Below are 72,089 nucleotides of genomic sequence, written 5' to 3'. Positions count from 1 at the left end.
TCTTTTACTACGTGGACCTGAAACATGACACCCACAGGAAAGCTCAAATGCCACCAACAGTCTGTTTCTTTTTCCGAGCCCAGTAAGCCAAGTTCAGCGAAATGGTGGAACGAGCTAGTTCAATGACCTGATCATAAGTGCACTAACAGCGCAACGAAACACGGAGCCGCCAGAAGGACAAGGCAAAGGGCTTACTTTCATGTGAAGAATATTTTAAGAAACATTCACTTATATAAACATAAAAGTATTCCTACATGCACAGCGAAGCGAGGGAAAGTATACCAAACGAAACAACAGTTAAGCGTAAAGAAACCTAAAAACTTCAGGCTAAATCCATGTGCATGTCTTTAAATATGGGAGTGATATATGGGAGTGATACAGAAGTAAAATCCTCCTCATTTATTCAGGCGCAGGAAATAAAGTGCATCTGGTACAAATGGTACAAATGTGTCCAGCGAGCTTTGCAGTGCGGTTCGCATCGACGTAATGCAGTGCTAGGAAAGCTTGAATCCTGTTTGATTAGGAGCTCGGAGCTGCATCACCGGCCGTTCGCCTAACCATAATCGCCTAAACTCAATCACCTAACATTAATGATAAGAGCACGGGAGAGGTGCAACAAAGTTACGGTCGCATTGCCGCTGCAAGCTTTTTGTTTTATGTTGGCGCTGCGTATGCTGGAGGAAGCTTTGGCAAAATGTTTGAGGGTGTTCCCCTCGAGAATACACCCTACTTGTCTAGAAGCGAGCAGCCGTTACTTGTTTCATTACCGCCTTCAAACTGTTCTGAGATGCACCAAAAATAACTGAGACAGGTTTCTTTTATCTCCCGGGTAAATTATTCTGTGCACCTTTTCCATACGACATGTTAGCAACAGCAATAATTTAAAAGCACCGTTAGTGGCGTTGCCTCGCACACCATCACGCATAAGACCAAATTTCTGCACTGCAGTGTTCCACTGTTTGCATCCTCTTTAGATATTGAGCCTAGCTTCATTACCGCTTCTCGTGCTCAGTAATTAAGATCATTTACGTGCAGCAGCACGTAAAAATGTAGCTTACACACACTGCTTCGTACCTACACAAGCGCTGGTTTGAGCTAATTCACCTAATTGTATGCTACGTCTTCCCTGAGTTTATCAGCTTCACCGCTCCGTACAGGCTCTGCAATAAGAAAAGCAAGACCAGATTTATCGCCATGTGCCTATTGCCACCTTCTACAAGCCCCCCCTACATTTTCGGAAGTACTTACGAGACCCCTGTGGTTTGCTCCCCCAGCCTCTTCTGGTTTCAATGAGAACCACACAAAAGATTGCGCCATTCGTCCTATAGCGGCACTGTGCTCAAACTACACTAGCTTTCAGGACGGCACCCGAGGGGCCGTCTCGCCGCCGGTGACATTGTTGTGAGACTGTAACCAGGCACGTAGATGGCACGAGACGTGACTTCACGATTCCTCTGGATGGTCTGGGCGTACAATGCGCGCTGTCCGCTTCCTACTCAAGGCGGGAACGCCGAGTGCGCAGTGTAACAAGCTTTATTTACGTTTATTTTCATTAATTTTTACCTAAGAATACATTGGTGCCAATAGGTGGCTGCGGCTACTGCTGCTCTTTCAGGTAATAATTTTGCTCAAACTGATGGCCATAACAGAAACAACGATCGGAGAAAAGAGCACAGGGACATCAGTTCTGGAGTTTGCGTGCACAAAGCAACAATCTTCACCGAATACACGTGACCTTGTGCAGTTGTCAGTGAGGAGCCTTTTGAACAGTACAGTGAAAGCACTGCGCTCGCGAACCTGCACCTAATTCCCGCCGAAACACGTGAAAACACATAAACAAGTGCCTTTTCTATTCCAGAAGAACAAGGAGAACAATGAGGTCGAGAATACCCTGAATAAATGAATTACAGTTCCCGCAATTTTATTTGGCAACGACTTTGACATTCCTGAATCGGTTGCTGTGTTTACGCAATCCCCCACGAGCGAACCTGATTTGCTTTCTGCACTGGTTAAGAACCAAACGGTTAACCTGTATATCGAGATGCAAGCCTAAAAATCTAAGTGTCAAATTCACGCACACAGTAAGGTAAACACAATAACGTAGGCGCAGCCGCAATTCTTGCGCAAACAGAATAAAAGAACTTGCTGCAGACTTCGAGAGCCAAAATAATGCGCGTTATTTTCATTACACGGTGTAGACAACGATATGAAGAAACACTAAATCAGAACAAAACAAATCCAAGGCAGAATAAAATATACGAATGCCAGAAAAGATATCGCCGGGTAACTTGGCGTATATCTATAGTTCCCAGAACTGCTACACTTCGACTCCATGTTCTCTATGCGACACGCGTGCTGGAAATCAGGCCCCCTGGGAAAAAAACTACAGGAAATAAGCTTATGTGAGCTTGCGAGCACGGCCAGAGTAAATGATATACGTTAAGGGATGTATTGCAAATGGTGCAATAAGATTTGTCGCCGAGCTCAGGCATGTAATGGTGTATTCTGTTTTGCGTGGGGTATGTGTCTGTTTGTAGCATTCTGAGTGTAACCGATTGAGCTCGAGTGAGCATGCGGTGTGGCGTGCTATACTGTCTGCGTTGTAGGTAGTAGTGTTTAGTGATTTCATTGTATGTAGTGGGCGCGTCCTTGTTCTCCAAGTGGTCGGGTGAAGCCGCGCGGTCTGTAAGCGCGCGCGCAGCCTCGTGTGGCGCCTCGTTAAGGTTGGTGACGTCGCCATCTTTGGTCCTAAGTGTACCGGGAAGCAGTATACGACGTGGTTCCTAATCTCTTTCTTTATGACAATTCTGAGAGCCTTTGCGCAGACCGTGTCCTTTTGGAAAGCTCTGATAGAGGCTATGGAGTCGCTGTAGATATGGGAAAGATTGTCGTTGATGAGAACAACAGCGATCGCAACCTGTTCGGCCTTTTCAGGCTTCTTTACAATTACCGTGGCTGCATGTCTTGTGGATCCGCGGCCGTCCACAACTACCACTGCGAAAGCTTTGTTTCCCGCGTATGCCGCCGCGTCCACAAAAGCTGAGCGTTCGCGGTTCGCCAAGGCTTGTTTAAGGGGGAATTGTCCTCTCGCTTGAGGTCTGCCCCTGTTGTTTTCGGGATGCACATTTCTGGGTATAGGTCGGACCGTGATGTTGGCGCGGATGTCCCGTGGGAGGTCCGCAAAGTTATTTTCTATGTTTCCTTGAGAAAAGCCTACCTTTCCTAGGATCATGCGCCCCGGAGGCATCGTCGAAAGCCTAGCAAGCTGGGTGCGCTGCTGGGCTTCGGCAATTTCTTCCAGGGTGTTGTGCATGCCCAGGTGCAGCAGCTTCTCGTTGCTGGTGCTGGTCGGAATGCCGAGGGCTTGCTTGGTGACCTTTCTGATTTGGGCATTAAGTCTGTCTCTTTTGGATCGTGACCAAATGAGCATTGCCGCAACGTGTGCAAAGTGACAGGTGACGAACGCGTGCATGTGTTTGATGAGATTATGTTCCTTGAGGCCCCCGTGTATATTGGCATTTCTTCTGATGAGCCCGATAGCGTTGTTGGTCTTGGTGATGAGCTTGTGAACTGTAGAGGCATTGACGTCTTCAGTCTCTACGATCGTACCCAGGACTCTGATTTTGTCGACGCACGGTATGGCGTGTCCCGAATTGGTTCGTGCGGTAACTTCCAAAAAAGTAGTTAGAAGTCGAAAGTAAAAAGACTCACTTGGAGAAAGATGTTACCCAGTGACAAGCATATAACCTTGCTGATTAAGGAAGTTGAGGAAAGCGCAACTTTCCCCCTCCGCCCCCGTCAACAAGCACACAATGCCTCTCTCTCTCCGCGATACCGTATCAGTATCAGCGGAAAGCAAATGCTGAGAAGAATGGCAAAATTAAGCCGAAAGGTGCTTCAAAATATTTACTTCCGCTTCTACCGGAAGTTTGAAGAACGCACTTCTCAAGCCACTACACTTTTTGACGGTGCCACCGGAAGAGCTAGACGCGGTGTGGCTGGCAACAAACGAAGAGTAAAAAGTCGCTTGGGGAAAAGTTTCGTCGTTTGACCGCCGGCAGGAAGTGTGCTGCTGTGCTACAAGATCTTTTCAGGCACAGGACGGAGTAGGTAAGCTAAAAGGTAAAGAGCACACATCTATGACTTACAACTACGTGGACACATCGAATCTGCACTTTTGTTTTTTCCTCATATCTTGCACTATGAAGGCACTCATTAGATGTACGCGTGGTCCATAATGTAACGTTAGAGAGCACATGATATATATCACCATTACGAACATTTCTCTCTAGCTGCGCGGGTGCTAAATTTTACTGAACAGCTTTATACGTTTCAAGTTTTCTTTCAGAATGAAGGTGTGTGGAATTCGGTCAGCTGATCACTGAGCAAATATTGATAACCGCGTATTATAAGGCATTCGTGCCTTTAGGTGCAAATATGCTCCGCTCCTCAAGAGAGTTAAGGTAGTGTCTAGTCTTATCTCTGGCGAACTGTTTTCTTCCTAGCTAGGAAAGTAGGACTGAGCAGTATTCTCTGCCCGCAGATGACCTAACGCAGACGATTAAATAGTTGGTCGCACTTAATGTTCCCGTTGGTTTCGTTCATAGCAGGTGTTTGCACTCTATACTCAACTGCACGCAGTTCGTCCTTAGTGGCCGAACTGCTTATTTGGTGGTCTAACAGCTGAATTTAGTGCGGCTTTCATTAACTTGGTCTTAGAGCAAATGTTGTACGGTTTAACCGAGAAAATAATGCACGTAAATGATCGCTAGCAGTAAAAAAATATCACCTTAGTATTTTGTGTAAAAATGTAGTTCATTGCACTAATTCAAAATTTTTCATTACAAGCTTTTTCTTACAATAGTTTCGCGACAATGGAGGACCTATAGTTATAGCTGAACGAGCCTTCCGTCCCTCTTCCACAGATGCGCATCTCTTTGTCGTGGAGTGCTTAATGAATCCTGCCTTGGTACGAATACGTTCCAGTTTCTTCTAACGTGAAACGTCTTTCAGTTAGGTAGCATAGGGGGCGGCTTGCTTAAACGGCATGCAACGACTGTATACTACAACATAACCTCTTACTTCTTTGCAAACGTACTACCCACGGGCCTGACTTTTGGGTCGTTGTCTAGAGGAATAAAGCAATTCCTCGACAATGCTTGAGTCACGTCACGCATGACGCAATGGCAAATAATTTTTTTTCTTCCATGGCGTAGGGGTAGCTCGGCAGTACGTTTCTCGATCCGAGCGAGAGTAGTCGCATGTGAGAGAGCTCACTTAGTTATTGTAGGTATCTGTCAAACTCGAACTTGTGCTTACCAGGAGTCATAATGCGTACAAGCGTGCAATTTTTAGAGCGCCCACAAGTTCCATCATAGGTTAGGGGTGTGAGCTTTCTAGTGCACGAATAAACGTCATGCGCTTTTCTTTAGTATCCTTGTGTAGTGCGAAGGAGCCATTACTTTTTCCTGCATGTGTCGTGTGCGCAGATGCCACTGTATTCGTTCAGCGCATAACGCACTCAGAGCGGAATTGCGTCTTGCGCGTGGCGTTCCGAGAGGCGTAGCTCTGCAGTGTATACCACTGCCAAACTCTGAAACCAGTTTTCGCCTATAACTCGGATATAGGATCTTTTTTTAGGTTGCCCTGGATATGTTCAAGATACAGTTGTGCATGTTGTCAATCTGGTTTTCTTTACGATAGATATGCTTCCTATCCAAGCAACTGCAAATTTATAGTAAAAATTCTTATATAAGCTCTTTCGAAAACATGTATATAATAAAGTTGCTGCACTCAATCTGAAATTATGTCGCACTACACGTTGTGCTGAAAACACGATAATTAACGTGACCATTGGGACTCTACAATGGGACCCTTTCCAAGGTTACTCTGCCACTACACTGTCCCGGCCTATTTTTGTGTATAGTTAGCTGTTAGGCGCTAGGCATACGTGTCCGCTCATGCCGAGATCTGCCTGTGCTGCTTTGTTTGGGGTTGCAGCATATGATCCTAATGCTGATTGCACAAGCTTTTTATGCAGAGGACGCATAAGTTGACAGTAGCACAGTCTTCCAATTACGAGCCTCCAGGACATCCACGCGTTGACGTGTACTTGGCGAGATGCATTCACTTCGCTTAAGTACGATCACCGTTCGTACTTCCCATTTTATTGCGATGATATTCTGCGTTAGCTGAAATTAAAACACGTCGCCACTTCGGCTGTTACATGCATGGGTCATCGCGGCTTCGCAGAAGTGGTTCCTCACGTGCCTGAGATTTTCTGTCCTTGACGTCATAGCGCAAATTTTTTCTACATTGCAACACATTTCCTTTTCCCCTAAACGAGACCTAAACAACAAGGCTTAGGGAATTTTTATTAGGATTCAAGGCATTGCTCGAGAGTACGTTTCTCAATCCGAGCAGGAGCGGTCGCGCTTAAGGGAGCTCACTATGCCATGTCAGGTTAATCCTTAAATACCAAATTTCTGCTCATAAGGAAGTCAAACAAGTCTGCAGCATGCTTTTTTTTAATTTGGCGCATGTTTGGCTATGGGGCCCCTGATTTTGACACGTAGGCTTCCGAAATGGCATGGAGAGATCGGACCGCATTGTAGATGGGTACCTAACCCGTTTGATTACGGCGGAATGCCTGCGACTCCTTCGCAAGAACTAGCGCAAGACATTGAGGCAAACGCAGGAGCCCCAGCCATCTGCGAGGGCGGCTGGCTCGATCTGCGCAGGGAAGTCTCGGGCGCCACTAATAAGGCGACCCTGTTTTGTACACTAGCGCCGAAGCACTATCTGCAGACCAAGTGGGCCCACTACGAATAGGGACAGAGCCCGATTGATAAGCTAGAATGTGTGACTGCGCATACCTGTACCATAAGTTAAGCGTGTAAATTTCAATTGCGTCAATAAATGTAACTTATGTATTTTGTTAGATCAATTGTGCACCTACGTCCCTGACACAAGTTGTCCAATTTTGGTCGCTGTGTTTTATATATATATATATATATATATATATATATATATATATATATATAACAGAACAATATATAACATATATACAATATACAATCCATACCAATATATATTGTTGCCGAAGGCGAAGAGTAGCATTCCAAAATCGCGAAATCGGCTTTCGTATATCTGTTATCGCCCCCAGGTTCAGGACAGCATATTATCTTCAGGCTTATATTGTTTTACTTTTCGCAGGTGAACATTAGAGATTGCTATTCTTTCGGAACTTAACCCAGTCTACAGTATATATCTGACCTCTTTCACACGTTTAGCACATGTTTTCTTCTTGCTTAAGCCACAGATATGCGCCGGCTGCTGCTTTACCGAGCCGACAACATGGGCCACAAAGTATGTGCCCAAGAGGCTACTTTGGCACTAAGTAAATTACATTGGTATGTGTCCATTCTTGGCCAATCTCCCAGAATTGTTTTGCGATGCTTACACAAGGAGTATGTAGCGTTCAATATATCTGAAAGCAGTAGCATCTCGTTAGCAACAGACACATCCTCGTCGAGGGCGGCTGCTTTATGGAGAGCCATTGCAAAGAAGTTGCAGTCAGCAAAGTAGAAACGGGGGTGGGGGGAGGGAGGGCGGAAGGCGTTTAGGTGATAGATAATTTCATCTAGGTGCAGTAGTTATAACATACGCCGTGCTGCAGCGTCATTGGACATCGCGATTGGCAGCGAGTTTGCCATTCCTGATCTGTGCTGTGATTCATGGACAGTACGGATATGTAATAGGCAAGCCATCACATTAGGTATCAGACCATATAAAACAAACATATCATCCGCCGTTGCTGACCCTTCACACATATACACACAAAAATTCCTATTTGCATTAACCTCGGCAATTGTCGCCAAAGAAAGCAGATGCGCCTCCAGTTGTTTTTTACCCAAATATGACGGTTACAAAGTTATCAACCGGTGCAACACGCGCCTAGTGTGTCCTAATTTTTTTTTATTTCACCGATTCTATAACAACGAGTCTTGTTTAATAAGATTGCAGGTGTCACGGCAATTGGGCTATACGTTCTTGAACTGACACAGACGAGCAACAGCCATCACTGTGGAATGCATGGTAGTTAGAGAATTAACCGCAGAGTACTTCACCTGTCAGTTCATATTCGATGTCCAACGAATTATCGCGCTCCTATTGTGAATTCCGTTTTCGTTGCTTTCGATAACACAAACTCACTCAATAAAAGTACGATTTTTCAGGTCCACACTCTTGGAAACAACTGTCGCATCACCAGAACATGACAACGTCATTGACTAACACATTCTTCCGAGTGCAGTTTGTCTCTGCTATATTTAATGAGTTCATCGCTGAAATGGAAGGATTGATAGTTATGGAGTTGTTCTTTCACCACTTGATTAGAATTGGTTGAGCTTGTCGAACACGATCGCTTCCTGTTCTCTTAAAACTTTCTGTGTACGAGCACAGGGTGATACTTCTTAATTATTATAGTCTCGCGAAATACAAAGACGTAACCAAAACGCCAAGCTGAAAGTGTTACGTCTGTGTTTTGACGCTACTAAGAATACTGCGAACTTGGCAAACTAAGGTTGCCCCCAGAGCGGAAATTTCTCGTTGTGCCAGCTCCCCCCCCCCCCCCCCCCCCCCGTTGCATGAAGCGAACATGTCCCAGAAGTTTCATGCAGCTGGGCAAATTTTGCGAGAGACGCGTTCAGATACGTAAGCGCCTGCGCCGAGGCACGCTCCCATGTGCGCCGTTTGGAACGAGCTGTCTTTCAGGAAGGAAATTAATCTTTCCGGATCTGGAACCTTGCTTCATAAACGCCGACGCACTTAGGAAGAGCACCGTTTCCCGTTGCGCCTTCTAAGACAAAGGTAAGTTTACTCCGTTCACGGAATTTGTTTCTTTTTCATGTCGGAGTCAGCGCCGAGATGCGCCGGTTTACCCCACTCGCCCTCCCCACATCTCCCTTATAACGCCTCGCCGAGTTGGAGCCGCCGAGTAGATCCACTAAACTTTTTTTTTTTTCAGGCAGCCGAAACTCTCGCAAGTAATCCTTTAAAACGGCTATATATTTCGAGAACCGTAGGCGCCTTGCTAAGGTACTAGCATAGGAACATGCAAGTAGTGTCGTAATCCCGAACATAACTTTCAGTAAAATGAAGAGCGCAGTTGTATGGTGCAGTGGAATGATATTGTTCGGCGCTAAAATGCTGCAGTGTTTTGGGTGTATGGGTGGAAGCGTAGACGTACGCATACATGCGTTCGTTCAAGGTATAGTGCTAGAAGCTTAGCTGCGCCGTATGAATACAGGCCACATTTTCCAACTCAAGATATTTTACTTGTTAGTTATGCGAAAGCATTATATGTCCCATGAGGCAGAAAAGTCAGCGTTGTCCGCAACCAGTGTTAACAAAGATTATCATCATCGACGTTATCAGAGTCATATATGACGTCAGTTGTAATAGAAAAATTTAGAACAAGTTAGATTAAGGTGACTTACCGTGGACTTTGGTAATGTGAAGTAAGGTGATGTAACATAAATGAAGGCGGATTAAGGAGGATTAAAGGTATTGCGGTTGTTACGAATTAGAGCAAGGTGGATTAAGGTGGATTAACGCAGGTAAAATATTAGAGAGAGGTGGATTAAAGTGGATTAAGGGAGATGAAGTTTGGGACAAATTAGAGCAAAATGGATGAAAGCGGATTAACGTGGGTGCAAATTAGAGCAAGTTGGATTCAACTAGAGTTGTTGGGGACACATGACACTGCATGACGACACGTGTCATGAACGTAAACAATTAACAACAGAAGTCCCAATGCTTTCGCATGCAAATCACTAAGGATACGTGAGTGACTGTCAGTTTTTTTCCGTACATTCTAATGAAAAGGCATAATGACTGACGTGTTACATACGACTGTATGGCCTGCGTTGTGACGTCTTCAGGACTGTATTTGCTGCATCTGTTGTCGTGAAGCCGGCCATCTTAACTTGATATAGCCCTGTAGCTGAGGTCGTTATGCAGGTGGATACAAGAGGGTTCTAACTGCAAGGCTTGATAATTAGGTCTATATTACTTGGTGGCCATATGCTACCGTCACTAGAAGGCAACGGTGTGCACATTTTGAATCTATAGGAAAGTGTTGCCTGTTGACAGGTGGCTGTCAGTGTAAGCCCCCTGCCTGTTAAGGATAACTTGATCCAGTCTAATATTATGATTGGCAATTGGGCAGAAACAGGGTGGGATAAAAGCGTGTTGGTGTGTCGTGTCGGAAGGAATTTAGCGGTTGCCGAGCAGACAAAGATTCAAGCGAGATCATCTAAATTGGGTGAATTGTGTGCCATCTCGTTAGCAACAATGCTACAGGGATGAGTTGCTCTAAGCGTCACCTACAATCTAATATACATTGATGCCACTACGTGTATTCGATTAAGGATGTGTTTCGCAGACTTCAATGCCTTGAAAACATTTTAGAGCTCTGAAATTACCCCTGTGGAATACGTGATGACAAAGATATCTCAGCAGGAAATGGAAGCGTGCATGATGTCTTGGACAGCTTTTGTTGATTACTAGATTGGCAGTCTACCAGCAAGTTTGCTAGATTGTAGGCAGAAATCGTGTTTGCACATGGCACATGTTCTATACGCAATGCATTTGAATGAAAGAAGCTGTGAAAATGCAACTTTTGTAGCTTCGAGCCATATTGGTCCGGCTCCGGATCATCATGACTCTTGCTTAAATTTCATCTCCTGTACAGTTCAGTATGCTGAAGTGCTAATGGTTAGACAATTTCGTTTTTGTATGAGGATTCCGTTCAGAAATTGCAACTCGTCCGAAAGCGCATACAATATACACATCTACACACAAAAGAAACTCCCCTGGAGCTGTCCAATTATGCGGAAGCGTACGTCCAAATTTCAATTGGCAAACCCGGAAGTATAACTTCGCCCATGCCAAAATTCAAGTTGGACCAAGTGTAAATATAAAGTTGGACAACCTCCGAATTTCAAGTCCGCCCACTCCCAATTTCAGTTGGACCACTACCAAATTTAATTTGGCCCACCACCATATTTATGTTGCTCATGTCCAGATTTTAAATTGGCCCACCCCCAAGTTTAAGTTGGCCCACGAAAAATTTATTTTCGCCCTCCCCGAATTTAAATGGGCCCACCCCGAATATAGGTTGGCCCATTCCAAATGTAAGTTCGCCCACCCGGAATTTATGTTGGCCCACCCCGGATTTAAGTTGGCCCGCCCCAAAGTTCATTTGGCTCATCTTCAACTTTCATGTTGACGTAACCCCAAATTTAAAGTTCACCCACCCCAAATTTTATTTGACCCACCCCTACTATAAGCTTCACCATGCATTTTCCAAGGAGCTCTACGTATCTCCAAGAGCATTCTTTTATTTTTTGGTTTAGATTGTTCCTTATTGCTTGTAAATGACCAATCATCGACATTTATACTACTATAACGATTAAGTATGTTCACTTTGCAAATTACGCATTTTTCTGCATATGCAAGGCATTACACATTTTTCGTTAGCAGGCTGGTGTACTCGCCAAAAAAGCTTAGGCATTTATAAAAAAACTTTTGTGGAACGTAGCCGTGGGCTCGTTTCACATGCACATTGTGGAAGAGGATAGGAAAACAATTTGTGCCTATAATGCAATACAACGGACACGGCGATGCCCGAAGACAACTGAAAACGAGCGAAAAGTCACAGCAGAGATAATTAACCGTTTAATGCCTGCATTAAATGCACGGCAGAATAAAATACTGCACAAGATGTAGTTTCCTTAAGCCCTCGTAATCGTATACAAAAAAAATTGTCTGTGAATACTGTACTTTCTATAAATTTTTGGGTGCGTCACGAAGTCACGATATCTTGCACGAAATGTTCCAAGCATATCGCAAGAAAAAGAAATGAGTCTGAGGCAAATATTGGCTTGCGCAAAACTGATTATTTCGCACTAAAGATGACAACCTATTTAGCTAATGGGTGACACGACTTTTTCTGGAGGCCTTTAGCTGGTGAAGATACTGAAAGCTGTTTACACTTTTGTTGCGCCAAACGTGCACATTGCACTTTGCGCACAATAATACCACTGCCTGTCCTTGCACCCTGGTCACTTGCCTTGATGACATGTGCCATTCACGACTGGCTGGTGTCCTGTACTGTCAATGCTGAAACAGGCTACAGGCAAGAGATGCAGGCGGTGGGGGGCGAGGTAGTGCATACAAGGCAAATGCACCCCCCCCCCCCTCCAAAACAAATTCCACGTGCCATGGAGTAAGAGGCATAAAATGAAGGTACGTGAAAACATGCGTCTGCTCTGCACTCCTATTCGGGCCAAAGGCGAGCACTTCAACCCCCCCCCCCCTCCCTCAAAAAAATATATATATATTCTGGCTAAGCCATAAGCTAGAGACACGGACTTCGCGCGACTTCTCTTCCTCTTAGGCAGCTCTCGTCGCCTACATCGTCTTGCGGAAGGTGTGCGCGAAGCAGCTTCCAACCGTAAAACGATCTAACGCTAATTTCTTGCCGAAAAACAAGGCCTTTTTCAGGTCTTTGGACAACATGTTTGTAGATCCATTGAGTGCCTAAAAATTCCGAAGGTCTCGCATACGCGACACACCGTAGCCAAAGCAGTAATGCAAAACTTAGCTGCATTATCAAGCTCACTACATAGCCGTGGCAATAGCTAGAATGTAAACAATACAAGTAAAATGGTGGAAGCATGAACTATTTATGTGCACAATACCTTTAGACAGCAGTTCACCTCGCACATGCGTGCGCCTAACCGATTGCGACATTAAACAATGGCCGCCAGCGTCCGGCTACTGCTCCTCGATGGCACCGCATGTCAGAGCTGAGAAACAGTTTGTCGCGAACGCGTGAAAACCAGCACTTGAGCCAGGAAACGTATTTCCAAGGCATAGGCTGCAATTACTCGGTGTGTCATGAATTCGGGACAACCGAGGTCAAAGGGATAACTGCCGCATTGCTGTCAGTTGATCTTTTTTTTTTTGTTAGATGTCTGGAAACCAAGATGTCTTAAGAAACAGTAAACAGTAGAGCAAATAACATGTATTGCAAGAATCTTGCGAGGTTCTGTCATGTTAACTGCACAGCGATTTTAATCAGCCCGTTACTCCAAAAGCAAAAATAAAGCATAATCTCGTCGTGTCGGGCCAAGAAAAGTTCCACAGCAGCGAGAACGGGCGGTGACCTGCTGCTCGTATTGTCTTTTGCCCAACCAGAAGCAGGGTGCTTCCTAACTACTACTCCAAATTGGCAAGTCTGGTTGTTGCCCCTATAATTAGGCATCCCTAAGTAAGCCTTAGTATTTGTCATATTGCCTTTTTTTTCTTCCCAGGAAAATACTGATGGCCCGGGTGTTTACCCAACTGTGGAACCTTTATTAGGCCCCGAGGGCAGAAAGGTCGGGGGGGGAGGGATTTATGCAGCTGGTCTTTCGTTCTTTATTCTGTTCCAGCCAGAATACCTTATTTTTATGCTTTTATTTTCTAACGCTTTAATTAATGCTACCTCAAGCGTGGCAGCGCTAATTTAACATTTGACACATTCTTTTTTCGGGTGGCTGCAAAGCAGATGCGCTTAGGGTATCTTGCGAAAACAGCCTTATTTGGGCGCACCTTAACGCGAAACTAATTCAGCGAATTTCCAATCAGAATGGTTTATGACTAACGTTACTAAGAGAGCACTAGGTACTTTTATAATTACACATATTTTGGCTCACCGAGGTAATGCAAATGCTCTGGCATTCACGCTCTGAGGATGGATCTGGCGCTGTCAATTCACGGGTGCAGCAGGCAAATTCCAATCGGAGCAAAATGCAAAACACTCACGCATATAAAAAAATCTCGAGGGGTCCTAATAAATGGAGTGGTTAATAGATGCTATTGCAAATAATAAAACAAGAACGAACCTTCGAATGCACTATTATTTTCAATCTAAGCGGTTTCTAACCAATAATTTCATTACTGGAAAGATTACTGCGGTTGATTATTCCGTAGGATTCCTCAGAAATACTTTCTTTTCCTTATGAAACCCTTGAAGCTGTATAAATGCTAAAATCTGTGCAATTTATGGCGGAAAACCGGAGGAACATAGCAGTTATACCGAGGGCATTTCGAGCAGGCCGCTGTTTTCTTTAACCAGCGCTGGGCTGGCGTTAACGGTTCCATCACGTAGTCATCACCGAGTGTTAGGGATAGCTCTTTCGGAGCAGTTCTACTTGATTGCTTCATGGTTCACCTTCTCGAGTTTCACGTGATGATGGTTTCCTTTTACTGAGAACAGTTAGCGACTGAATGGCTAGGCATGTGAGCTCAGCTGGTTAAAACGCAACAAAGCAAACGGCGATTGTTTGTGCTCCTGGTTATTCGTCCTTTCTCGATGCTGTAGTTGCTAGCACAAAGAACGAAATGTGTGGATTCAATTTCCGCAAACACTCCATACCACTATGAAGAAACAAACATGTTGTATCTGCTAAGTCAGGTCTAAAATACAGTCGTCTATAGGCTTACTACTAAAGAAAATTTATGTCTAATGGCTACATGCAATGAAACCAATTGCGCTATTCTAGGAGCTATTTGACCGTCAAAATGTTTTCAACAGGACTCTTCAACGCATCGCGAAGACTGGATGGTAGACCGCTGTTCATCCAGGAATTACTCGAACACAGCTGCCATCGCTTGTCGGTCCAAATGGCATTAAGAGGCATTAATGGCATTATGCTTCTGGAGGGTGACTGGCTTGTGCCTACGCCTTGCACTGCGTGACTGAATTCACCGCTTATTTTTTTCCTTTATCTTCTTTGTATTCCACGTTACCCTTTTTTGGCGCACGGAAGCCAACCAAACATTTCTGTGGTTTTATACCTACCATAATCTTTCCTTTTCTCTCTTTCTCTCTATCCTGTTTACGATTACATTTCAAGAGTAGTATGCCGTACACCGTCGACCTTAAAGGGCGAGGGATCTCCTTCAAGTTGTGATTTTCTCCTATGAAAGCAAAAAAAAAAAATGCATCACTGTGTTTTCATGTACATTATGCGCAAAGGTAGAGTGCCTTATTCAAACAGTTGGGAATTGACAATTATCATACATATTTCTGCTTTTCCTAAAGGTGCTATACTTTGCCAGCACTAAAACTGAAATGTATCGCGCGCTATCATTCACGTTGTACAATTCCGGAAGCTCGAGCACTATCTCTGAACGAGTATCGGGCTGATGTCGACTCGTAAATGCAGCCGGCATTATCTAAACACAGGGGCTTTGGTCCCGGTCTAATCCAACCTAATGGCTTATTGCTGGTACACGTAAAAAATCCTGGGCTGCATATCTTGTGCTGGTGGAAAATTGCGGACTGCGTCGCTTGCGGGAACTGCGTCAGTTGTGGCCCATTTATTTATCACAGGTGGTATTGCAGTATTTAACACACTTACGAACTGCAACCCCCCTTTGAGAACGTTGAAATTGGAACGCCTACTGTCTGCGCTTACGTGAAGCAAGGGAGTTCAAGTAATCACTCGGTGAGACCCTTGCTACGCAATATTAATGAAGTTCATGCTAAGGATGAATGTAGCGACCACAAGCGACAAGCCCACGTCCCGGACAGCTCCCATTAATTATAACCCGAATTAGATTAGGCCACTTAGGCACGCCGGTCAAACTGCTTATGCGTAGTTAGGTTCCTCGCCTTCTTTTTTTCTTGTGTGTTTGTATATTTTCTTTAGGGTGAACCGCTAGCAAAGCCTTCTTTTGTTTCCGTTTTGATAGCTTCATGCGCGTAAACCTCGGGGCACTCGAACAAAGCTTACCTGTTCGCATGTGCTTGGTAATTTCCAGCATAAACGCAGCATTTCCTTCATGGTGGAAAATGAAAACTACCGCCCTTTTGATGTGACGTCGTTGAATGGAGGTCCGTTCAGTCTTATTAAACTTAAGGTGTTGTTCGTACATTGGGCATTAGAGAAGCCTCTTTTATCTTGACCAATGGTAATTATTATGCCAAATTCCTTGGCGCTGTATGAGCGAACGACAATAACTGCATGTACATTATATATATATATATATAGATATATATATATATATATATATATATTTACCATAACATCTCATAGTACAATAAATGCAGGGAGAAAGAGCGAATAATGCGTGCAATTATAAGGCAATTATGTTTAGTTGCACAGAAATAAAGTATTCAGAAAAAAAAAAGATATTCGAGAGAAGCTATTATACGAAAAAAATAATGGTAGAAGTGACTTCCTAACATATTGGCTGTAAAATCTATCCTCTAACGACAAAAATCAAGTCATCGTCATGGCTGCTCAAGCGCGAATAAAACGAAGGCTGTACTTTCACCTAAAGTTCCGTCAATAATTGCGAAAAGCTTGCGCAAATATGGAGACCTGTCGCTTGCAAATTCAGTCATTTTTACTCTTGTCTTCATGACTCCTTCAGGTGCCGTGCGCGTACAATGCGTTGGCTGTCACCGTCTTGAAGGATTCGTTAGGATCGTTGGTCGCGTATTGAGCGTGATTGGGCACTGTGCTTTGAACGGAGTAGGAAAGGCAAGAAAAACTCAACGCCCTCCACTGTTTCATTCGATAGGATTTACGTAGCGGCTGCGCTCTACCAAATCGAATTCACTGCTTAGTTTGAACTATAGGCGTGTGCGAATACGCGAATATCACCGAATCAATAAAATAGCGACCGTTCCTAATAATTCGATTCGCGATTCGAATGTCTACTAAACGTTTTTTTTAATATTTGATACATTCGGTGTAGAGACCCCTCGCCCTGTTGCGTGCGCCGCAGAATTCTTCATGCTCGATGCCAACCTAGCGAGCGTTCGATGCACCTAGTTTTCGGCACAAAAGGTGAGCCGAGCGCGCGGCGGACGGCCGCCCAGGCTGACCAGTCTTTTTCACTGCGAGCACTGCACCCCCCCCCCCCCCCACAAACACACACACAACACGGTGTTGCGTCGGTCGGGCCGGCCTCTGTGGGTGCAAAGTTCAGCCGGGTAGACAGGGCCGATCGCAATGTTAACGAGACGTGGACAGACGGGGGGCAAAAGTAACAAACGTAGAGCGTAATTTGGGAAGCGAAAGCATGAGCGCAGAAAGGGGTCGATTAGCCGCCGGGAGGCAAACAGATGGCGTTGGATACTCGCGGCGGCGAATTTTCCGTCGCTTCAACTGCCGTCGATCCAACCCGCAATCGTTATCTCTGGAACGATCACTGATGAATCGCCCGTGCCAACGTGTTAGCACAAAGCATTCCGCAACGGCTTGCTGCCTGTCACCACATCTGCAAAGGGCGAATCTTCGCAACGGTCGCACTGCCTAAACCGTGAGGCCTAGCTGGGGCTGCTTTTACGGTTACGGTTTGGAGCCGAAACAACGCACTTGTATTCCCAGCAGCAGCGCTACTCTCGCGTAGCCAAGAAACGCGCATCGTAAACGATAGCGAGAGTTTGCGGATTAACGAGGAGGGAGGAAGAATGAACTCGGGTTGCAAGCGACCGTCGCGCGGACTTTGCATGACTACCGATCTCGGATTCCTTAACAGGCGGCAAATCAAGCCGAACCTGACAATGAAATGGCGTGGACGATGCCTGTTCGTCATCGTCGGCACTGGCTGCGCGGGGAGTGGTGACTAAGTCACGCGATGGACGGTGCCTTCGTCCGTCGTGCAGATTGGCCTTACGATAACTGAACAACTGTGAAGTTGGTTTCGTCAATCAGTATTCTGGAGAAAAACTGCAGATAAAAAAGTGCATGACGATTACGATACTCCCTCGCAGCTGTTTAGGTGTTTTTAATTCGGGAAATATTGTGACAATGAATTTGATTCTGAACGACGGGGTCCTCTCGGCGGCGGCGCTCAGCCTCTGCTCGGGCAGCTCGTTTAGCAGCAGCGGCAGCAGCAGCAGCAGCAGCAGCAGCAGCAGCAGACGAAGCGTTTACACCGGTTGCGTTGCTCACGGTTGAGAAAGCAAGCGTAAACATGGAAACGCGGGGATCGCGCGCAGTGTGTTCTCTAGCGGCGGCGCAGGCGACGTAGCGCATGCGCAGTGGGTGCGAAGTCCACGCCAGTGCTTTGTTTCCATATATGGTATCTGTGGACGCTCTCGGCGCATGCCTGGTCGCCTCTGCGAAGCACCTCTGGAGTGGCACTCCACTTTCCTCCTCACCCTCTCGCGATAACGCCCTCCTCAACTTTCCTCCTCATGCTTCCGCTGCACCCTCCTATTCCGCTTTCGTTGTCGAGCTCTCTTCGTTCTCGTCTTGTTTCACCCTCTCCCACGCTACGCGTTCCCTCTTTCATCTTTGGTTCTGCTCGTTCACTCGGTTACACCGAGGGACGCCGACGACGCCGAAGCTCAACGGAGGAACGGGCGCATTCTATCCAATAAATAAAAGATTATGGCCAACCAGAGGTCTACTGCTACACTGATAAATTCGAAGGTTTCCACTACAACAGAACCTCAGTAATTCATTTCTTTAAGAGGATAAAAAGGCACTTCAGTCTATTCAACAAAAATTATATATGTAATAGTTCTGCGGAAACCCGTAAGGTTGAGAGAAGTAATAAAGGAAAATGAGACATCCACCTAATCGTAGCAACTGCTACAAAGGAAACCCATACGGATTCCTCGAAAGAAAAACCTCGCAGTTCAAGAAAAATTCAACCGGGTCTGGCACTCGAACTCGGGACCACTGGCTTTTTGGGGCAGCCGTATTTTCCGATCTGAGTTAACCAGGCGGCTAGCAGATAGCAGGGCGAAGTCGAATTTATCAACTCGAAGCAACGACAAGGTTCTGACGTAATAGTTCTGCGGAAACCCGCAAGGGGGAGAGCAGTACTTGATGAAGGAAAAATGAGACATCCACCTAATCATAGCAATTGCTACAAAGAGAACGCATACGGGTGCCATACGGAAAGGCGGTGGTCCCGTCTTCGAGTGCCAGACCCGGATGAATTTTTCTTGAACTGCGAGGTTTTTCTTTCGAGGAACCAGTATGGGTTTCGTCTATAGCAATTGCCACGATTCGGTGGTTGTCTCATTTTTTCCTTAATCAAGAATTTTCTCTCTCCCGATATATATATATATATATATATATACTATTTCCAGGCCTTCAGTTATTAGAACTTAGACGTAATCAGTACGTGCTGGCATACGAATTTCGTGTTTCCTTTAATGAGACCAGACCGTACTGTATACCCTGATTTCTACCTACGGCCGTCAGCAGCTGTCAGCACGCTTAAGACGAACGCTCCGCAGCGTTGCCTGGACCGGCTCGGACTGACGCCAGTGCCGGGAAGTGTTAGGCGTTGTTGCCGAGATAACATCTCCGTATGTTTGCGGCGGCTCACGAAAGCTGGAGCGCAGCACGATTTGGCTGGTCGACTTGTCTTTCACTCGCGCCTGACCTGCGGGGAGACTACACTCACTTGAAAGTCCATTTCGTCACGTTTCGCTTGTGGCTGTGGCCTCGCACTGGCACAACAAGCACAACTGCGAGTCGGCCTAGTTCGAACAGGTTCATTTTCAAATAACTTGTTGTGCGCAAACAAACAAGAACGAAGAAAAGGATCAACATGAGGGCGAGCGCTTCGTCCCTGTTTGTCTGCGCACAAAATGTTTTCCAAAAAGCACGTGACAATTTGCTTATCTCGGCAAGACGAAATGGCGTGAGACAGCTGGCACGCCATCTCGAGTTTGACCACAAAGCTGGCGCTTGAAGGAAATTATAAATAGGAGAAGCAGAGCAAATGCAGGTTTGTGGTGTTTCTAAATGTTAAATAAATAAATATGCAAATCCAGCGCCTTTGTTAAGCTTCTTCATATATTCTCTGACAGCACGCATCGGAGTGCTCTCGCAGGTTTGTGGCTGGTTTGCTGTTTAGCCCACGCTACATTGGATATCCAAAGTCGGGGTGTAAGAGCTGCGCGTGTCCTGAGCAAGAAAGACGCATGTATGCGAGTCTAACTTTTTATTATCTAGTTATTGGCAAAAGTGCTAAGTAACACCTTGTCAAACAAGAAACTGTCTTTTATGGTTACTATACTCGCGGACAACAATCTGTGGCTACGAAGGGAAAGCTACGGAGGTAAAGCGCGCACAAGTGAGAGCGCTCCTGAAAAGAGTTCAACGTTTTCATCCACGTTAGTTTAAGCGGCGGAAGAGAAAACATAAACACCTCATTAGCAAGAGTTGAATCAGACAAAGCATACCATAGAACGTAAAAGTTAATTATCTTGTGGCTTTTCCCTTCCACGTCTGGGCAAACGTGGCAGAGTCGCACGTGGAACCTGCCTCGATTCACCGCCTGTTTCGAGCAACCAAACCCACTGTCGAACGCTGGCGGACTACTTGGCGGGGTAACAAATTTGCCGAAACTTTGCCCCCATAGCTTTCCCGTCATAGCCACAGAAAGTTCTCCGGAAATATAGCAAGACTCCGGCCATAGATGCAATATATAAAATGTAGCAGCTCGTAAGTGCACATAAGATAACTCGACGCCTCCGTCGCATCTTGGCGACTTAAACATCCGGCTCTCGATCTTTTACAAAGCGGCAATATTGAGATTTGAACATAAGCTTACAGCCAACAACACGGAAATTTTGCAATGCTAGTTTCCTATGAGTTTCTTTTTCGCCAGTATTCCGAAAAGCAACCTGAAAATAATACTTTAAATAGACGTATTTTCCGATGGAAAAAGATTCGGTAGAGACACTCGAGACTGCTTAGACGTGGGAATGCGAAAACACCTCATGTAGAGAAGACAAAGTTGTTTGGTTGCGGTTTGCTAATTGAGTTTATTTCAGTTAGTGAGTCTCTTGTTTTTTGCTCTTAGTTTAAGTGCGGACCGCGCGTCCACAAACGAGCGTCCGTATGACATCATAGCCTGAGTCGGCATCCATAGCCTGAGTCGCTTTGGGGCATTAAATCCCGTAAAAGTAAAACCCAGTTTGTCTACAGAGTCAGTTCCTTATCCGACAAGATGTCGTTTAGCACTTTCACTGGTAACTACAGACGTGAAAAGCTTATTTTGAATCCCATCCACGCGTCTCTCTTGCTGAGAAAACACGCAGCTTTTACGCCCCGACACTGGATCTCCACTGCAGCGTGGACTAAGCAGGAAGCCTGACACTAACCTACCAGAACACTTCGATGCACGCTATCAGAGAATATAAGAAATGAAGAAGGTGAACAACTAAGCCACCGGATTTGCACATTTATTTATTGTGCAACCTCTACAAACGCCACAAACCTGTCGTTTGCCATCGTTTATTATTTATCATTTCCTTCAAGCGCCAGCTTTGAAGGGCAGACTCGAAATGGCGTGCGAGCTGACTCCCGCCACGCAACTTGTTTTCTCGGCGCGCGTCAGACCGCAACCGCGAGTGAAGCGTGGCGAAGCGCACCTGTCAAGCGAGCGCACTGTCCCCGCCGGTAAGACACATGCGAACGACAAGTTGACCAGTTAAAGCAGGCCTGCACTCCGGCTATCGTCAGCCGCCTCAAACATACCGAAACATCATCTCAGCAACAGTGCCACACAATTCGCGGCGCTGGCGTGAGTCCAAGCCGGTCGAGGCCACTCTGTGGAACGTTCGTGTCAGGCTGTGCTGACGGAAGTGCCTATGTTATCGATAGCATAATATGTTTTGGTTATGCAATGCTAATAGGTTCCCGAGCATGTGAAGTAGCATATTTCATGCCCGAAATTTGTGGCCAATAAATTCTGTGAAAGATTCTCTGATATTCGATTTTATATACGTTTTGTTTTCTTGATATGATGTGATATTCGATTTGAAATCTAGTATTCTAAATTCGGACGCCCCTCGTTAAAGCTCTTCGTTATACTGAGGTGCTCTGAACACTATATGAATACTGTGATTGCTAGGCTCTGAAGGCGACACTCTGTCCACTACAGTTGCAACATATGCCACCAGTAGCTGCTTTCACATGATACTTCTGTGTATGCAGCATATTCGAGCGTCAACGCTTTTTTTGCCACTTAGAAAGTCACAGATGAGTTATTCTTCCGATCGCAGCTGCGCCCAATTTAGACCTCAAGTGATTTTCAGCACACCGATCATGCGTCACCACATAGCTTTCACAATACAGTATACCTATAATATCTAATACCGTAACATAATAATAATAATACCGTAACAATATCTGCGACATGCCAAAATTGCAAATATAAAGCCCAATTTTTCTAAATGTTATATTACTCAGTGAATTTTAATAGAAATCTATTCTTCTGTGGCCAACACTTAGGTCAGAAAAAGCGAAATGCCCTAGAAAATGGTGCAGGTTAAACCCAAGAGTTTGAGTTCTATACGACATGAGACCAGCTTGTCTCGAAAAAATTACTGCGCAATAAGCATGAACCATCTTCACGTTTTAGCGATAAAAAGAATGCAGAAACTCCTCTGGAGTTGCCTAAGTATGCGTAAGCGTACCCTCAAGTTTCAGTTGGCCCACCCCAATATTTTAATGGACTCCCGTCCAAATTTCAAGTTGGCCCAGCGCCACATTTTAAGTTTGGGCACCCTCATATGTCATGTTGGCCCCCTCAAATTTTAAAGATGGCCCACACCTACATTCAAGTTCCATCACCTCCACATTTCAAGTCGACCCACGTCAAACTTTTAAGTTAACCCCTCCCCTAATTTCAGTGGGCCCACGCCTACTATGAGCTTCCCCACGCATTTTATATAAAGCCCTATGTATCCGTATAGGTATTCTCTTCTTAGCTTTTATTTTTTAAGTTCTTTCTCATCGCTTATAAAGCTACCAATCATGTGCATTTACACTACTATAACCATTACATGTCTTAACTTCAGTAAGTAAGCATTTTTGTGCAGATATAAGGCATTGCACTTTTCGCACGACGCCTCTTGGGTACTCGCCAAAGGCTCCTTCAGCATTAAAATAACCTTCATGCACCAACAAGGCATCAATGAACATAAAGTCGTGCGAAATCATTGTTGGCGTCTTTATAATGCCTCTACAGTCTATACACACCCAATCTAGGTCAAGTATTGTTGCATTCAGATCGAAGGAAGTGGATTAACGAGTGGAGTTTCCTACAACACACTGTAGCTAGCTGGTGGCCGGATGATCGAACGCGAAGATAACGGCTGCAGAAACCCTCTCCTTATGGCTCGTGCTAATAGCTGTGTCCTGATAAATGGTCCCATCTCATTCAGACTGGCACCTAGAAGGGCAGAAGAAAGGGAAAGCGGCAGCAAATGTCCCACAATAAGGTTCCCGGCGCTCTTCCGTGCTCAGTTATTAGCGAGCCGGAGTTCCACAAACCCGCTGCGTAGGCGGTGACTAATGACCGTCGCAGTCAGAAAAGTTGGCGGCTCCCAAGTTCTGTAGCAAGAAAGTTGCTTCTTTGGGAAGCACATGGCACGTTTCCGAAAATAAGCGTGCGCATTATACCCAAGCTATTACGATTATCAGCATTGTCTTGTTTCTGAGATGCAACTTATATTCTCTGTTGCGACCACAAGGCTCGCTTAACCTTAACCGTAGATTGTAATAAATGTTACTGTCACGGCTGCGGCACGCCCAGGTGCACTTATTTGATCACGGGACACTCGGTGCTCTCCCTTTGCTTGTAGTTTGTGCCATTAAGATATCCCAAGAAAATTTAAAGTTTGTAGAGATCGTACACTACTTGTGGAAAGGTATGGTATAATAATAGTACCTTGTTTCCGTCGAAAAGTTTCCAATGAAGGCGAGGAGACTGCCTCTAATTACTTCTCCCGTGTTTTCTTTTCCTCAACAAACGATGCGGAACAAAAAAAGTGTTTTTCCACAGATTTTACCAAACATTCTTCTGGTGACATATGCAATAAAGTTTGCTCATGCTGCTGCAAGCACGCCGTAACACATCAATATTTTCTAGCTCGTTTGGCATTGACTCATGCCCCTATCCTTCTAAGTTTGCGTGACTTGAACAACAAGGAGGCGCTGCTAAAGAACACTTACAAGATGAAAAACTTGGGTTTGAAACTTTCCGAACACTTTTCTTCTAGCGTCCACATAGCCCGCAAAATGTAATGGCACGCTTCCGTTGAGGAACAGAATAATGGTTTGGTTGTTAAGATTGTGTTTGACCATATCTTCTTTGATAACGTTCGTTATAACTAGGACGGTGCCTCAAATAGTCAAGTGATGGCTCCTGATTTCGATTCAAGCGCAAGGCTGCCAAACATAGCTTAATTTTCAGTTTAACAATCACATCAATCTACCACAGATCTTGTTCTGAATGGCTACGCCAGAATCATGGTTAGAAAATTTCCGCATTTATTATTTCACCAGATTTTTCATGTTACCCTCGCGTTATGTACATCACAGAAATATGGCGTCATGAAGTTCACGATTCAGAATTCATGCCTCCTAGTTACATATTGTGGCCATCAGAATAATAAAGGTGGGGTTGTCGCTTTGTTCTTACATGCAAATTTAAACTTTAAGGCTACACCATGTCCTTCTAATGTAGAAACAGTTTGGTGCAAGCTACTAGTGCATAAGCAGACTTTAAAGGGACACTAAAGGTTACTATTAAGTCAACGTGGACTGTTGAAATACCATCCCAGAAACCTTGAAACACTTGTTTCCTGCCAAGGAGAGACTTACTTTAAGAGAAAATGCGTTCTGAAGCATCCGCGTACCTCTAGCGCAGTTCAAATCGCCCGCCCTCCGATCGAGGAGTACTGACATCATGGTCTCATAGTGACGTTGCGCCATCGGTGACTAGAACGGTGTCCGCAGACGGCGCTACGTTTTCTGCGCAAAACGCAAACGCGCGGCCAGAAACAGAGCCAAGACAGAGCCGACAGCAGAGCGAAAGCGGCAGTATGGTGGCTAGCGGAAGGAGAAACGCGCGACCGTAAGCTGGTACTTCATTCTGTGACGCAAACTTCGACGCTCGTCACAATGGACCCTGACAACGACAGATTGGCTCGCGATGGTGGGCTCAACTTCAGCGATTGGAGCACTGACGAGCGCGACCTGCTGCTGAGGGCTCGCGCTGCCGGCGTCGTTGCGTACTACGACGGCGGCCTTGACACCGGCTCTCCTGAGTGGGAAAGCAACGAGGGCTTCCCACGACAACACATGGACGTGGCATTCTCGCTGCTTGTTCCAAATGAAAGTTTCGCGAGCCAGCAGAACCCTCACAGCACGACGCGATAACGAAACTACTGAAACTCCAAAGCGTGCGCGGCGCAGAGTCGAGCGAAAACGAAACCTTTCGACCAACCATATTACTGAAGGGTAACGTCAAAATGTTATTTTTTCTTAGAATCGAATAGACGTAGACAAGCAGCATTTTTTTCCGTCTTGTAATCGAATGAAATGGTATTTTTAATACGAGTAGTTGAGTATTAGTAACACAAATTATGAGGAGTGCTTTCGTCCTCGGCCTAGTACCGGAATGTCGCTGGGGGGGTCTCAAATCGTGTCATGCATTTACCTCAATTTCTCGGTTACTAAAGCTCTGTTCGCGATTATATTGACGCCTTAGACGTTCTAGAACATTGCTCTACCACTTTACCTTGAGTTTCTGGTAACCTTTAGTGTCCCTTTAACGGTTTGGGGGCTTTATCGCCCTCCCCCCCTGATAGTCCTGGTAACTTGTCAGGCAATGTTTGGCAGTTTATACTTGACCCTAGTCTTCACCACTCTAACTTAATTCTTCTTGGCGACTTAATGTTACTGGCATTCACTGGCCTTTCTTTGCGTCTCCCCCCCTAATGCGTCTGGTTGTAGATATTTAGCATTTGTCTCGTCAGATAACCTGACAAAGATACCTCACAACAACACGGGGCAGAACTCCATACTCAACTTAATGTTTATCAGTGACAGTCATGTTGAATCACGTTCCAGAAACACAATAAACGAACATGTGCTCGTCTCGTGAAAAGAGTGGAGGATCCACGCAATGCGAATTCCTCACACCAATGTGGCACGCCACGTTGATCTAGGTACGTCCCGAGCAAACGTATACGTCATCTTCGTGCCATGAACTCGCCGAAAGACGCGAACTTTTTGCTGTTCACACGCATAAACTGAAGTGCCCTGGAAAGTTTGCAAGAAGTTCGCACTGTAATCTTCAATTTCAAGCTAGGTTGAGAGGCGGAGAAGAAAATCAAATATTGATTGGCGCGTTCACTATTGTTTTCTAGCAGCCGAAATTTGCCACTAAACTACGCAGGTACAATACCTTACAGCTTTCGCACCAGTCTGAACTTTTAATTTATGCAAAAACTAAAATTTCAAATTGTTGAGAGCCCTAGAAGTTAAAGGAGGTCGTGTCAACTTAGTTTGTTTGCACTAATTTACTAATCGTACTTAGGGTAGTGTGAAAATTCATGGAAATAATTGTTTTTAGGTATGGTGCCAGCGTTGAATGGAAGAGTGTGCCAGACAAGAAGTTGTTATTGTTTATTGTTCCATGTGCACAATTTATTTACTTGCTGTCGTCGAAATAGTGTTGACGATCTGCTGCTATACTTACCAAAAGACTGGAGCAGAGTAATTTGACATGGAAGTGCTTATAGAGTCAAAAAGCAGGCGAGTCAAATACTTGCAGAGTCTTCGACAGAAATTTGACAAATATACAAACTAGAGCTGGGGATTGAAATGATATACGAAAGGGGAGGTAAGAAAAATATATAACATGTAATGTTGAAAGAGCTAAAATAAACAACACATGGGAAAAAATCAATTTCTTCGCCCCAACGCTGGAGAATTGGCATAAATGAGATGATATCATGCACATACATGACGACAGGTGGGTGGTTTTACTGGCAGTATATATTGCAGTAAACATTCACCTGCTAAATAAACAGACGTGGTGTCAAAAAAAAAAAAATGGAAAGTAGCACGACGTCAAGCAGCCTCTACTCGCGAGCAGACTTTTCATGCTGTCGTTTTATTTATTTTACGTTTCTCTATACACATTAGATGAACCATTTAGATGTCACAGCAGCTTCGAAATTAGGTTAGCCTATTTGAACAGTCATGGTATTTAGAGGCATGTACTGCATTTAGAACCAAGAACTTTCTCAGCAAGTTTAGTTGAATAACGAATACGTTTTTGGTGGTTTGTACATGTCAAACATGCTAGTTCCGATTTCTTAGTTCTTGAATTCCAACGTAACCGCTTTTTCCTTTCTTTCTTTCTTTCTTTTACCTAAAATACACCTGCATAGGGTTATACAAAAGGGGTGGGCTTTAACAAAGAGTGGATGATTTCTTGGATGCATTTCTTGGAAGGGTCAGCACTGCAGTGGTGCGCAGCTGCGGTGGGCAGGCAGTTGCAGTCGACTGTCGTTTTGACAGATGACGACATTGTCGTTCTAAATAGTCTAAATCGAAGATTTTAAATACATGTATAATATACGGCAGGCATTAGGGAAAATAATTACCAGGAGCTTACCGCTTTTGTTGAACAGAAATGGAAAGTAAAGTGTGCACAATCATTGCTATCTACTGGCACTAATATATGCGACAGAAACGCAGAGGTAAACTAACGTTAGAACAAGTTAAAGACCGTGCAACGAGGGATAGAACGAAAAATTTTAGGGGTAACGTTAAAAGATAGAAAACAACCGTGTGGAGCAAGCGGTGGTAGCCGATACTCTAGTTTACTTTAGGAGGAAAAAATAGAGCTCGGCAGGCCATATAATATGCGAAGGGCAGATAAGCGGTGGTCCATTAGAATTACAGAATGGGTACATAGAGAAGGAAATAGCCGTAGAAGACGTTAGAAAATTATATCGCATGATGAATTAGGGAATTTTTCAGACACAACTTGAATATGATTGCCGCATAATTCTACTTTTTTTGCGCACGCGAGTTGTCGTGGCACTTTTTCTAATTTAATGATTACTACGTGATTCCTGGCTTTATGTGAATCCATGATCTGTCTCATACAATCACCACTTGTCTACCTTACTATCTGTATTAGTTTACGTATTGTGTTCCTGCTCTAAAAACTGCTTTTGTAACACCACTTACTCAACGGACCATCGACGGTGCTTGTATTGTACTGTATATATGAATTTAAAAAAAACAGCATGCGTGAGATAGAAGTAGTCATAATCGTTGCCTTCTTCATGCACTGGGGATGAAAACAGCCTGATGATGATTACCATTAAACACCGCGCTGTATATAAACTATTTGTCAAATCCCACGATAGAAAGGCCTCTGTGAGAGTGCGCTCTGCATGACATAAACGAAGCAAATCTGTAGCAAACAGCAGCAGTTATGGCACCGTCAATAATATTGATATTTTTCTTATCTGGTTATCAACATGTATGGAAAAACAAATCAAATCTGCGAAATTAAGGAAAGTAATAACCAGTGAGGTGCAGCAACAAGAACACTGATGGATGCGATCTTCAGGATGAAATATTTGTGGGGTGTCTTGCGAAAGGAAAGGGCTTTCATATTTCAGCCAATGACTGAGTCTCAAAACAAGTAGTTCCAAGGAATGCGTACGCCTCACGACTGTACAGGAAAAGGCCTTTGCACAGTCCTGGCATTCCAAGTAAATATGACATATATGCAATAACGCCTTTGTCATTACGACGTTAAGATTAAAATGTTTCTGAACGATTTATTTTACTCCAGCTGAAGCACTTTACATGAGGGCGCATAATTCAATGTCCTTGCAGAAACATGACATGTACCTATATATAGTGTTAAATAGCAGGAAAAAAGATTTCTCAACTTCTGCTAAAACATATGTGCACTGAATTGGTCTTATTACTTAAGCTTTATTACTTTTTTACATTCGGATTTCTTCAACCTTTATGCACTGCCTTAACCTAAAAGAATACTTACATTGCTAACCTTGTATTTTTTTTTTTTCAAATTTTATGGCAGAGGCGAATTGTGGTGAATGCGTGAACAGCCATTTGGTAGTGCTTAGTGGCCTGATGTAGCTTTAGAGCGTCAGTTATTCAAAGGACCGCCCTAATAACGAGTGCTGGCAAAGAAATGTTGTTTTTTGAAGGCTAGCAGATTGTAAGAGTATGTGTTTATAAATCATGAAAAGTACGCTTCGGAGAAAACATAGCGAGGACAATTCGTACCTTTACCGCTAAACACATTGCTTGATCTGAAGTACTCTCTCATTTGTGTTTCAGTCTTTAACGTAATTCATCAAAGCACATAGCACACTGAGTGTGCGAATCGAAACAAGTAACTATCGTCGTATTGAGCGCGCCCTGCAGAAAACGCATTTCGAATGGTAAATACATTTTTATACTTCTTATTGCCTCAGTGCGGAAGTACACTTCTGCAGACACCTGCAGAAGATAAAGAGAAGCTTACAATTTATTTAATGTAATCAACAACAAATAAGTAAACTAGACAAATTGTTATAGAGGCAGAAGCCAGTAAGCAAAGCGTCTGCTGCAAAAGAAATATATTGTGCATACGGCACGTCGTATTTACGCGTAAACAATCATGCTAAAGAGCAAGGCACGTAGTGGCATTCACGGACGTACCTCGCCACTTTCCCACTCGACATTCGACGCAGTAATTTGTTGGCCCCATATGTGTACGCACGCTAACGTGTTGCTCTGACTGGCTGTGCCTACAGCATACAGTGAGGCAGTCGCAAATTGTTTCGCATGCCAATACCAGCGCTACTAAGCGACGACATCGATCGATGGTATGGCGCAGAGGCTAAGGAATTTCATATTCTGCCGTCGCTCTTTGACAGTCGACGCGGTATGAGGAGGAGGGAGCCTTAAAGCAGCCTGACATAGAATTACAGATATAAAATGAAGCTAAACAGCATTTTCCTAGAGATGCATTGACAAAAAAAAAAGAACACGCTTGCGATGTAAGGCCCAGATTTATTGCAAGTATTGTCGCCGATATAAGGGTTCTTGTTCACAAATTGCCGCTTTAGGTGCAGGTTGGGAAACCTGCCGTAGCAAGGCTCTTGGGAAAGTCTCTATGGCGAGCCTTGTGTTTGGTCGCCATCTTTCGTTCATAAGGAGGATAACGCCTGCTACCACTGCCACCGACAATCTGGTGCGAATTTGTGTGCGTCTTCTTTTTTTTTTCTTCGCGGTTAGGTGTACGACATAAAAAAAAAAAACATCACACTAGGTGTAAGAATAACTTGACATCGGAAGACGAATTTCTCGTGAGTAAACGTCTCGGAGGAACATAAGAGACATAAAACTCTTGGCAGTGAAAACAAGTGGTCTTACGCAAGTAAAGCAAAATTATGTGTAACCTGCTGTCGCAAGTAAAAGCTTTCTTCACAAACAGGATATGGAATGCAGTGAAGCTGCTGTGCATATAAGCTCCACCGTATTCAAACACAGACCACCCAAGCATCGCCAGTAGCCTCGGCTACGCTTCTCTTATTCGTCCCTCTGCTGCCTGGACAAGCGTCTTGTATGCGTTCCACATTGATGGATCTACTTTCTTAAGCTTCGTTGCATTACTGATAAGTATTGAGGTGAGAATATTAAGCATTTCCATTATTATTTGATTTCAAAACATATACAGGCTGCCCCAGTTAACTTCAGCAAGAGTATAAAAATATGCAAATGCCGCGTAGCTTGACAGAACAAAGGTAATGCTGCTTGCCGTCACTTAAGCGATTTTTGTTTTCATGTCGCCTAATTAGATAGTCTTAAATAATTACTCAACTTCTCTAATATGAATAGAAGAAAAGTGTCGATGACAAAATTGTAGAGCGACATGAAAAACTCCCGATATAGCTTTCTGTTCGTCAGTACGTGCTACATAAAAGTGTATTTCCGAGTGTGAAAAGCCCACGAATACACGCACAGTACCTCGAGTGGCCAGTCGCGCGGTAATTCTGCGTGCATTTTCGGGCTTCTTTCTCTATCGAAAAATTACTTTTGTGTAGCACGTGTTGAGCAACAGAAACCTCTATCAGGAGTTTTCATGTTGCTCTACAATTTTCTCATTGACACCTTTATCTAAATATTTGAGAAGCTGATTTATGAATTAAGACTAATTCACTAACTAGGCGGAATGAAAACAATAGTTTAAGGATCTTCAAGCGATGCCAAATATTACCTTTGTTCTCCCCAGATACGTGGCATTTGCATCTTTTTATACTCTGGCTAAAGACTTTAGTGAGGCGGAAATCAGAACGGCACTCCAAGGACTCAAGGGCAAGTCAGCCCCAAGACCGGACAGAGTTAACGACAAAGCGCTCAAAAACCTGGACGACAAATCTTTCACCAAACTCTCGGTCTATATGAACAAGTGCTGAAGATAAGGCCGCATCCCGGAGCAGTGGAGGTCCAAGGCTATCCTCATACCCAATCCCGGAAAGCCGTTGAGTTTGGAGAACCTACGCCCCATCTCTCTCACGTCGTGCGTGGGTAAGGTCTTGGAACACGCCTTCCTGAAGCGTATCAACAGCCATCTAGGAGAGACCGAAGCCTACCCCCCCACCGTAATAGGCTTCCGATCCCGCTTGTCAACGCAGGACGTCATGTTGCAACTGAAGAACCAGATCCTTGACGACAAGACAAGAAACACCAGATCCATCCTAGGACTAGACCTGGAGAAAGCATTCGACAATGTCGCTCACAAGTCGATCCTGAAACAGGTGTCTAATCTGAACTTGGAGAAAGGGCCTACAACTACGTGAGGGACTTTCTGAACGATCGCAAAGCCACCCTGACGGTGGGAGACCTCGAGTCCGAAGAACGAACCCAAGGAAGTGCAGGTACCCCACAGGGCTCAGTTATATCTCCGCTCCTTTTCAACTTAGTCATGCTGGGTCTCCCCAGCAAACTACAGGAAATCGAAGTAATACACCACGCTATATACGCAGGCGATATAAGGATTTGGGCGGACCCCGGCAGTGATGGTGAAATTGACAACGCGCTACAAATGGCCATTCACAAAGTCGAAGAGTACCTCCTAGAAACGGGCCTCAAATGCTCCCCGAGCAAGTCCGAACTACTCTTTTACCGGCCCACGCGCAGAGGCATGCCACCGAAGAGCTACACGGGACCCCGGAAGTACGAGGAAATCGGCCTGTACAGCCAAGACGGAAACGCAATAGCCAAAGTAAACAAGATCAAAATTCTCGGAATGACCACTCAGGCCAACGGAGCTAACGGTGAAACCGTGAGGAAGATCGAAGGCAAAGTCGCCAGCGCCACGAGACTCATAAAGAGAATAACCAATAGACACGCGTGCATGAAGGAAGAAAACGTCATTCGACTGATCCACTACTTCGTTGTCAGCCACATCGCTTACGTAGCCGCCTACCATAACTGGTACGTCGCGGAAAAGAACAAGATAAACACGCTCATAAGGAAAACGTAAAAGATAGTCCTGGGTCTCCCGGAATCGACGAGCACCGTGCTCCTGCCTCAGCTGACCATATACAACACTCTGGAAGAAATAGCCGAAGCACAGCGCATCTCGCAGTTCTAACGCCTGTCGACCACCACGAAGGGAAAGTAGATTATGAACACGCTCGGCATAACGTACCACAACCAGCATGGCCAGAAAATGCAAATCCCCAACAAAATCAGAGAGACCATTACCGTGGCAACCATCCCAAGAAACGTGCACCCCGATTACAACCGAGGTAGAAGAAAGGCAAGAGCCGAGGCTCTGCTCCGTTCATTCGTCAGGGAGAGAAACGCGCGCTTTGTCGACGCAGCCGAATATGCGAACGGCCAAAAATACACCACCGAAGTCATAGACCCAGAGTCAAAAATCAGAACCACATGCAGTGTATGCACCAAACACTCGAAATAGTGGAGGAAGTAGCGATCACACTGGCCCTCACTGAACAGGAATGCGAAGTCGTACTAAGCGACTCGCAAACGGCAGTATAGAATTACGCCAAAGGTACAATTTCCAAGGAAGCCCTGTCCATTCTGGCAAAAGCGGGCAGATCCAAAGCCGTGAGCGCGAGGATCATATGGTTCCCCGCGCACGTCACCATGGAAGACGACGCGCTCCCGAACCTAAACGAGACGGCGCACCAGACGGCGCACCAGACGGCGCGAGACATGACCTGCCACGCCGAACAGGGCAATGCCTCTCGCACGATAGCGAACACTCCTCGCCCAGAACGAGACGGGCTCACCAGATAAAGCGACATAACCAGTGCAGATCTAAACGCCAGAAGGATATACCCACCGCCGTGTCCCAAATTGAACAGGAGGCAGGCCGTCACCCGGAGACAACTCCAGACGAACACTTTCCCTAATACATTCCGTCTGAAACGTGTCTTCCCAGATAAGCAACAGGACGACATGTGCAAATTGTGCGAGGAAGGACCAGCAACACTCAAGCACATGCTGTGGGAGTGCAATGTAGTTATAGGAAGGATGACAGTTGCTCCGGAGACCCTGTGTTCAAGGTGGGCCGCGGCTCTGCGCAGCTCAAACCTCGGAATCCAGACGTGGGCAGTCCAGCAAGCCCGTGAGGTGGCGCTGAGGCAGGACCTTGACGTTCCCACGTGAAAGACCTGTGCCCGGGTCGCGTTAAACCCTGCCGGACGTACAAGAAAGTTGTACCCATCCATCCATCCATGGCTAAAGTTAGCTGGTACACCCTGTATACACTAGAAAGGAAGAGGAATGCGAGGTGCAGGCTGACAACTGCCACCGGAAGGGGCGCAGCGCCTGATAACTCTCCAGACAGGAGACAGAAACATAGAAATGGGAGACAGGAAGAAGGGGAGGGAGGGGAAAGAAATAGCCAGATGACCACTCTCAAAGAGTCAAGTGCAACACAGATAGTACTGGTCACACACAGTACGGCCGGCCACTGCCTGTCACGCCGCTAAAGGTTGTAGAAATAGAAGAAATGGTGCCTGAGGTCCCTCCACCCGAAAACAGAAATAGGCTACGAACGTGAACTTGGATTAGTTACTTTTAGAAAATTAGGTAGAGCGCGATGAGCCTGATCACGTCGAGACACACGACCACTGTGGTACAAACATTCGTCGAGTGTCGTACACAGCAAGCGAAGGAGGTCATAGTCCCTCACTAGCGACTTACGCTGCGCAATGAAAGCGGTACACTCCAATATCACGGGCTGAAGTGTCTCGCAGCAACCGCAAGGCGTACACGATAAACGTTCGCACACGTTCGCACACGTTCGCAGACGTTTGCACAGCCAACCCTTTTAGTAAATGCACTCTAGCACGACGAGGGAAGTCTCGAGCATGAACATGGGCCGGGGACGTTATCAAGCGTCCGAAGAGAAAAATTATACAGGCAGACAGAGGTTTCAGGAGAGCACCTGAGATTATGAAAAATCTCGCGGCGCAGGATCTCCTGGTCAGCCAAGGGGCACCGAGGGGATCAAACCTGCAACAAGCGCAGTCCGCGAATTTGTGCTGCCGCGGCTGCGCCGAGGTTTGTACCGAGTCTTATCCCACGCAAGACCTCATACACCCCCGCCATTGGGAGGCCTTGGCGAGCCCTCGAACGACGGAAGTGTTCGGGTCCTAAGCTGTGGTGTTCTCGCAGCCGCCTTGGTGCTCTGGATCAGAGGCCAATGTGTACCAAATAATGGCACGTTCTTTACGCTTAGCAGTCAGGCAAATTCTCACTTACCTTCACCACAATACAATGTGTATACTTGCCCGAAATAGGGAACAGTGTTGCGGCGTAGCCATTAAAGAGTTCGTATCAGACATTTGCCGTTTCCCGAAACAATAGCTTTCGTTTTCCTCTGTTGTCGAGCGTAATTGCAGCTAAGACTTAAAAAAAGGTTGAGGAGAGAGGAAAGAGATGTATATAGGAAAGTTCGACTCTGTATTCTAGAGCCAAGGTAAAACGTGCACTGCGTGGGAGCTTAGCCAACCAGCTGCACGAATAAAGAAAGTGCACGCGCTGCAACCATCCACTGAACCACGTTTCCAAGGGTTTGTATATAGTTCGCTCCCTAACCACTGTAACAAATTAGCATAACAAAAGCGACGACGAGCACGCTAGACGGTACGCTGTCTTGAGAGATGAAGAGCCCTTCACGAAACATACGATTGGTTAGTTCAGTGATTGGCTGATTGATTGTATAATTGAGCTAGTAAATGGAGTCGTCTGACCTCCCCTAGCAACTTGGAGCGGTGAAAGATGGCCCAAGGGAAGGCTTTGGATGAATGCAGACCGACTTAAGGTTTGTTCATCGTGCCGCCATACAGTTCTTACGCGGCCGCTACATAAGCGGATCTCGCGGCATGGGGTCGAGCCCGCGACCTTGTGCGCAGCAGCTGAACGCTGCAGACACTTAGCAAACGCGGAGCACGAGAAAAACTCTTAAGTTACGAATATCTTCTACTGCTTTCTTCAATAAGAAACTTGCATACAGCGCACCATATGGTAGAGTAAATCTTTGAAGTTTTCTGTAGACTCCGGGGGGTTCATGCAGTATAGACATGCAAACGCACGCGTAAAAGCTTTCTCTGTAAAGTATTTGGTCGCATGAAATAGTTTTTCTATTGTACGCACGTTTCTTTTTATGAGGTAAGGCAGCAAAATTGTGTTCTGGAATCTGAACCGAGGAATTGTCTGCCACGCCACTTTAGCACGAAAATCAAAGTGGGTCTCACAATAGCTTACTTACAATCTTTTTTTTTATGTTGTATGTTCATGCTGCACTTAGTCGGATAAGTTTTGCCTTTCCTGGACCTTCCTCCGCTTCGCAGGTTTCGGGAGAACTGATTTATTATGTTCTAGAAATGATTCCAATTATAATCATTGGCACCTCACATATTTTCAGCACACTTCTTGTGACAGCACTATTTGTGAGAAGAAGCAGCAAGGGGCCTGCCTACTGTCACACTGATGTTTTGATGGACTACATCTACTTTATTTCCTTGTATCCGGGGGTAATCAGCAACCATGTGGAACTTAGGCCGAGACTATTACAAAGATGATGCGGACTTACAGCGAGGGTCCTATTCGTCTCGTGTTTGGCAAACAAGCGTCATACACTTATTAATAAACTCTGTCGAGAAGCCTGCTCGGAGGAGCTTTCGCTGCACCAGTGTTTCCAAAAGCTACCATGTGGTCCCTCAAGATAAGTAGGGCAAATCACCGTCCCGTGTTTACACATAGTGTGAAGAAATAAGAGACTGTCATAGCACAGGGAGCTGAGACGGCCCATTTTTCCAATAAAAACTTCCGCGAAATTAATTACTTATTTGTGTGATCTGCAAACATTCAAACTGGCTGTCATCCTTTGCATGTTTATATTTAAACAGAAGGCCACTGTAATTAGCGAGGTCTCCGCCTTTCCGGGCTTCAGCGAGATAAGCACTTACAAGACACTGTGAGGGAGCCCGTTGCGACGCCGTTTACAAATAAGCTTACTCATAGTGTCAAGAATTAAGAGACTCATCGCACGGCTAGTTCAGGCGGCATACTTTGCCGATACGCTTTTACGCGAAATTAGTTATATATTTGTGTGGTATGCAAACATTCATAGTGCTCGTCATCGTTTCCGTGCTTACATTTAAAAAGAACGCCACTGTCATTACCGAAGTGTCTGCATCCTCGAGCGTCAGCGAGATAAGCACTTGTGAGAGACTGTTTGTGCAGGAGCCCGTTGCGACACCGTTTGCAAATAAGCTTACACATAGCGCCAAGAAATAAGACTGTCGTTGCATGGCGAACTCAGACGGTATATTTTGCCGATACGCTTTTCCGCGAAATTAATTATATATTTGTGTGGTATGCAAACATTCATAGTGCTCGTCATCGTTTCCGTGCTTACATTTAAAAAGAACGCCACTGTCATTACCGAAGTCTTGGCATCTTCAGGCGTCAGCGAGATAAGCACTTGTGAGAGACTGTTTGTGCAGGAGCCCGTTGCGACACCGTTTGCAAATAAGCTTACACATAGCGCCAAGAAATAAGACTGTCGTTGCATGGCGAACTCAGACGGTATATTTTGCCGATACGCTTTTCCGTGAAATTATTTACATATTTGTGTGATACGCAAACATTCGAAGTGGCCGTCATCGTTTTCATGTTTATATTTAAACAGAAGGCCACTGTCATTAGCGAAGTCTTGGCATCTTCAGGCGTCAGCGAGATAACCACTTGTGAGAGACTGTTTGTGCAGGAGCCCGTTGCGACACCACTTACAAATAGGCTTACACACCGCGTCAAGAAATAAGAGACCGTCACTGCACGGCATATATTGCCGATACGCTCTTCCGCGGAATTAATTACGTATTTGTGTGATTCCCAAACATATCACCTGGCCGTCGTCGTTTCAATGTTTATATTTAACAAGAAAGGCCGCTGTCATTAGCGAAGTCTCAGCATTTTCGGCCGTGAATGAGAAAGACTTTTGAGAGACTGTGTAAGAGCTCGTTGCAGCACTGTATGCAAATAAGACTTAATTTTATGGTTGAGCTCATACAAACACTCCTAACTGTATTTATAAGTTCGGAATGTGAAATGAAAAAAAAAATAATGCATATTTCTGTTCAAAGGACAAAGTAATTGCTGTACAAACAACGATAGTTTACCCTACGGCAACAAGAACGTCCTCGTTTCGCGAACGGGAGATTACATCTCGAATAGGGAGAAATATTTCTTTTCTGACAATTTCTACTGCATGATATTATGCAAACACTACCTCTACTAATCACAACGAAGTATATCTAAGGAAGTACCCTTGACCGCTGTCGCAAAAAACTCTATGCTGAAAAATGTATCTTCAATGTCGACAAATTCACCGATTTATCATTCAGACATCGCGTGCCCCTCAGCACGTCTTTTCGCTCAACACGGTCACAAGAGCAGCTGTCGCTTTTATAAAGGCGAGAGGCATGCACTTGCCTGCCTAATCTAGGGGCTGTGGGTGCTCGCCGATAGCAGAACGAACAACGATTTTGTTATGCGACAAGGACCAGAACACGAGACAAATTATGAAAGAAGCGCACAGAGAAGGCGAAGTCAAAAATGAATTATCAAGCCGCCTTTTGTCCCTAATAGGTAAAATTGTGGCTTTAAAAAGAGCATCTTTCTTTAACTTGTATCGTGCCTTGGATACATCTCGCAGATTTCACGCGCTTTTTATTTGTTATTTTTGCACGCGTGTGTTTGTTTTTTCCAACATGACGAGGCTTACGTCTTGTTTTTGTTTTTTCGCTTGTTGTAGCCCACTGGTTCTGGCGTATCTGGGGTCTGAGTATTTTGAAACCACTTTAAAAAAAATGGTTAGTTACGTGACTTGTAGATGTCGTACGAACCTCAATATGCTATCAAATGACCCCTATCTATTCTGAGAACATGCAGAAATAGTTAGCAGTTAAGCACATGTTAAAAAAGAGTATAATTACCCGTAAACTTCTCGGCATGCAAGTGACAGTGTCGCTGTCGCCAAGTGGCACATAAGGGAACTGCCACGCCTTTCACCAGATGGCACTAAGAGGCCGAGTTCAACAGGGAACCTTACATGCAACAGAGCCTGCATGTAGGCTCCTTAAAGCTCAAGCTGGAGGAGAACTTACAGCCGCTAACAGCCATGCGAGTGTGTCGCACGTGCCTTGGGCATGTATTTTGCAGAAACTGTAAGCAATCGGGGCTAATAGGCCTTAAGCCTTAGAGTAGCGTTAAAGAGCAGCGAGAAAAATTAAGCTAAGGGGTGCATCCCTGAGTGTCAAAGGATAAAAAAAAATAAACAGGGTGAACAAGATGTTCGCGGTAAACACAAGGATGCCGTGATTACGCATGAAATGCATGCCAATTAAATGTGCAATTAGTTAATAATGAACATGAAAAGAGGCTGAAAGAGTCTGTATATAGGTGCATGTTCAATACTTATCCTCGCTTACATAAATGATAGCGCGAACATTTCATGTCGTAGTAATATGGTTTTACAGGAAAATGACGCAAACGTCGTATTTCCTGATATCGATTTATGTAAACTCTATAACAGGGCCAGTCTATCACTGCGGAAAGTAAACAGATGGTTACTAGCAAGCAAACTTCAACTATAGAAGCGTAAAGCAAAGTACTTGCTCGTCAAACCAAAACAGTTTGTTTCACACCCAACTTATCTCTCACTTTCCACAATGCCACTATTAAAGAGTCACCAAAATTTAATTTTTAGGTGTTTTATTTAACGACTATCTTTCATGGTCACCACAGATCGATTCTATAAGAACAGGTCTGCAGATCGGTCGGTGTCTTAAATCAATAAATACTGTATTTTATTCTACCTGCTAAGCGCCAAATTTATTACGCACTCGTGAATTCACGCATAACATACTCCTCGTCAGCATGGTTATCAACGACAGAAACTCTTTATTGATCTTTAAGAAACGTGCGGTACGAGCCATTGGTGACATTCAAAAGTGTGAAAATATTATTCCATGTGTCAAAAGCTATAAAATCTTGCCAATAAATCAAATATATAAGTACAGATTATGTTTAGAAATTCTACGTCTGCAACGCACAAGCAATACTCATTCATTTCAAAACAAATACCCATATCAAGCGCACGCCACACTAACAAAGACAACAAGTCACATATAAGAACAGAGTGCGAATTAATTATGATGTTCAATTCTAGTCCTCTGAAACAAAAAAAAACATCTTAAAATAGCACCCATTACAAAATACAGCAGAATTTATTTCACCAATGAGATATAAAAAATGACTTAAGGAAGTTTTCACTGACTTACTGCTCAGAAACAGCGCATTTGTAGATATGTTTCGGTTGTCATGTTGTCAAGAGTATCTTGCGCGCAAGATACTCTACATCTGTTTATATTGACTGAATGCTACGTGTTTATGGTATAGATATTATTCTGTGTGCTGTATTCGGTATGTGGCTTTCCCGTGTTTTCTGCTTTCAGTGCTTACTACCATTGCCAGTGTATATCAGTTTGACTAGCTTTATGTTTACGACTTTATTACCAATGTACGAATTACGTTAGGTTGGTGAGGTTTACCTGCTGTTCAACATACACACGCAGTTTGTACGTTTCACGACCAACACGCGCAGAGAAACTGCTGTTGCTCTCGTGGTGGAAAGGCCAAGTCAGCCACTTTGAACCCTTTGAACCCTTTTGCCATGCCTCCAAACAGGATCCCCTAAGCTGTCCTGAATAAAAGAAGAATGAATGAAACCAATTGATTCTATCATGGGATCACTTGAACATCCATGTGCGCCGACCTTCCTCTTTAGCATCGCCACTTGTTGAAGTCTTTCTTTTTTTTCTTAGTTTGTGTTGATTGTCGTGTCACCCTCATCGTCGTGCATCATCATCAGCGATCATCGCACGGCTTGCGTCGCGTGGCTCCAGTGACGAGGAGACGAACGCGCTCTCTCTTTCTCGACGGGGCTTACTACCATAGCTCCTACAACAAAAAACGAAAAATATATATGGGGATCACGGCACGGCTCGTTGGCCCCAGTCGCGTCTTCCTACATGGATAACTGTGAAAAGAAAAAAAATATATTCAATAAGATTGTTCGTTGGGTTCTTGCCTTCTTTGTCGGAAGCATTGTGGCGTTAGCTGCAATTAGTCTAAGTAATAAATAAAAAATTATTTCTTTTTAAGATACAAACATGTCTCATCATTGAAACTCAGGATAGAAAGGATTCATCGTTCGTTTTTTACGTCTAAAGTCGCTTCTGTGCCTCATTTGCCACGTGCAAAATGAGCTGAATTCAGAACACATTTATAAAGATAAGCACTCCGCAAAACCAACCCAGAAGAAAAAAATGTGTTCCTTATTAATGCAAAATATATTTACATTGTTACACATGTTGAAACTTTTTTTTTATTTATTGTCCGAACCTCAGTGCAGGCACTTTAGTGTGACGTCATGAATTTCAAAGTAAGTTTGGGACATAGGTAGCCATTGATAAATCAAAGATCCTGAAATTTAGCAGGCCCACATTCTTTTTTTTTTTTTTTTTGCTATCTTTTTTATTGGAATCCCGGAGCAATAGCACTGGTGCGCCGTTTCACTCAATCATCCTCGCTACAGAGCACTGCGGTCCACACCCGTATGATTGGTCGAGGATGCCATTTGGCACATGCAGTCCATCTTTACGCGTAAAACATTACCTATGTGCGAGCAGACGCGGCCAAAAACTTGTGACGCGGCAGCGAGCTAGACCTTAAAATTCAAGATGGCTGCGTCATCCGGCTTTCGTTATTGTGTCTTTCCTGGCTTACCGAGCCGGTTTTTTTTTAGCAGACTGAGATTGACTTCTATGTTTTCAATTGGCAATTTTCTAATACAGGTGAAATACATTTTGTTCCTCTTTGTATCGCTTTTAAGCGGGAGCGCATATTGGAACTTCTTCCAGCAGTGAAGGGAGCATACTGGGGAATGCCAACTAGTTAAAGGAATTTCCATTCGTTCATTGCAGTACTCATATTTGCATTTCACGCACAGTTAACCGCTTCCGCGCAGCGCGAGATATTCTTATGCCGTAGCAGGGAGCCAACGGGGCTGAAATTCCGCCAGCCACCCCCCTCTTTCTGCGGCGTCGTGTATCGGCCTACCAGCCGCACGCGGATCCATATTGGCCGCCAAAATTGGCCCCCATTCAATTACAACCACCCTCGGCTTCATGGGAAACAGGAGCTGGGATTCTTCAAGCCACAGCCGTCGAACAGCAGAGAGCTTCGTCCCGTGTATTTGTGTGATGCAAACGCACGCGCGAAACTGATTCTACTCTGAGTAAACGCGACGTGTGCAAGACGTGGAAATTACGAAATTCCGGCTTGGCCCGAGCGCTGGGATCTCTGCAGGATGACACCAGATGGCAGTGGTATTTCGAGTCGTATTCCGGCGGAGCTTGAAACGTATTCGCTGGAGGAGATTGCAAAATATTCGCGTCGTGGCCTATAGCGAAATCTGAGCGCTGTGTCCACTAGTTCTGTAACTCTTTCGTTATGGCGAGAAAATGGTCGTTTTTTTGTAGGTCTCGGGAAAAAAATTATTTACCACTACAAATAATATTCCAGCACACAACGCAGCATAGCATATTGTGCGTAATAAAACGGTCTTTGCAAGAACTCATTGCAAGAAAAGAAATTTATTAGGTGGAACAAAAATTCTAGAAAGCGCCATTTTTGCTGCCAGTTGATAAAAACGGTAAAAAAACATGTCTAAAAAACAATAATATCAAAGTAAATTCAGAATATACATTTCAAAAATAAATAACCACGAAATAGTGTCTGAAAAAATAAACGATCAGTACACCGCCGTTCTTTGGATGCAAACAAGAAACAAAAAACCAGTTCATCGCTGAAGCCATGCGGTGAAGCAGTTCGTGGATATTGCGAAGCGTAGGTGCACTTCGCACTTTTCCCACAAAGGACCTGAGTTTTGGTCAACTTTGTGGTCTTGGTAACACATTTTGCAGTTCCGCCTTTTCGGCATCTTCTGAAGACGGTCCGATGAGTAGTCCAAGGAACGTACTTCACCAGTTCGTCTAGAGTCATGCACGTCTTCCAGGATCGATCGCTTTCAGGGTAGCTGGGCGATCGGTCAAGGTTATGCATCCAAGCATATATGTTCGCATTTTTGCAAGTTGCCTTTATCACCTCTGCAGAGCAGAACAGTAGAAAGAAATCCCACGCCGTTGTAAATTGTCTTGCGCTCGTCCGTTGAGCTGGGCCGGGATGTGTTACGGGCGGCCTTCTTCGCGTGAAGGGCACCTTCTTTACTGCTGACGGCAACACATCGCAACCAAGCGAAGTATGCACCCCGAAAATAATCAGTGTATAGAGTTCTCAGGTCGTGCAAAAAGATCGACCGATAAGCGAACACAAGGAACGAGATCGCTCAAGGCCGTGAAGGAAACTCGCCGATAAACAGCCGTGGATGCCCCATGCCGACTCAAAACATCGTCGCCGTCAGAGCTTGAATCTGTTTTTCTCTCCATCTTTGGATCCATAACTCGAGTCCTCGTCACTAAACTGAAGCGTGCATGCGGCATAGTTTCGACCACGATGCCTTTGTGTGACGCAGCCACGCGGGACGGCGTCATGGGAGCTGCTTTGATAACTGCGCAGTGACACCGGCAGCGTCCCTTGCCGGGATTCTACGAGAGAAGAGAAACCGAAACTCTTGGAAACTAGTTGAAAATGCCAGGTCCACGTGTTGGATATGCGTCGGACCTTCAGAAATACCCTGTGGCGGAATAAAACCACTCGGACTCCGAACCAAATCTCACTGTTGAACGGTTGGCGTCATCTTCGGTTAATTATCACCGCTCAGCACGGTCGGACGGCAACGCCAGGGATGTAATTTAATTCTTGACTTGCTGGGGGTCATTTGATTACAAAATTTTGATGCTAGTACAACGTAATCGTGAGCAGCGTGATTTTTTTTTCGAGCGCGGCAGACGCTGGCATCCACGCCTTTTTTCGTGACAACGTAAGCACATTGGTTCGCAAAGAGGTCCGCCAAATTGGTAACGTCGCCGGAGCGCGAAATTTTAAGCTTATTCTGAAATTTCAGTGCTTGTACCAACTACTGGATGGCCTTAAGCGGATGAGAAACGGCTACAACAAGTAGAAATCGGCTATCTAATGCATCAACCACCGGTGATCGATTTGAATAGGCATGGTAACGAAAGAGCTAAAACGTAGAATATCCAACTGTCTCCGCTCACTTTGTTGTAAAAGTGCACGGCATTATGTATTGAATCCTATTTTTATTTTTAATGCTAAAACACATAATTTGTCCTTTGTTTTATCCCTATCTTTGCCTGCTTAAGGGCGACGCGTACGCAACCTCCCCAATTAAAATGTTGCACATCTTAGAGCAACACCGCCGAATAGTCTTTAGAAACAGGAACACGTCTGAGCTTCCCGCTTTGTTGGAGAAGGCAAGCCGCGGGTCGTGAAAAAAGGGCAATGTAATCTTGCCCCAATATAACTAGGCACAAAACTAAGTCTCCGGTACTGAGTCACACTGACCGAGTTTTACGCCTGATTTGACAATGTCAGGTATGTAAAAGTGGAAAACGGACGCCGTCAGGAAAGGTTGTCTTAACGAAACAAGTCGACTTTACGACAAGACCACCGCGGGAGTTTCCGCGACTTGTCTCTACGTCTTGGCACCAGCTGTAGCCTGCGCTTTGCATATGTCGGCGCTATCGACAGAAGAACGGATCGTGCCTAGAATGATGTGCACAGTTGGACCTCTGGTTGAGAGTCTCGCTTCCCTTTCATTGATTGCGTGCTCGCGCTGCATACTAAGGTGGCCGGAGAGAAAATGTTGGCGCCAATCGTCGTTGTGAATTTTTTTTTCCTCGTGATTACGAAGATCCTTGGCACGCCGTTGTACCAATTGAATTAGGCCGATCTGTCCGCTATGAGACCCGCAAAACGAGCTCGCTTTTTGTCCAATATAACATCATCTTCTGTTTGGAAATGACGGACTCTGATTTCATCATTTCAGTTTACCTTCTGTCATTTAACTATCGATAGATGGACTAACCTGGATGGTTAGTTCACCAAGTGAAATGCCAAGTGTATAATTTCCTCGGGAACGGCCGAAAAGTATTCTGTGTTAGCACTGCATACTGGTTTCTTCTGCTCTTTGGTTGGGCACTCAAAACTTCAGCTTTGTAAGTAGTCTGGTTTCTGTGATGATAATTATTCGTCTTCTGTAACCACCTTGTGATGTCTTGGGCTGTATATAGATCAGTCCATAGAAGGTGTTGCTTAAATAGATTCATCTCAGCCCTCTCAGGCGCCGATGAATTCTGTTGATTAAAAACATGCCTTCTTCACATTTCTCGCATATTAGGAATCATAAAAAGCATACAGCTACAGAACAAAAATTTCCAATTATCTAGCGAGTTTTGTCAAGTTTACGGAATATGAGGTCCATGTGAAAATTCACCACATGAACATTACATTTGAAAATCGACTAATTCATGCGTAGCAGGCTTCCAAAGCACCTATCCAGCCACTTGAAAATTGTGGCTGGTGCAACACACTGTGAGAAACAACGAAAGGAGTGAACCCACTGCGTACAACGACATACTCGCATCGAGCAAGTACACACCACCATCCACCTTCCCACTCGTTTTACTAAAACAATTTGAGCCCATTATTCACACTTGCAACCCGATTCCAATCAGAACAGTTTCAAGATGCATGCGACAGATTTTAAATATTGTTATTTTAATCAATACTTTTACTGTACACAATTGTGAACACAGCGCTTTAAAGGGCAGAAGCATTCTTGGTGAGATCCGAAAGGAATCAAGTACCGTTCAAAAGCAAGCGACAGGAATAACGCTTAAACACTTGATGAACACTGATATGGCTCGTACAATCTGTTACTTTGAAGCAGTTCCGCGTTCGTCATGTATATTATGACAAGCTGACTACTGACATTTAATATGAAAACTGAAATCAAGCGCAATACGGGTTTACTATTACAAACAGTAATGTTACTGTTAACAGTACTGTTTACTGTTACTGTTACTAATACAACACCCATAGAAGGACACGTAGAGTGCATTAAACTAACTGGAGTGTAGGAGAATACGTAAGAACTCCGTGCTACAAGCTGAAAGCATTTTCTTAAATTCAGCTTTCGATACTGTAGTCGCTTAGATTTAACCAAGGTGAATTCGTGCAGTCTTTATTCTATATTTCAAATCTAAAAGAAGTAATACAACTTCCCGTCTCATTGGTCGCATCGTTAACAGTTATCTTTTTAGTTGTTTCATGATCAGGCATACTACATTTACAAATGAAAGCTTACATTTGCGAGCAAATTACAAAATGGGCCATATCTCACGGACGACTCGGGTTTCCCATCGATGATCATCACCTAGTGACAAAACTTGGTTGCAACGCCAAAGTGCATGCCCATTGTGTTTTTCGGCATTCACGGAATTCGTGCATCAGGAAAACCTTTCCCACTGGTCAGGCAACACACAGCGAGTTTTGCTGCCCACTTCAAGGGCGTCTGGGAGGGAGGCCGTTTGGAGAAAACCGTGCAAACTTGGGTGCTGAAGCTGCTGGACGCTGCACGACGACAGTTCGCCCTGTTACACATTACTCCGCACAGGCGAGTGTCTCGCCGGAAACAACATAGTTTCCACCGTTCTCGTCGGACTTGGTAACCGCTTATTAAGCAGCCTTCGCCAGAATTAAACGCATAGCTCCAACGTCGCCAGTTTGGCATGATTTCGACAGAATGAAATGATTTTCGACTTTTTGACTCGACTATATGCTTCCGCAAAGAGGACAGCCAGGACATATTCGCAAATTGACAGTAACGCGGGAGGTGTTGTATTGCTGTGCGAGGGGACAATTTCGGAGGTGGTGGAGCTACTCCGGTATCCAGAAATGTGTCTTAACTTTAAGCTGATGCTATACTTGATCAAAATGTCGCCTGTCATCAATGCGCGAAGAGAAACGCAAGGAGCGTCTTGGGCACGTTCACGGCGGGTGTGATGTTGATTAGGTCATACATGTATTTAAGGTTAAGAAGCATTTTTGAATAAAGGGGTTAGAATGCACATAATTCATTTACGTTATTCGAAAGATAACCAGTCTCGAAACTTTATGATGCCACCTTAAATTAACGTTAAATTAAACGTGTGAAGGCCCATGCCAATAATATTTTTCTGAGGTAGTCATCCTGCTGATATAGAAGAATATGTTGAAGTGCACATCCGACAAGAGAAGCACGGAGCGATGTCTATATCCGCCATCTTTGTTGTTGACGACTAATTTATTGGCCCCCTTGTAAGTAGCGTAAATAAACCCTTTTTTCTGTAGAATCAATTAGGGCGGCCACGGTCGGCATAGTCTTACAACAACTACAACTCCTACAGGAACATCCTGAGAATGTAAACGCAAAAGTAACGAGGCTAGAAGAAAGAATGGACGCTGTGGCCCCTCAAAGGTAATAGAAACAGCCCAGGCGACTACGAAGTCCCTTACTGCTCAAGCCGTCGATACTAGACCCGACGGCCTCTAAAATCTCAGCATAATCATGGCCAGGCAAAGAAAAAGTACGTATACCAAATGGCAATGTAATTGCAGAAGTTTCCGAAATAAAAAATCGAATCTGTATCAATACCTAAAAACGAAAGACAAGCCAGACGTAACAATTCTACAAGAAACGAATGGTCTCGCCAAACTGTCAGGGTACCAACCCATTGGCAATGCCGTAGGAGAAACCAAGGTCTTTACCACACTAGTCTGCACGCTACCAACGTCGCCTGCAACTCCTCGATGGAAAACAAATTGTCCATACGAGAATCTCGCGAGATTGGAACATCACGGGGATCACGTGTAGCGAACGATGGCGGTAGACCAGCAACCTTGAAACAGAAGTCCTCCGCAGACGTTCCTCATCGCCTGGGCCTGACGGGGTGACATACGCAGCTCTTGGAAACCTCGGTCACACAGCCCGGCATGCACTTCTAGACGTGTACAATAATTCATGGCGTGAAGGAGAAGTTCCAGCTGCATGGAAGTCTAGCCGCCTTGTGCCTTTGCTCAAGCCAGGTAAATCACCCCTAGACGTGGCGTCTTATCGTCCCATTGCTCTGGCCAGTTGTCTAGGAAAGGTGATAGAGAGGATGGTGCTGACGCGTCTAGAGTGGTATCTAGAACATTACAAGTTATATCCTGACGCTATGGCAGGCTTTCGACGCGGACGCTCTTCTATAGACAACGTCATAGATCTTGTCTCGTCTGTTCAGCACGAAAAAAGCCTCAGGAGACTGTCAGCGGCGATGTTCCTGGATGTTAAAGGCGCATATGACAACGTAACCCATCAAGCCATCCTGGACGCCTTGGGTGATGTCGGCCTCGGCGGCCTTGTATTTCGGTGGATATCCAGCTTCTTGAAGGACTGGTCATTCTTTGTGCAAACAGAGGACGGTGCGTCATCACAACGCAACACCTACCGAGGCGTACCACAAGGCGGAGTCTTGAGCCCCACTCTATTTAACCTGTTGCTCATCGACCTGGTTCATACCCTTCCGGAATCCGTCCATGTGTCGATCTATGCAGACGATATATGCATTTGGTCATCAGGAGCGACGCGTCCTCAGGTGCGCGCCAGACTTCAAAAAGCGGCCACACTAACATCAGGTTATCTTCGAGCACGAGGTCTGGAGCTGTCCTGTGAGAAGTGCTCTATAGTCGCTTTCACGCGTAAAGCAATGAAACCGTACGTTATCAGAATTAATGGACAGCCAATTGCCTACGAGAAGACGCACCGCTTTCTAGGAGTGATAATCGATCGAGACCTTTCCTGGAGTACTCGTATCTCCTACCTAAAAAGGAAATTAGTCATGATAACCCACGTGCTCAGATTTCTTGCGGGAAAGTCATGGGGTGCGTCTGTGAGTGCGATGCTACAACTCTATACCGCACTGTTCCTTGGTCTCCTGCGCTATAGCTTACCTGTACTGGGTGGGACCGGCAAGACCAACCTCCGTGCCCTCCAATCTGTACAAGCTCAAGCTCTGCGAATTTGCCTTGGTCTTCCCAGATGTGCGTCCACGGCAGCAACAATAGCCATCGCGCATGACCACCCCATCAACACGTATCTTCAAGTCGACACCTTAAGGATGCATATCAGGCACTTCGCCCGATTTCCATCGCATCAACTCGCCTCCCTTCCTGCCGCTCGACCTCGTTCAGCGTTTAGCAAGATTATTGCCGCCAACCATGAAACTTTACCGTCGAACTTCACGCCTGCAGCACGACCATCTCAACCGCTGTGGTGCCTCCATCCACTCCAGGCTCTTCTTGTTATTCCCGGTATCAAAAGGAAAACGGAGATGTCAACTGTCGCCCTCAAACAAACCGTGCTTTCAGTGCTACATGAACAGCACAGAGGACGCATCCACGTTTACACAGACGGTTCTGTATCCTCTAATAGTTCAGCTGGAGCAGTGGTGATTCCCGCAGAGTGCGTTACCCTCAAGTTCAAGACATCTCACATTACATCATCGACGGCTGCAGAACTCGCAGCTATCCGTGCTGCTCTGGAGTTTATTGTTAACAAATCATCACATTCATGGTCCATCTTATGTGACTCAAAGGCAGCTCTTCAGTGTCTGATGTCCCCTTTCAATCATGGACCAAATGAGCAACTAGTCGCAGACATCCGACTACTCCACCATCACGCAATCAACAAGGGACACAACATCATCTACCAGTGGATACCGGGTCACTGTGGAATTTCAGGAAATGACAGTGCGGATGACGCTGCCCGGTCGGCTCATGATGGTGCCCAGATTACACCCATACCGCTGTCAAGAACAGATGCAGCCACAAGTCTTCGCTCCCTCGCCCGCGAGCTTACACAGTATCTGTGGAACACCAGTGAATTCACGAACGCACGTATCCACAAATTGGATCCACGTCTGCAACTGCGCCTACCACCAGGGTTGCCACGAGCGGAAGCAACACTTCTGTGCCTCGGTGTGGCATTCACAAACTCCTATTCATTCCGCATTGGAATGGCCGACAGCCCTACTTGTGACACCGGCGGCTGCGATGAGACGATTGAACACCTCCTTTGTGACTGTCGCCGTTACGCAGTGCGAAGACAAGTGCTCGTGACCGCTCTCGCAAAACTGGACAATCGCCCCTTTACAGAGGAAAAAGCTCTAGGACACTGGTCCAGACGGGCTTCGGAACTCAAGGCCTTAAGGGCTTTGTTGAAGTTTTTAAGGACATGCGAATTGTGCGACCGCCTCTGAACGTTGTAGCGCGTAGTTTCGCGTTACTGTGTCAATTTTCTTTTATTTCCATTTTTTTCCTCTTCTTCTTTCTCCTTTTATTCCCTTTACCCCTTTCCCCAGCACAGGGTAGCCAGCCGGGACTTACACTGGCTAACCTCCCTGTCTTTCCTCTCCTTTGTCTCCTCTCCTTACCACACTAGTCAGAAGAGACCATACGGTTGTACAACATACTACACGAGTCACAGACAGACAACATACTAAGTGAAATTATACCATCAAGGAAGACAAATAATAATACATTTATTCTAAACGTATCATCATCATCATCAGCCTAGTTACGCCCACTGCAGGTCAATGGCCTCTCCCATACTTCTCCAACTACCCCTGTCATGTACGAATTGTGGCCATGCTGTCCCTGCAAACGTCTTAATGTCATCCGCCCACCTAACTTTCTGCCGCCCCCTAATACGCTTCCCTTCCCTTGGAATCCAGTCCGTAACCCTTAATGACCATCGGTTATCTTCCCTCTTCATTACATGTCCGGCCCATGCCCATTTCTTTTTCTTGATTTCAACTAAGATGTCCTTTACCCGCGTTTGTTCCCTCACCCAATCTGCAATTTTCTTATCCCTTAACGTTACACCTATCATTCTTCTTTCCATAGCTCGTTGAGTCGCCCTCAATTCCAGCAGAAACCTTTTCGTAAGCCTCCAGGTTTCTGCCCCGTAGGTGAGTACTGGTAAGACACAGCTGTTGTACACTTTCCTCTTGAGGGATAGTGGCAACCTGCTGTTCATGATTTGAGAATGCCTGCCAAACGCACCCCAGCCCATTCTTATTCTTCTGGTTATTTCAGTCTCATGATCCGGGTCCGTGGTCACTACCTGCCCTAAGTAGATGTATTCCCTTACCACTTCCAGTGCCTCGCTACCTATCGTAAACTGCTGTTCTCTTCCTAGACTGTTAAACATTACTTTAGTTTTCTGTAAATTAATTTTCAGACCCACCCTTCTGCTTTGCCTCTCCAGGTCAGTAAGCATGCATTGCAATTGGTCTCCTGAGGTACTAAGCAAGGCAATATCATCGGCGAATCGCAAGTTGCTAAGGTATTCTCCATCAACTTTTATCCCCAATTCTTCCCACTCCAGGTCTCTGAATACCTCTTGTAAACATGCTGTGAATAGCATTGGAGATATCGTATCTCCCTGTCTGACGCCTTTCTTTATTGGGATTTTGTTGCTTTCTTTGTGGAGGATTACGGTGGCTGTGGAACCGCCATAGATATCTTCCAGTATCTTTACATATGGCTCATCTACACCCTGATTCCGTAGTGCCTTCATGACTGCTGAGGTTTCGACTGAATCAAATGCTTTTTCGTAATCAATGCAGGCTATATATAAGGGTTGGTTATATTCCGCACATTTCTCTATCACCTGATTGATAGTGTGAATATGGTCTAATGTTGAGTAGCCTTTACGGAATCCTGCCTGGTCCTTTGGTTGACAGAAGTCTAAGGTATTCCTGATTCTATTTGCGATTACCTTAGTAAATACTTTGTAGGCAACGGACAGTAAGCTGATCGGTCTATAATTTTTCAAGTCTTTGGCGTCCCCTTTCTTATGGATTAGGATTATGTTAGCGTTCTTCCAAGATTCCGGTACGTTCGAGGTCATAAGGCATTGTGTATATAGGGCGGCCAATCTTTCTAGGACAGTGTTCCCACCATCCTTCAACAAATCTGCTGTTACCTGATCCTCCCCAGCTGCCTTGCCCCTTTGCATAGCTCCCAAGGCGTTCTTTACCTCTTCCGGTGTTACTTGTGGGATTTCAAGTTCCTCTAGACTATTCTCTCTCACCTTATCGTCGTGGGTGTTACTGGTACTGTATAAATCTCTATAAAACTCTTCAGCCACTTGAACTATCTCATCCATATTAGTAGCGATATTGCCGGCTTTGTCTCTTAACGCACACATCTGATTATTGCCTATTCCTAGTTTCTTCTTTACTGCTTTTAGGCTTCCTCCGTTCCTCAGATCCTGTTCAATTCTATCCATATTATAGTACATTATGTCCGCTGTCTTACTCTTGTTGATTAACTTAGAAAGTTCTGCCAGTTCTATTCTAGCTGTAGGGTTAGAGGCTTTCATACATTGGCGTTTCTTGATCAGATCTTTCGTCTCCTGCGATAGCTTACTGGTTTCCTGTTTAACGGCGTTGCCACCGACTTCTTTGGCGCACTCCTTAATGATGCCCATAAGATTGTCGTTCATTGCTTCAACACTATGGTCCTCTTCCTGGGTTAAAGCCAAATACCTGTTCTGTAGCTTGATCCGGAATTCCTCTAATTTCCCTCTTACCGCTAACTCATTGATTGGCTTCTTAGGTACCAGTTTCTTCCGTTCCCTCCTCAAGTCAAGGCTAATTCAAATTCTTACCATCCTATGGTCACTGCAGCGCACCTTGCCGAGCACGTCTACATCTTGTATGATGCCAGGGTTCGCCCAGAGTATAAAGTCGATTTCATTTCTAGTCGAACCATTCGGGCTGCTCCACGTCCACTTTCGGCTAACCCGCTTGCGGAAAAAGGTATTCATTATCCGCATGTTATTCTGTTCTGCAAACTCTACTAATAACTCTCCTCTGCTATTCCTAGAGCCTATGCCATATTCCCCCACTGACTTGTCTCCGGCCTGCTTCTTGCCTACCCTGGCATTGAAATCGCCCATCAGTATACTGTATTTTGTTTTGACTTTGCCCATCGCCGATTCCACGTCTTCATAGAAGCTTTCGACTTCCTGGTCATCATGACTAGATGTAGGGGCGTAGACCTGTACAACCTTCATTTTGTACCTCTTAAGTTTCACAACAAGGTATGCCGCCCTCTCGTTAATGCTATAGAATTCCTGTATGTTACCAGCTATGTTCTTATTAATCAGGAATCCGACTCCTAGTTCTCGTCTCTCTGCTAAGCCCCGGTAGCACAGGACGTGCCCGCTTTTTAGCACTGTATATGCTTCTTCTGGCCTCCTAACTTCACTGAGCCCTATTATATCCCATTTACTGCCCTCTAATTCCGCCAATAGCACTGCTAGACTCGCCTCACTAGATAACGTTCTAGCGTTAAACGTTGCCAGGTTCATATTCCAATGGCGGCCTGTTCGTATACAGCAGTCCAAAGTTCAAGAGACACAGATTCTTAACACGATTCAAACGCACGCACAACATAGCAGGCGACCGGAAGGTGATAATAGGTGGAGACTTTGATGCCAACCACACCACGGGGGTGTAAAAGTACGTCCACACCAAAGGCAAAAATCTATGGCAAGACTCCTAACAGAAAGGTCTAACCCTCGTCACGGACCCAGCAACGCCCACATGGCAAGGCACTACACTCTAAAAATTTTCACACCCTTAAGGGTGTAAATGACTTGTCCCATGGGTGACACCCTTTTTGGGTGTATTGCTACACCCCAAGCAAAGCGGTGCAAATTAACACCCCACAACAGAAGGGGTGTTAATATGACGTCACCTTGCCTATGGGTGTAAAACAAACAACACCCTTTCTATATGGGGTGTAACACAGACACCACCCTTTCAATATGGGTGTAGCATGGACAATACCCTTCCAAAAGGGTGTTATCCCTGCAAGTATTTTAGCGTTCACTACAGCCATGTAGTTAATGGGCAGACTAGCTATTGTGAATGCTGCCTAGCCTTAGCTATGGTACTACCTTGTTCAGTATGAGCCAGAATCTGTGAGGCGTCGTCATATTGCGCTTCTGGTCCGTCATGTGGTAGCATAACGTGCGACGCTTTCAGGCAAAAAATTTCAGTTTCATGATCACAGCAACGCACACCCTATGCTTTTCGTAATCTTCCTCTGCAGTGATAGTACAGTGCCAGCAGGATGCAGAGCGCAATAACAACGCGCGCTGCACTAAGGACACAGGATCTCCTACACCTTGGTGCACCAGTACATATCACTCCGTGGAAACAGCACACAGCCAAAAGCATGGTTAAGCATGGTTAGAAAAATTAAAAACCTCCACTTTTCTTGGTCAAAAATTTTCGCAACACCAGCTCGACCAGGAGGGAAAGACGCCACAGCTCTTTGTTGTAGCTCATATTGAATGCAATAGGGCGCACGCAATGCATGGATTGGCATACGTTTGCCTGTCAAGCAGTTTCTTGGCGTTTTAGGCACATATTTTATACCTCTATTAATCAAAGTTGTATTTTATCTCCACGGGATGCTTCTACTAGTACTTTCACATATGTGACTTAAAGGTAGCACTGAAAGCAAAGAACAAAGTGCAACAAAGCGCTTCCACTTAGAATAATGTTTCAGCATTTACGAACAAAACAGCATGTGTAGCTGTGCATGCTGTTCAATATATAAGCATGCACTATTTCCTGAAATATATGTATGCTCCCCTTACTGCCAGTGACCTGCTTATACCCAATAATTTAGTTTATTTTTCACCATGTGCTTGCTTTGAATATCCCACAGGCATTGTAAGTTAAGCTACCAGAATAACAATCAGCTGGTCTAAGGTTACCTAATTGAACAAAATCATTGTAAAATCTGTGACAAAATGTCAGAAGAAAAGTATTTATTATTTCATTAAAGGGAAATGGTAACATAATAATGTTTGCACATTTTAAAATTAAAAAGGACGAGAAGGAGTAAAACCATACCAATACAAAGACATAAGCACCGAATAATGGCACAGGCTTGCTCAATTAAATTTTAAGCAGAACAGCTTTTTTTAAATAACCTCACTACGAACTATCACGTTTTCCTTCGAAAAGCACTGCATCTTATTATAAAGTACAAAAATAACCGGTCACATAAGTAAGAACAAGTCTGAGTGTGTCTATGTTAACACAAGGATAGAAAGTTGGGCGAGTTGGTACAGTAACATGATCTTGGATTGTAGCGCGAAGTGACACGTACACAGACTAGAAGCAGACAGGATGAGCGCCAACTCTCAACTAAATTTTTATTGAAACGAAGAACATATATATATATATATATATATAGGTGACTGCAAAAAACCGCAGCATAAGAACATGACAAGGTATGAAGACATCAGTTAAACATATCAGGAAGTAAGGAAGTAAAAAAAGGAAACATCAAAAAGACTACTTCAGTTTAACGCACGTGTTGTGAAGATACTGAAATTCGCATCCTAACAGAGACAAAGATGCATGGCTAACGCAAGTCTCTCCTAATCTTTTAATGTGGAATGCCTCTCTATCTATTTGTTGTGAAAAACTTTGTTTCATATTGTGTGGACATGATTAGTAATGGCAAACTTAAGAGCTGAATAAGCTAGTCATGTCGACACGATATGAAACAGTTTTTCACAACAAATAGATAGGCTCGAGAAGGCTAGTTATCCTGTGCATTTATTATCACTAACCTGCGAAAAGCTTTTAAAATGGGTAAAAGGCCAGGCTAAGAAACAAGAAAAACAGAAAAAAAAAGTTTGCTGTGGTGCCCTATGTACATAGATTATCCCATGGTTTATGGAACGTGGCCAATAGATATGACTTGAATGAAGTTTTCTTGGCCCCGCAAGTTGTCTATCATGTGCCTATGATAAATAGGAAACTTGAACAGGGTGGCTAAACAGAAAAGATGATTGCGGCGTTAGACATGTGTCCCTTTTTGTGCCTTGTAACACTGGTATACTTTATAAGATTCCTCTCAAGTGCGCGAAGACTTACATTGTACAGAGCGGCAGGTGCATTAATATTAGACTAAAAGAACACATTCACTTTACAATCCTAATGCTTCACATCTAGCGTCACATTGTTTCAATTGCGGTTGTAAACCTTTGTTTGAAGACACAAAAATTCTTTCGAGACACAAATGTCAAACCACACGGGAAATAATCGAGGCATTCCACATTAAAAGATTAGGAGAGACTTGCGTTAGCCATGCATCTTTGTCTGTTAGAATGCGAATTTCAGTATCTTCACAACACGTGTGTTAATCTGAAGTAGTGTCTTTTTGTTGTTTCCTTTTTTGACTTCCCTACTGCCTGATATGTTTAACTGATGTCTTCATACCTTGTCATGTTGTTATGCTGCGTTTTTTTGCAATCACCTATATATATATATATAATAGTTAGCTGAAAGTTAGCGCTCGTCCTGTCTGCTTGCAGTCTGTGTCTGTGTCACTTCGCGCAACAATCCAAGAGCACATGTGAACAAAACATGGCTAGTAATAAGTAGTGAGCACTGCACAAAAGTTGAACATGAAAACTAGTAATAGTAAAGACATATACTTGCATAGACAATATATAATAGTATAGACAATATTTTGCAGCTGAACTACAAAATATTGCAAATATCACAAAGACAACATAAAAACTGGGCAGGAGAGAGCACTGACTGTTAGCTATAGTTGAAATATGCACACCAAATCTAGACATAAAAAGTCAAAACTAAACTGCCGAAAATGGTCATCTCTCCAAGAGACCACTGAGGAACAAAAGGTATACTTTTTATAAATCCATCTCATAGATTACTGATCTAATTAAGCTTGACACATGACCCCTTGTGTGTAACAAATGCCCTGTTCTCGTTACATATGCATGATTACCAGCCTTGGTGAAAGAATGACTTGCACTAATGTTTCGAACACCGGTAAAAATGCTGCTTGTTCTCAACTTTCTGTTATGACAGCACACTTGTGGGCAGTTGTGAACCCTAGTTGCCTATAGGGCTCAAACACCATGTTTTGGCTGCACATGTACTGTCTGCCTGAGACCTGGTTCAAGATAGCTTGCATCTTGGAATGTGCAGCCACACTGGTGGCACAGCATTCTTTTTTCAACTTGCCAGTTGATAAAGCCTCAGCAGCTGCAATCACCTGCCATTGCTCGTAAAGGTGCCATAAGGTCAGGCTACAAACACAGATACCACGTAGCAAAACTTTCAGAGTGCATTGTGTGAGTCGAGGTGTGTAATTTGTGCTTTAGTTTGGCAACGCTTCCACATTTACAACTATTCATTGCAGCTCCTAAATTTCAACATCAACACAATAAATTAGTACAGTTCCTTCAGTATGGTGGCAGATGCTCAGCTGCAGGCTTTCTAGAACCATGCATTATCTTCAGGCAGTGCCAGTACAGCCCGTAGCACGTCTTTCAAGCACTCCAGACAAGTACACTGATTACACTATACACATAGCATCTGGAGTCGATTTACCTATAGAGGCAAGGTAGCCCCTAGAACACGTTTTGTGACAGGTATGCTGGGCACTTTGTCCCCTGAAATGCAAGTGCCATTTGGTACTTCAGTGCCTGTAGTGTCCTTTACATCTAAATGAATATTGAATACATAGTAGTAACATGAAGTCGACAAACAAAAGCCATCAGCCATCAACTGTGTGGCAAATCTGGGTGCAAGCTATTCTCTTATCAAGTATACCTGTAGGCATTGCGACCAATGTGCTCCCAAGATGTATGAGGCATTAGTCATTGCAGAGTTGTAAGGACATGACAATCCTAGGATGATTATGTTCTTGAGGCTTTTTTCCCCACTTCCCATCTTTTGAAACGTGTATACTGTAGTCATGAAAAAAAAATGCTACAACTGGAGGGTGATAAGTTTTGCGTCTTATTTCCTAGCAGCTCATTGAAACGAGTCACGATGACAAATTCAAATGCTGTTACCTGATCAGACATTCAAATTTCTTAAACACTAACAAAACCAGATAGTCACTAGAGTGAGCATCACTTAAATACATTACATTGGTTTAAAGTTATTGCACCACTTTGTGCCAGGTAAAAATGTTAGAAACATCAAAAATGGTAAGATTCTACGGCCAACCGTGAAAACTAAATAAAAAATCATTAAGCTTTCTTAAACGGGTACAGGAGCTTTACAACTGGCCGTCTTGGTGATGGACACGCAGATAGATGAGCAGCCATTCCACTGAGACGAGAATGTTGAGGGCTTCGCATTGAAGTCTGCGAGACACTGCAGAGTAGTTCTTGGTCCACGTGAAGGAGGTTGCTTGCATACACGTCTGGGCCACCATACTCAATGCATGGTGTTACCGGAACCTTTTCCCCCTGCATTGTGGTAAAAAAGCATGGTTAAGTTTATATAATATTTAATATGCAAAAAAAGAGGTGAGGCATGCAGACAGGACACGAGAGTAGAGAAGTGAACACGAAAGACATGAAAAATTTCATTAAATTGTTTTAATAGATAAAATGTTTATGCTATGTGTCATTCATTATGAGGATTCATAACCGCAACATATTTCATGTATAAGCAGGTAGAATTATCAGCTTGGTCAGTTTGTACAAGCTCGTTTGAGGCAAGAAATCGAGTTTCACAAACAAAACCTCCACATTCTTGACTGAAAAAGGAACACCTCAGATGACATGAAGTCCTGTGAGTGGGAATTGCACAGTTCAAGAAAAACAAATTAAAACTCACACACCGATCCTGAAAAAGGAATAAGCACCTGCTACTGCAAAAAGCTAATTAATTGATAGGTTTTAGTAGCACAAGGGCATCTTTGGCCAAGGAGCGCGAAGTCTATACTGCAAAAGATAAACTTAGCGCATCTTTACAAAGCAAATATATAAAGATGACTAATGCCTCTCTGCGCTACAGTTGCTTTGCTCTAGCGTGAAGTCATTTTAATGCATGCACACGCATACACACGCTACACCCAAGTTTAACAGCTGCAGAATTAAAATTGGGCAGCAACGAAGTCGCAACCTTTAACCCTTGATCCCTAGCTGTACTAGTGACTGGAGGAAGTACCAATATCGCCAATGACGAGTCACACTCTTTCTGCCCGATGTTATGCTGCTGTTATTGTCAAAGATGAGTTACAGTCGGCATTGAGGGAAAGCTGCCCTCAAGAGCAGCTCTTATTTTTGTGTTATTTCTAACCAGACACCAATGAAGTAATATATTTTTAGAATGAGAATGACACCCAAAAATTGAGTACGTAAAAAATTTGGAAAATTTGGTACATTTTTCCGGAATCAACTTGGGGGTTAATGGTTAAAGCGGCAATCCAGAAACTAGAACAAGTTTTTACATGTTTGCTACCAGTGAATGCTAGAAAATATGTTGGCATTCTGTAGTTTCGTCCAACAATGCAAAAGGGATTCTTAATAACTGAGGAAATAAATGGAAAAGTATCATGAAGTATATTTCGCGAATGTAAAGCAGAATCACTCAACTTCTGTTACTATATAATCTCCACTTGATTAACCTGCACTTTCTGAACTAGTTCAGGAGGTGCTGCATTTCACTACTCATTACACCAGTTCAACGTGGCAGCTACTGCACGTTGTGATTTGTTTTACTTAGTGCAGGCTTTGTACAGGGCGAGTTCACAGCATTCCCCACACTTGGCCGAAAGGTAGTGCATGTTTACGCAACGGGTGTGGTGCCGCTTCTGCACGAGCGAGGTGCAGAAATCAGAGTTTCATACAATAATTACTAGAGGGAACTCTGACAGTGTCTACAGAAGATCAAACAAGAACGGCTTCACCAGCATGGAAATTATAGGAAGTACATGGATTTGCCTAAACTTCATCTGTTTGGCTTCAAACGGCTTTGTCAAATACTGTGTAATAAATAAATAAACATTAAAATCGTCCGATGACCGGATTCAAACACAGGAACTCTAGAACAGAAGTCTGATATTGAAACCATTAAGCCACGGAGGCATGTAACGACAAGCGAGTGCAACGCCCTGATGAATTTATCGCGGGCATACCAGTGCCTTGAGACGCTTGGCGCCTTTCAATTTGGCCACCTGGACAAGCTCAATCGTTGCAATTAATAGCAATTGTGCGTGTTGGCGCCGTCTTCTGCACTTCGAAGAGTATAGACTGCGCTGAAATCGACAATAAGATTTATATAGCGTATAATATACGAAGCCACAAGAACGTTTGAATTCACAAGCTCGAATATCAGACAAATCCATGTGCTTCCCACCATTCCCATGGTGGTACGACTGCAGCGCCAGAGTTCCCTCTAGTAATTACTGTAAGAAACTCTTATGGCAGAAATAACCGAAGTGCCTGGCATTTTGTTTTGGAGTAATAAACTAAGTTTTTCTGTCCTATAAATCTTACTGGTCATTAATTCCAAGTTTTAGTGCAGCCACATGTCTAGTAGGCATTTGTGGTATTTTGCATAAACATTGCAAAGCCAACTGTGATGAATGTTCCCTCTGGTAAATTGTTATGATCGAGTAGCATAGACTACTCAAGCAATCTCTGGAAGGCAAGTGAAGTAATTTTCTTATTAGCAGCCTTTAAACAGCATTCGAGCATATGACACATGCACCTCAGATATGCAGATAATATTTCCGTGACTCAGCAAGAAGCGATGCTTCATGTTCCACGAGGCTACTTCAATCAAAGCAGTATTGGTGCTCTTTAAAAACAATGCCAATGCAGATGATTCAAATATCCTTCAGGGGCAACAGTTATGCCTGAAATCAAGCTAGATTAGCTTCTTTAAACACATGATCAGACCGTGTTAGAAGTGCTTCTTAAAATCCTCCTATTTATTAGACTAGTAATATATCTGTACACAAAGGCTACTAATTAGGTCTCATGCTATATCATCATCTTTACAAAAGCTTTACTTAGTAATACACATGCTGTGATAAGATTTGAGACCACATTGAGATGCTGAACAAGGTGAATTCATTATTTTTCAAATGAAGCTCCTGTTCTTCCAAACGAGAAGAAAGGATACTGAGGGTCAAAATTTTTCTGAATCACAGCTGGAAGATGCCAGGAAAGGCACGTGGAAACTTATTTGTAATTTTCTATTTAAATGTAGAAATGATAAAGGGAAATGAAAATGGTAAAAAAAAGCAACCAGGCATGGGGGGAGAATGAACCTACAGCCTTTGCATTACGCATGCGATGCATTAACCACTGTGCCACCGAGGCAACATTCAACCGTCCACAATGGCCCCTCAGATTGTCGACGCTCAAACGCGGCCGTAGTACCACAGTGGTTAGTATATCACTTGCGTAATGTGAAGGTTACGGGTTCGTTCCCCACCCACAGGTGGATATCTTTTAATCCACTTTCATTTACCCAGAATTTATCATTTCTATACTTCATATAAAAAACTTAAAACATGTTCCTTTATGCTTTCCTTGGCCTCATTATCTGCTGGCTTCTTCCAGTTCTGTTACTTCAAACACTTATACATATTCTAATCTGGTAAGTAAACAGCTTTTGCATGATGCTGGAATGCAATATAAAACATTATTGCAGGGCCGTGTTATGTAGAATGCCTTACATTGCCCAGGCAAGGTGTATTAATGTCAATCTGAAAAAAAAAACAATTCCCACTCTAGGCAGAAATGCTGTGTACTGCTGTGTGCAACAGGGTTTAACGAAAACAACTTGTTCAGAAATAAAGCCACCAAACAACGAGGAAATATGAGAACTAGATGAAAATTTGTGCAGTTGCATGTTAAAAATTTAGCACAGCAACAGATGAAGTCTTAACGAAGGAAGCGCGAGGATGGTTTATTTTGGACACACGAGGCAATGTACATGAAAGATGCATATGAACTTACACGTGGAGAAATATTGTTTATGTAGCAGCTAAACTACGAACAGGCCTAGAACACACTGATACAAGGTGTCGAGCATGTAAATCTTATCATGCCCTTAAGTCAAAGAAACATGGCTGTTTCTCATGATTCGCTACACATGGCTGGCTCACACAACTTAGCCACTTCTATATATGCCTTGTAATTACCAGGTGGTCTGTGTGACACGTGCAAGCTTTAAATATGTACAAGTGCCACGTAACTGGACAGCACCAATGTAATGACGTTTGCCATCGTTTTGAGGAAGTGAAACCAATTCTTGCATTTTTCCTAATTAGGTAATTAGTTATTAACGATTATTTAACTGCTCAAATATTATATTCAAGGCAAAAGTGTCAGTGTGAAAATTGTAGAGCATCCTGAAAAATTCCCAATCCAGCTTTCTACTGCTCAATAGGTGCAACAATTTTTTTTTTCAAGCTTGAAAGAAGCCAGTGAATACATGCAAGAAGTGCTGTGCAACTAGCCACTCGTGCACCTGAACACCATTTGGCTCCTCCTTTCATGCTTGAAAAAACTTTTCAAAAAGAACATTTTAGAAATTGATTAATTATAATTGACTATGTTTTAGGCAAAATGCATGAAATAGTGTGACTGCCACCTCCATTTTCGGCGACATGAATTGACTCCATTTTCATTTCCAAATCCAGCTATATATGGTGCGTGTTTTGAGCTGGTTCTGTAATTTAGGCTGGTTTTGACTAATTGAAGCTTCGCACCTTAATAATGGAGTCAGCCTAAAAAGAAATTGGTACATAAACGGTCGCTGTCAGTACTCCATACTCCTTTAACTTAGTGCAAAGTGCTTGTGAGCCAAGAAGTTGGTAGCTCTAAGCAGTATTTCTCATTTTGACCTGGTGTTATAGCCCACTTACTATGATGCCATGCTGCTGAGTCATGCTGGTCCCAGCTTCAATCTAGGCAATGGCAGCTGCCCTCCAATGGGGGTAAAATGCAATAACGCTTATGCACTTAGATTCAGGTGTACATTAAAGAAGGCCAGGTTCCCAAAACTTCAGGTTGTGACTTTGGAATGTAAAAGCCCATAATTTAATTTTAAAATCTAAAGTTGCTTTATTAGGAGCAGGGGCATCATTTTGAGCTTTTACTGCACTGCCATTGCACCAAGAAGCTCTGAGTAAATAAAAACAATTTCTTAGACAATGTACATATCTTGCAAACATTTACAAACACTTCTCTGCATGCACCTCTGTTGCTGTTATATTTAATTCCGTATGCCAAGGCGGGCTATGATATTAGAACGCGTTTCAAACTTGTTTTTTTTTACCGCTTTAAAGTTGTTGGTTATTTGCATCTCATTGTGTGTCGAACGCACATTTCAATGCACTAATTTCTTCAGAAAGTGCACTCCTCTTTATTCATTTGTGCATGCAAAAAGGGTTCAGAAGAACTGCTTTCTGAAGATCTGTATAACAAGCAAAAAACAATTCTATGTAGGCTGCACAAAGAGAAAGGATTGGTTTGTAAATAAGTTATTTAGTTCTTAAAAAAGAGGCAGCTGTCAGTATTCTGTTCCAAAATAAAAATTCCCCCTACCTGGCTCTGCTTCATTTTCCGATGCTGATGGTCCATTCGGGGGCACTAAACTGATAGGCTGCACTTTGGCCATGTCGGGTGTGCTGTCACCAGGCCCAAGGTCGATCGACATCCTCACCAAAAGTCGAGTCCAAACGCTATAAAAAAAAACATCTCATCATTTTGCTATCAGTTTTGTCACCTGGCGTGTTTCACGCACGGCCGTCAGTGAAATATTTCGTCACTTGGATACTGCAAAAAATTCAAGCATTTTCTGGCAGCCAAGCTGAATACACAGTAAATGGAGAACATTAAAGAGAAAATGCAGTTGTCACATTAGATTGATCAAGTACAGCAGAAATGAAAATAAATCAGTGATACTGCGTCTGTTGGCTTTGAATGCAAGAAACGTAAAAACAGGAACTTGCAGCCACGGTAGTTTGAATTTCCCGCGTTTGCTACACCTCGCAACAAGTTTGGCATCGTCCGGTACTCGGGGATAGTAATGGCTTAAAATCAAGATGAACGAGCGTCGGCATAATTTAACAGGATACTTAACCGGGCAATATTGGCGCATAAAACAACTCACGTAGCGACGCTACAGTCAATTACCCGATGACGCATCTGCGGGCGGTGCGGTTTGGGCGAACAATTCAAAAAGGAATGAAAGTTTCACTTGTTTCACGCCTACTAAGCTAAGACAGAATTTGAGTTTCTTCCTAAACTATACTGGATATTTACGCTCCGAATAAAACGCTGGAAATTTTGTTACGTCACATTGCATACGTATGAAAGCGAGGAAATAAGCTTTTATTGTATTCTGCCCAGACGGCATGCAGCAGCTACCACTCTCATGCAACAAAAGCAAGAAAGTGGTACTCGCGGCACGGAAAACAAACATTTACAGCGCCAACGTTACGCCCTTTGGAGTTGGAACTAAGCACGATGAAGCCAGTTAGTTTTCTAGCTTTCATAACGCCATGGAACACGACCAAACATCGAGCGAAACAACTGTCTGCTCTGGAAAATTATTACCGCTTCCATTTATATACCGATCGCTGCCACAAGCAAAAGTAAATGGGCTAGCTGTCCACAAGCGGCAGATTAGACTGACAGCAACATATTACGATAACGTAAAACAATTTCCACGCTGACTTGGCAGCCGCGGTACGCGCTAAGTGCCACAGTTCTCGTTTGCCGCTCGAAATTCACACCATGATGACGGTCACTGCATCTTTCACATGAAATATTGCACGCTTCGCTCCGGAGCTCAACAGGAGGGCGAAACGCATTTGTACGTACCTGAAATCCGCATGCCGGAAACCCGTCGACGCTTCCGAGAACGGGGCACACAGCCATACACTCGTACGGCGGCTTGACTTGGACGTGAGGCACTTCTATCAAATATTTCACATGCGACATGTTTCACACCGATTGCGCGAACACGAGAAAATGCCGCAGGTCGCAATGCGACGCCGTGCACCCGTGCATCTACCGATGAGCGGCGTGCACGGACTTGCAGAAAAACAGAACTATGACAAAACGGCCGGCGCGAAAGGATGGCGGCTGTCGTTGCGGAGACGAAGCGGACGAAGCAATGTTGCCAACTGTTGGTTCCGCGTTATGCCGGCGGTGGTGGCTTTAGTGGCGTGTGTTACGGCTGTCTATTTTTTTATTTCTTTTCCCCAAACAGTATAGCTAAGATCCGTAGGTTGTTTGAATTTTTAACTGTGTCGTTTGGCGTTATCTTTTTGTCTTTTTATGCTATTAAGCGGCCAATTATGGCCTCCCAGGTTCGCGCACGCCAGCTTCGCTCGCAAATCTCGGAGGCCATAAGACAACTCGTTAGGAAATGTCGTTCTTGTCGTTGTTAACGTTTCATCATCGTTTCTTCAACTGAGATAGAGAGGTAGTGTCCCTTTTCCCGGGGTTGGGAGGGGGCGATCAAGACGGCATCGCTCAGCGGGGGGAGGGGGAGTAGGTTCGTGTTGGTTGTTATCGCGAAATTCGCGAAGCCTGCGATTTTTTTTTTTTATAACGTAAGCATTCTATACTTACCCAACAAGAAAAACCATCCGTCCGTCATTCCGTACCGCACGATATCTTTCAAAATAGAACCCGCAGCAGCGAGTGAATTCACCTTCGTGCTAGCTCTCGCTTCAACGCGACCGAAGCGGCGAGAACACTGCGCTCACGAAGCTTTCAGCTCATGCCGCACTATGCGCTTTTCGCAGATCACTTTCAAGATAGGTGTACGCGCGTCTGTTTTCAAAGCGAAGTAAACGGTGAGAACACAGCGCGCGAAGTTTTCAGCAGTGGGCACACTCTGTCCACAATGCTGTTCGCTTTCAAGATACGGTTCGCGCGGCCGGGCCACAAGCAGCCGCCGCCGGAGAACGGTTGATAATGGTTCGACGCGGATGAGAAGAGCTAAAGAGCGATAACGGCTCAAAACGAACGGAACTTCACCCGCGCACCTGGCCCCGCCACCTGCAGTACTTTGCTTGCACCATTCACTTGGCGCCGCCGACCTCAGCAGTTCGTGTCGCCGCAGCGCTGTCGCTTATAGTCGTCGGATCAAGTCTCATAACATTAATAACGACATGGACTGCGTGTAGATGAGGAAGAGTCACAATGCTTACACATACTTAGACAAATCCGAGAGGAGTGCCTGTGTGATTTTTTTTTTTTTTTTTACCGGAAATGTGCAGTCAGCGGTGACCCAGAGTTGACAATGCATGTTAGAGGGGTGCCAAGCTTTTTTTTTTTGTGAGAGTCTTGCCCAGCTCCCAAAGATCTGCTCAAGCTAAGCCTTGCTGATGGCTGTATGTTTTTTTTTTTTTTTTATTGTCGCATGCCCTCGAACTGCCACGAATCCTACAGTGTAATGACATTAGAGCAGTATTCACGTCCAAAGGGAAATGCAGCCGGTAATTTGGCTGCCTAAGGTTTGCGGCCCGGCGGCAGCTGCCCTCCCCTCCCCCGTTTCCGTTGACAAGTTAGGGGGAGGGGTCTAGAGCAATCTTATACCCCCCTCCCCACAGTGGCGTAGCCAGAAAATTTTTGCGTGTGAAGGGGGGGGGGGGGGTCCCAATTGACCGTGGAGGAGGAAGTACGCGGCCATTGCCATAGTAGCAAAAAATTTACTGTTAGTGAGCGTTACAAGTGCCCGGCGTGCCCCACTTGGCCACGCCGTTACTCCTCCGCCCCCTCCCCCCCCCCCCGCAATCGACGTAAATCGAGCTATCAGAACGTGCATGACACGCATGCATGACATAACATGAATGACATGCCGTGAAGCTGGCATGGATGTCGTCACATAATCATCATCATAATCAGCTTATTTTGACGTCCATCGCAGGACGAAAGCTTCTCCAGCGATCTCCAATACCCCTGTCTTGTGCTAACTGGTTCCACGTGTCTAAGTTTCCCAATTCCATCACGTCCACATTATTCTCTGCCGTTCTCGACTGTGCTTCCCTTCCCTTAGCACCCATTCTGCAACTCCAATAGACCAGCAGTTCTCTCCCTTACGCTTTGCAATGTATGCCCAGCACGACTTCTTCGTTTAATGTCAACCAGAATATCAGCTATCCCCGTTCGCTCTCTAATCCACATCGCTGTCTTCCAGTCTATTATCGCCATGCCTAATAATTTTCATTCCATCGCTCGTTGCGCGGTCCTCAACGTCTTCCCAAGCTTCTTTGGTAACTTCCAAGTTTCGGCCCCATACGTTAGTAACGGTAGAAAGCAATGATTAGCAGTAAGCTCCCTGGTCATGATTTAGTAATGCCTGCCGTAAGCTGTCCAGCTAATTTTTGTTTTGTTAATTTCCTTGATCAGAGGCCCCTGCGAGTAATTAACCTCAATAAACGTATTTCTGCGCAGGTTCTAGAGGCTGACTGCCGACCATGACATTCGATCTCTCGCCAGGCTGCGGAACATTACTTTTCTCTTCTGCATACTAACTCTCAGACTCTTACACTTTCTTCGCCAAGGTCCTCAAACGTTTGTTGCAAATAGTCTGCAGCGTTGCTGAGTATGCGAATGTCATCTATAAAGCGTAAGTTGGTGAGCTATTTACCGTTAGCCTTCACTCCTAACCATTCTCAGTCTAACTGGTTGCACACCTTTAAGTATTCAGTGATAGCATTGTAAATTTTTTGCCATTGATCATATGAAGCCTTTTGCAGATATCTGGCTATACAAAGTCTGCGCGTTAGTGTCATCCGTTCGACATCAACATTCGTGGGAAACTTCATTTTTGACCGCTGTTCGGAGCCAGTGCGCTGCTGCCTAGATGCCCCGATCTAATCATTCCAGCTACCTGATTCAAGCGCAGGTAGCGCGCGTTTCATGTATAGCCAATATCAACGCCTTAACTGGCAGTGTTCATTTATCATATACTGTAAGCTTGTTCACTTACTCTCTTATAATTAGGGTGTAAATTAGAAAGACTGGGGTGTTCCAAGGGTGTTTTCTTGTTGAACACCCTTTTCCGTTAAAAAAGGGTGTTTCAAGGGTGTTTACAAGGGTGAAAAGATTAATACACCCGCATTACACCCATAAGGGTGTGAAAATTTTTAGAGTGTAGCGTCTCTGGCGCCTCCACACCAGACCTCACCTTCGCTAAGAATATACAATCTATAAGATGGCTAAATGTACAGGAAGACCAATTAATGACATCCAAAGCTCTTCTGCATGCTTCTCAAGGCTCTCGTAATTATTGTTGAAATCGTGCTTCGTTACCAATTAAATGTCGCTTTCCCCATATATGTCCGCATTCGTTGAGTGTTACTTGTTGTTCCGAAAAACTTTAGTCTGTAAAGCCACGCCCCAGGCAAACTTCGATTGTAGCAGGTAATGTTGATCATTACACTAAACGAGGCCGCTTCAGCCGCTAACTGCAAAAAGTAAACCTTTCCTTATACAATAGTATGGCCATTTCTTTCACACGCTGCACCCCAATAAAACCGGGTGCTCAAGAACTCAGTCTGTTCTTGCACTTCAAACACCGATACATTTCTATGTGTGGCCCCAATATGCGATCACAATTATAAATAGCTGCCGAATACTGTTGACAGCACGAAACGACACCAACGATACAGAAAACATGCACGGACAAACGTGTATCTTTCATGTGTTATTCTTGTCGGTTCGCGCTGTGAATCCCTTTCAGTATGGATTACCAACGTGCCCAACGCGCCGTTCTGTTTGATGAATACCTATGTCGACATTTTCGCATCTTGAAAATTCATGATGCGCGCGTGTGTTTTGCAATATAATTATATGCTGTGACCATTGGCTGTTCAAGGTTGCTGACGTCAACTAGTATTTCACGCAAGTGGAAATTCATTTGCTTACTTAACTGATCTCTTCGGCCGCACTTCCTAAGATAATCAGCCCATCGCTCCGACAACTAAGGGCTTTTAGCAACGCACCGCGGCCATTCCGTAAACACCAATTTTTGCTTGCACGGCGCTGCCTTGTCGAATTCTTCCCGCTTTATAGGAGAAGAACGAGGGAACGCAAATACAACGTGACGGGACAGGGATGCCAAATTGGATGGCTTCCATGAACTCAATTTAGGGTTGCGGTCTAATCCTCACGGCACGTCAGCGTCCGTTTGCACTGGCGTCCACAAATGTTTCTGCATCCTTGACTCAGCGCTTCCGTGGCACGCGATTTCCTCGTTTGTGGAGCACCGTTTGCCTATAGGACCTGCAAGTGGCCTCCAAGGTAACGTCCCCGGATGGACTCCCCGGATCGATTCTATCGCACGGGAATCAGGCGACGCGGTTTGTTGTCGCCACTGTTTTCCTTGACTTTCATTCGACAGGAGGGGATCCAACTTTCGAAGCGAATCAGGAGATTAGTTCATTAGCAAATTCTCTCCCCGCAATATTCGCAAAGCGCGTCAGCGCCTTCGGCCCCAAGAAACAGTAACCTGTCGTCGTTATTCAAACTCAGAGCATCGTAGGCGTAAGTGATTTCAGCAGCCAGAATAAGCGGAACCTTGCTTTAAGTGATTATTAAAGCCAAGATCAACGCCAGCCGCTATTGCTGGTTTATCATTTTCTCATTCGATCAGATGTTTTCCTTTGATAAAATGGAAGTTTTGCCAGTTTTCTTGTGCCAGTTTTACTAAATCTCTACCCCTACCAGCAAATAATTAGAGCAGAAGTGATGCATGGGAACGGACGGCAAGCAGGGGCAGCAAAATAATCATTCAGACAAAATGGGTCACAAATGCATTAGCAGGGGCAACATTTGGCACACAATGCTGAAAATCCCCATTCTATAAACTTTTGTTTTTATCGGCCTGCTAAACTGATTCTTCCAAGAATGATAGCTGTGTTGTTTGACCCATTGTGTTAAAACTACAGCTGAAATTGTCCCTGTCGCAATAAAATGAACCGTGAAATGCTTTTATTTTGTTGTCCGACAAAGCAACAAAGCAGCGTAAGAATTGCAAGAACAGTAGAAAGTAATGCTGCAACTATCAGGGATTATTTTTTACTGAAACCATTAGCCACTTCGCACTTGCGCAAAATCAGGCTGATGCAGCAAGCGCCAATGAAACAAGTTATTCTTTAATGTTAAATTCAACCTCTGCAACAACACGAACAATAAAAAAGAAGCATTTAAGCCCACTGTAGCCAAACTTGCCCTTTATTGCGGTTTTCAGTTTCCGACGTAAAATAATAATCATGCCCTCGCTATAATGGAAATCTCAAGGGTACAAAGTAGGTGTTTATCGCATAATAGAAATCATACTACCATTACTTGAACGCGAATATAATTAGCGAGTAACACTTAGTTGATGTCATACTCTCTTCATCGAATGCACTTTCATTTCTCAATTAAACAATTTAAAACATGTTTACCTTCTTTTACTTCAAATTAGCTAACCAGTCCATTCTAAGAATAGCTAGTCATGTCTCCGCATGTGTTAGGTAAAGATAAATGTCGTCTTACTTCGCTTTGTGCAACTGATGGAAAAATGTGTGCGTCTAGTTTCATAGCGTATCAGGCTCAAACACTGGAGAGAGAGCCTTAGCTGCCAAATTTGGTTAATGGCATGCCCAATGAGTGTTTTTATAAACATCCATAACAATAGTTATTGAAAACTTGAAAAGCGTTACAACACTGGCATACCAAGACAAGGGGAATATAAAGACACCACGATGCGCTATGTTGGTCTCTCTCCCTCTTGGCCCCACTTAAGCAGCACTGTAATGTTTCCCAAGGGTGTCTAGCGAAATTCCCGACAAAGCAGTGATCTGCAGTTTGAAGATTCGTTCAATTTTTTTTTTTTTTTCATTCAGCCACTTTCCCATGTTGTCCAGAGATACCCTGTTGAAGGTTCCTCGCGACACTTTTTCTGCCCACTACATCGTAAGAAACTTTCACAACTTGTGGCTGCGTATCTCACCTGTGAGTAAAGCATTAGCGAAGACCTTTTCCATGTTGAAATTACTCCCGGCACGAAACTAGACGAAGCTCACAAGCCTCGCCTTCTTTCTAAATGGCCCCTTGCACCTCACCTTTCTCTCCTATCGGTAATTTTTACTCTCCCCGCACTTCCAGTGGCCCACACTTCGTGCAATCCCTGACTTTCCCGATTTGTCTAAATGCGCAAGCACCGAAGAAAGCGTCGGTAGAACACAGCTGCCGTCTCAAAACGCGCCGTGGTTGCTTAGTAGCCTTGGCTTTGCGTTACTAAGCAAGGCGTCGCGGTATCAAAACCTGGCCACGGCAGCCGCATTTAGATGGAGACGAAATTCAAAATGCCTGTGTACCTTAGTGGGTGCATTGTAAAGAACCGGAGGTGATCAAAATCAGTTCTGAGTCCACCACTGCTGTGGGCCTCATAATCAAGTCGTGGTTTTGTTATGTAAAACCAAAGAATTTGAATGACACCAACCACCACACACGACGCTTGCGTAACTAACCACTTGGCATGACCAGTCATCCACAATATTTCTACAAAAAAGACAAAAAAACTTGTGTAGTCACCAAAAATATTGTCTTTGGTGTATAAAAGCTGGCATAGAAAAATTGTCCTTCTGTGGATATTCTATGCGTTAAATTAGGGGAGTGGTGAGTTGCAACCAAATATTACACTTTTTTTCCGGCGCTGGTTGTGGTGCCAACTCCAAGCAAACTGAAACAAGAATTTAGGAAGATGTTAGTATATATTCTTTACAGCTGTAGAAACAAGATTAGATTAAATTATAGGCCTCGACTGCGTCCTCAAGGGTTACAAGAATTGAATCCTCTTGCTACGGCAAGCCGTATCCGCAACATTCATTTTAAACAGCGCCAAAAAACACCCGGACAAGGAAGAGCACGAGACCAGCGCTGACTTCACACAACATGTTTACTGAAGCGTGCACAAATATATACCATTCGCAACGGGCTGAACGAGAGAAAAGGAAGGCGTCATCGTCAATGAACTCCGGCGGCACATGCGACACAAACGTAATACTATACAAATATGAAGTAGAAAATATGCACACAATCCAAACTGATTAACTACTAAGGAACCTAAGTTCCTTGTCGCAAATAGCTATAGAAGGGGCGCTTACGCGAGTGACTCCTAAGTGACAAATTGAAAAGGCCTCAAAGATTTTCCTGACCAACTGATGAGCACACGTGTGTCTTCTAGGCGGGCAAACAGCTACACTTTATAGAATGAACAGCTAGATTACTCCCAGTCTTAATCTTGACACTGCGCGCTTGCTCGCGCAGGCGCTCATTAAGACAGACTCCCGTTTACCCTATGTAAGTGCAGTCACAAGAAGTGGCAATGGCATAAACTGCACTGCAGTCTACAGGTTTGGCGTTATATTCCTTACTTTCCAGTTCAGGTGTTCGCCGTCTATTGTTGACTTTCTTGCACACATCCCGCCTAGACTTCGTCCACCTGGACAACACACGTGTGCTGAGAAGCCACAGCAATCAGTTGGCCAGGTAAATCTTTGAGGCCTTCTTAGATTATCAGGAGCCGCTTGCGTAAGTGCTCCTTCTAAAACTATTTGCGAGAACGAACTCAAGTTCTGTAGAAGTTAATCAGTTTCCATTGTGTCCATATTGTTTATTTTACATTTGTATAGTTTTTC

At 44.4% G+C, this 72,089-nt stretch overlaps 1 long non-coding RNA gene across 1 annotated transcript; it reads right to left on the bottom strand.

Moving 5' to 3' along the window:
* Positions 1 to 57,545: 57,545 nt before the first annotated feature.
* LOC129382066 (uncharacterized) lies at positions 57,546 to 64,488 on the bottom strand. The gene is made up of 3 exons (XR_008610137.2): positions 64,267 to 64,488; positions 62,986 to 63,122; positions 57,546 to 57,882 (listed from the first exon to the last, which is right to left on the bottom strand). It is a non-coding gene; the product is annotated as an uncharacterized lncRNA (long non-coding RNA).
* Positions 64,489 to 72,089: the final 7,601 nt, after the last annotated feature.

The sequence above is a fragment of the Dermacentor andersoni genome, chromosome 11 (assembly GCF_023375885.2).
Source record: "Dermacentor andersoni chromosome 11, qqDerAnde1_hic_scaffold, whole genome shotgun sequence".
In the NCBI taxonomy this organism is placed as follows: Eukaryota; Metazoa; Arthropoda; class Arachnida; order Ixodida; family Ixodidae; genus Dermacentor; species Dermacentor andersoni.
This window is presented reverse-complemented; position numbering and strand designations above follow the sequence as displayed.